The sequence below is a fragment of the Anomaloglossus baeobatrachus genome, chromosome 4 (genome assembly GCF_048569485.1).
Source record: "Anomaloglossus baeobatrachus isolate aAnoBae1 chromosome 4, aAnoBae1.hap1, whole genome shotgun sequence".
Classification (NCBI taxonomy): Eukaryota; Metazoa; Chordata; class Amphibia; order Anura; family Aromobatidae; genus Anomaloglossus; species Anomaloglossus baeobatrachus.
The window spans coordinates 702,535,123-702,607,211 of record NC_134356.1 but is presented as its reverse complement, the minus strand read 5'-3'; the positions used below and the strand labels follow the sequence as shown (position 1 = coordinate 702,607,211).

The following is a 72,089-nucleotide window of genomic DNA, read 5'->3' as shown; positions in this document are numbered from 1 at the left end:
TGAGCATTATAGGTGTGGAATGAACATGAAATATCTGTAGATAGGAGAATGAACACATATGCCATATAACCAGGTGTATATTACGTTACCTGAGCATTTTAGGTGTGGAATGATCAGGAAATATATGTAGATTACAGGAAAATGAACACATATGCCATATAACCAGGTATATATTACGTTACCTGAGCATTATAGGTGTGGAATGAACATGAAATATCTGTAGATAATAGGAAAATGAACACATATCCCATATAACCAGGTGTATATTACATTACCTGAGCATTATAGGTGTGGAATGAACATGAAATATATGTAGATAATAGGAAAATGAACACATATCCCATATAACCAGGTGTATATTACGTTACCTGAGCATTATAGGTGTGGAATGAACATGAAATATATGTAGATAATAGGAGAATGAATGCATATCCCATATAACCAGGTGTATATTATGTTACCTGAGCATTATAGGTGTGGAATAATCAGGAAATATATGTAGATAATAGGAAAATGAACGCATATGCCATATAACCAGGTGTATATTATGTTAACTGAGCATTATAGGTGTGGAATGATCAGGAAATATCTGTAAATAATAGGAAAATGAACGCATATCCCATATAACCAGGTGTATTTTATGCTACCTGAGCATTATAGGTGTGGAATGAACATGAAATATATGTAGATAATAGGAAAATGAACACATATCCCATATAACCAGGTGTATATTATGTTACCTGAGCATTATAGGTGTGGAATAATCAGGAAATATATGTAGATTACAGGAAAATGAACACATATGCCATATAACCAGGTGTATATTATGTTACCTGAACATTATAGGTGTGGAATGATCATGAAATATCTATAGATAATAGGAGAATGAATGCATATGGCATATAACCAGGTGTATATTATGTTACCTGAGCATTATAGGTGTGGAATGATCATGAAATATCTGTAGATAATAGGAGAATGAACGCATATGATGCCATATAACCAGGTGTATATTATGTTACCTGAGCATTATAGGTGTGGAATGATCAGGAAATGTCTGTAAATAATAGGAAAATGAACACATATCCCATATAACCAGGTGTATATTAAGTTACCTGAGCATTATAGGTGTGGAATGATCATGAAGAAGAGAATTTTGTTACTTACCGTAAATTCCTTTTCTTCTAGCTCCTATTGGGAGACCCAGACGATTGGGTGTATAGCACTGCCTCCGGAGGCCACACAAAGCAATTACACTAAAAAGTGTAAGGCCCCTCCCCTTCTGGCTATACACCCCCAGTGGGATCACTGGCTCACCAGTTTTAGTGCAAAAGCAAGAAGGAGGAAAGCCAATAACTGGTTTAAACAAATTCACTCCGAAGTAACGTCGGAGAACTGAAAAACCATTCAACATGAACAACATGTGTACCCGAAAAACCACCAAAAATCCCGAAGGACAACAGGGCGGGTGCTGGGTCTCCCAATAGGAGCTAGAAGAAAAGGAATTTACGGTAAGTAACAAAATTTCCTTCTTCTTCGGCGCTCCATTGGGAGACCCAGACGATTGGGACGTCCAAAAGCTGTCCCTGGGTGGGTAAAGAAATACCTCATGTTAGAGCTGCAAAGACAGCCCTCCCCTACGAGGAGGCAACTGCCGCCTGCAGGACTCTTCTACCTAGGCTGGCGTCCGCCGAAGCATAGGTATGCACCTGATAATGTTTGGTGAAAGTGTGCAGACTCGACCAGGTAGCTGCCTGGCACACCTGTTGAGCCGTAGCCTGGTGTCGTAATGCCCAGGACGCACCCACGGCTCTGGTAGAATGGGCCTTCAGCCCTGATGGAACCGGAAGCCCAGCAGAACGGTAGGCTTCAAGAATTGGTTCTTTGATCCATCGAGCCAGGGTGGCTTTGGAAGCCTGCGACCCCTTGCGCTGGCCAGCGACAAGGACAAAGAGTGCATCAGAGCGGCGCAGGGGCGCCGTGCGGGAAATGTAGATTCTGAGTGCTCTCACCAGATCTAACAAATGTAAATCCTTTTCATACCGGTGAACCGGATGAGGACAAAAAGAAGGTAAGGAGATATCCTGATTAATATGAAACGAGGATACTACCTTAGGGAGAAACTCCTGAATGGGGCGCAGCACTACCTTGTCTTGGTGGACCACCAGGAAGGGAGCCTTGGATGACAGCGCTGCTAGCTCAGACACTCTCCGAAGAGACGTGACCGCTACCAGAAAGGCCACTTTCCGTGATAGTCGAGAGAGTGAAACATCCGTCAGAGACTCGAAAGGCGGCTTCTGGAGAGCAACTAGTACCCTGTTCAGATCCCATGGATCTAACGGCCGCTCGTACGGGGGGACGATATGACCAAACTGTCACAAACCACCGGGGGGGTCACTCAGAAATCCCCCGCGCTGGCTACCAGTACGTCACAATCGGGGGGTAACAAGTGGGGGTCACCCCTCCTTTATACCTCCCGACCGACAGACAGAGCACGTGACGCGCTCTCTAGCGCCCCTCTTATAGTCAGGCCAATTATGGAATTGCCCGACAATAAGCAAGGAGGCCGCTATACTACTTATGCCGATTATTGAAGGGTCCCCGGTGAGAGTAGGGTATATATTCCCCCGACCTCCGCGGGCGGAATATATAAAATCTCCCCGAATCTCACTGGCCTCCCCACAATAATCCTTGGCACAACTCGCTGCCACCAACCGCTTCACGGTAACTATTAGCCGAACACACAGACGTGGGATTCAAGATCGAGATAACAGAACAGCCCAAGATTAATTATATAATTTAATCAGCCTAAAGCACACTAGAAACTACAATATATACAATAGGGAATCTACAGAATATACATATGTCAGAGTACAGTTACAGATAAAGCATGGGTTACAAACAGGCATACACAGTTCCAGCAGTTACCTTGTTGCGTCTGGCCACAGGGGGGCGCTGTACCCAGGTTTCTAGGATCCTTCCCACAGATGTTTCCTACACGTGCCCCCAGCGAAAAGAACACTGGAAAATGGCCGAAGTAGGGTTATCAACCTGGGCAAATCCAGGTCCCCTCCTACCTTAGTGACCTCAGAGGGAGCACTGCTCCACCCCTGGCTTGAGTTATGGACAATCCACAACATGGAATATGGGCCATAACTTTGCCTGGGAGCGTCGTAGGCGGACGCCAATGCTCTCATTGTGACAGTTATGAATTTAGCTACAGAACGAGGGGACTCATGACCTGTCTGCCAGTTCCCCATTGGCTGATATCACGCCTGGGGCATTTCCCAATGTCCTGCTCCCATAAAAAGGGTGTGCCGGCATCGTCCGCATGCGGAGACACCATTTTTATGGTTGCCATATTTATCGGAAATATGGCTTGCGAGATATGAACCATTTTTTACTGGAGTCGTTCTGTCTGGCTATTTCCATAGCCTTGCTAACTAGCTAGCAGCCCCCACTACAGGGTCACGGCAGGGAGTCATCCTGTGTCCATTGTTCCCACACCACCTCATCTCCATATCACAGGAGATGGCCATGGGATTTGTTGCTAAACCAGTTGTGTGAAGGAAAGGGGGGGTGACACCAGGAGAGGGCTTCCTGACATACTTGAATATCATGATTTATCGTCATATCTCCGGATTTACCTCACACCTCCCCCCTTTTGAGGGCGCTAGGGGGCAGCACACTCCGGTGTTCCCCCGTGCGCCCGTCCGCGACCTCTCCTTGTCGGGACAGCCCGTCTGCGTTACCGTGGTCACGGCCCCTTTTGTGGCGAATGGTGAAGTTGTATTGCTGGAGCGCAAGGCTCCATCGCAACAATCGCCCATTCGTCCCAGAGACGGTGTGCAACCAGCTGAGGGGATTGTGGTCCGTCTCCACGATGAAGTGGCGCCCGTATAGATAGGGTTGCAGACGCTGCAGGGCCCACACTATGGCCAGGCACTCCTTCTCCATCGTGGAATAGGCAACTTCCCTTGGTAACAGCTTCCTGCTCAGGTACAAGACTGGGTGCTCTTGGCTCGCAGAGTCCACCTGGCTGAGCACCGCACCGAGGCCGAAGTCACTGGCGTCGGTCTGTACTACAAACGGCCGCGTGAAGTCGGCTGCCTGTAGCACGGGCGGGCTGGACAGGGCGTCCTTTAGGGCCCGGAAGGCTGTCTCGCAGTCCATTGTCCAATCGACTGCAGAGGGCAGCTTCTTCTTGGTGAGGTCCGTCAAGGGCTTTGCCAGGCTACTATAGCATGGAACAAACCTCCTATAGTACCCAGCGGTCCCCAAGAAGGACATCACCTGCTTCTTGGTCCTGGGGGTGGGCCAGGATGCGATGGCTTCCACTTTCTCAGGCTCGGGCTTCAGTGTTCTCCCACCTACCCGGTGACCGAGGTACTGGACCTCGCTCATGGCCAGCTGACACTTTCCCGGCTTGATGGTCAAACCTGCCCGGTGGATCCGCCTGAGCACCTGTGCTAGATGCTCTAGGTGGTCCTCCCAGGTGGGACTGAAGACGGCAATGTCATCCAGGTACGCGGCCGCGTACCCTTCAAGTCCCTTGAGCAGGGTGTTGACCATCCGCTGGAAAGTGGCAGGGGCATTCCTCATCCCGAATGGCATCACCGTGGACTCGTACAGTCCAAATGGGGTAATAAAGGCAGAGCGTTCCCTGGCCTTGCGAGTCAGGGGGATCTGCCAATATCCCCGGCTCAGATCCATGATGGTCAGGTACTGAGCCCCGGCCAACTGATCGAGCAGGTCATCGATGCGTGGCATTGGGTACGCATCGGCGACCGTGACCGCATTGAGCCCCCTGTAGTCCACGCAGAACCGAGTGGTTCGGTCCTTCTTAGGGACGAGGACTACAGGCGAGGCCCAAGCGCTGTTGGATGCCTGGATCACCCCCAGCTTCAGCATCTCGTCAATCTCCTGGCGCATGTGTTGCTGCACCTCCAGGGAGACCCGATATGCTGAACGCCGGATCGGGGGATGATCCCCAGTGTCCACGTGATGGACAGCCAAGTCAGTCCTTCCGGGCTGGTTGGTAAACAACCCCCGGAAGGGGAGGAGGGTGGCCCACAGCTGGGACCGTTGGTCTTCCAAGAGCTGGTGGCCAACCTCCACATCCTCAATGGATCCGCCTCCCCTAACCTGGGCTAGCATATCCAAGAGGGTTTCCGCTTCTCCCTCCTCGGGCAGGTTGCACACGGGGAGCGCACATGCCTCCCGCTCATGATGTGCCTTCATCATGTTCACATGGAAGGGCTTCCGCCTTCCACGGGCAGGGTCCAGGGTGACCAGGTACGTTACAGGGTTGAGCTGCTGGTACACGAGGTATGGGCCTTCCCAGGCTGCCTGAAGCTTGTCCTGTGGTACGGGGACCAGTACCCACACCTTTTGACCCACTTGGTAGGTCCTCTCACAAGCGTTCTGGTCGTACCAACGCTTCTGATCGGCCTGGGCTTGAGCCATATTGTCGTGTACCAGTTGCGTCAAGGCCTGCATTTTGTCCCGGAAGCGCATGACATACTCGATAACCGACACTCCAGGGGTGGCCAAATCCCCTTCCCAAGCCTCTTTCACCAGAGCCAGGGGGCCCCGCACACGTCGCCCGTACAGGAGCTCAAACGGTGAGAATCCTGTTGAGGCCTGTGGAACCTCCCGGTAAGCAAATAACAGGTGTGGGAGATACCGCTCCCAGTCACGCCCATGGGAGTCGACCAACATCTTAAGCATCTGCTTTAAGGTGCCATTGAACCGCTCGCACAGGCCATTAGTCTGTGGATGGTACGGGCTGGCCACCAGATGTCGCACCTGGACTTGCTTACAGAGGGCCTCCATCAGCTGGGACATGAATTGGGTCCCCCGGTCAGTGAGCATTTCCTGGGGAAAACCCACTCGGGAGAAAATCTCCAGCAATGCGGTGGCCACCTTGTCAGCCCGAATGGACGACAAGGCCACTGCTTCTGGGTACCGGGTGGCATAGTCCACTACCGTCAGTATGAAGCGTTTCCCGGAGCTGCTGGGGATGGCCAGCGGGCCGACCAGATCCACAGCCACCCTCCTGAAAGGCTCATCGATGATTGGCAGAGATACCAGTGGGCTTTGGGGCGTGGCCCCGCCTTCCCCACTCTCTGACAGGTTTCACACGAACGGCAGTAGGCAGCCACATCGGCCCCCATTTTTGGCCAGTAGAAATGCTGGTTTAACCTGGCCTTGGTCTTAGCGATCCCTAGGTGTCCGGCCATCGGAATCTCATGTGCGATCCGCAACAACTCCGTCCGGAACGGATAGGGTACCACCAACTGTCGGTCCCTGGGCCACGCCTCCGGTGAACCCTGCTGGACCGTGGCCCGGTACAGCCGTCCTTGGTCCCAGACCACTCGCTCCGGGTCCGAGTCAGAGGGAGGCTGTGCCGCCTGCTCCTTAAGAGCTTTCAGGCTGTCGTCAGCTTCTAACGCTGCCTGAAACCCCTGACTAGATGTGGCCAGAATCGACGAGACTGTCACATCTTCAGTCAGTACCCCGGGACCTGTGTCCTGGCCTCCACCTGACTCGGCTGCCACTTGGTCAGAAGGGGAAGAGCTATCGGACCTCCGGGAGGCCCCTTGGCTTCCAGCACTCCCACTGCGGGTGACAGCGGCCACAGCCGCTGCGACCGTGGGTCGTGCCTGCTCCTCCTCCGTTCCTGACCAAGTCGCCGGTTCAGGCAGACCTACCTGGCTTCCTGACACCCCGGTTGTGGGGGAACCATGCACCGAGATCTTACCTGGGAGCACTTCCGCTCCTGGACCGGCCCCAATCTCACCTGCCTGTTCCCCTCCTGCAGCAACAGAACCCCGCTGTGAAATCTCTGGGGACCCCACATTTGCTGTGGTAGCCCCCACCCCACACACTGGTCCTCCCCCTGCAGCACCCTGCCCTCTGCTTATCCCTGCAGAGGGCAACAGATCCCAGCTCACAGGCTGGTTACTTGTAGAGGCATTGTCACACCTTTCTCTGACCCCCTCCCCTCCTGTCACAGCTGCAGCTGCGTGTGTGTCTATGGTGTCTGTGCAAGCAGAAATATCAGAGTTCACTCCCTCCTCCCTTACATCATTCATAGATAACACATTAACATTGTCAGGAGTCATGTCAGTACTGGCTGAAGGTTCAGCCCTTGGGGGGGGCCCAAACTGGGAGGTTATCTGCCCCAAATCTGTCCCAAGTAGCACGTTTGCAGGGATCCGATCAGTTACCCCCACCTCCCTCACCCCCCGCCCTGCGCCCCAGTCCACATAAATGTCAGCAACAGGCAGCGCCGGGTCAGTGCCTCCAATCCCGGAGACAGCGAGGGTTTTTCCAGGGATCAAGTCTTGGGGGGACACCATCTCAGGCCGCACCAGAGTCACCTCCGAGGCGCTGTCTCGCAGTCCTATGGTCACAGACCGGCCGACGGTGACAGGTTGGAAGCTGTCCAGGGACCTACCACCACCCCCACCCACACAATACACCTTGGGCGGCCCTTGGGACGGGGACGGAGCCGGGGCCTTGGGACGCTGAGGGCACATGGCCTTGAAGTGTCCAGGTAGGTTGCACTGGTGGCACCGTCTTGGTTCCGCCACGGGCCTGGAGAGGGGAGTTGAGGGGGACACCCCCTGCAGTCTAGGGGCAGGTGGGGCAGTCGCAGAATTCATCTTACCCCCTCTCCAGGTGCTGCTGGTGGCCGCTCTCCTGGCCTCAGGGGCCCGGTTGTTGGTGTAGTCATCGGCAAGGGCAGCTGTAGCCGTGGACCCCTTTGGCTTCTGGTCTCGGATGAACTGGCGGAGATCCTCAGGGCAGTTCCACAAGAGTTGCTCCGTGATGAACAAGTCCAGGATCTCCGGTCCGGTGGAAAGCTGCAGGCCTTGGGTCCAGTGGTCGGCAGCTCGGGCAAGTGCCCGCCGGTGGTCAGCCCAGGAGTCCTTTGGTCCCTTCTGTAGGCTCCGGAACTTCTTGCGGTAGGACTCTGGAGTGAGGTTGTACTGTTGGATCAGGGCCCGCTTGATGGTGTCGTAGCCCTGATCTGCCTCAGCAGGCAAGTCCCCAAGGATATCCAGGGCCTTACCCCTTAAACGGGGGGTCAGGTATTTGGCCCACTGGTCCTTGTCCAGATGGTGCTGCAAGCAAGTCCGTTCAAAAGCAGTCAAGAAAGAGTCCAAGTCTCCATCCTTCTCCAGCACTGGGAAGTCCTCAACACGGACCTTTGGAAGTTTGGTGTCTCGAAGGTCACATGTGGCTGATGAGGGCCGGAGCTGAGCTAGCTGCAGCTGGTAGTCACGGTCTGCCTGTCGCTCTCGCTCTTCACGCGCTGCCTGCCGCTCTCGCTCCGCAGCCTCACGCTCTGCGTGCCGCTCCGCAGCCTCAGCGTCACGCGCTGCCTGCCGCTCTGCCCTGCGCTCTGCCAGGAGTTCCTTGTAGCCCTTCTGGTCTCCAGCCTGGAGAAGGGCCATAGCCATTTGAAGAAGGCTATCCGAGCCTCCCAGGCTCGGTGGAATGGCACGTGGTGATCTGCGGCACGCTGCAGAGCTAGGCGATTCACTGTCCCTTTCAGAGCGGAGGGCTGGCATCTGGCTCGTTGAGGAACCTTGGGTGAGCTCCTCCTCATCTTGTCCAGCAGTGCCAGGTTGCGCAATGTCCTCGGCAGAACGGTTTTCTGGCGTCGAGCTCCTGGAGGACTCGTGGGCAACCTCCTCATTGCTGTCCACAGCACCGTCCTCCCTCTCTTCGGCTCCTGCCTTAGCATTGGCCAGTTGCATAGCTCTGCTCCTGGTGCCATCAGCCATTCTTGCAGACTTTTGGTCACTGACACAGAACTGACACCTGATGCCTCCACACACCTTACAGTATCTGCACTCTGACACTCTAGTGTTGAGCTAGTCTGAAGACCCCAGCAGCCACAGCTGCTGCAGGCAGTCTTTAGTGTCTGGGAGTATGGGTCTCACACTCACACACACTATTATCTCGATCCCACCGCTATGCCACCAATATCTCACAAACCACCGGGGGGGTCACTCAGAAATCCCCCGCGCTGGCTACCAGTACGTCACAATCGGGGGGTAACAAGTGGGGGTCACCCCTCCTTTATACCTCCCGACCGACAGACAGAGCACGTGACGCGCTCTCTAGCGCCCCTCTTATAGTCAGGCCAATTATGGAATTGCCCGACAATAAGCAAGGAGGCCGCTATACTACTTATGCCGATTATTGAAGGGTCCCCGGTGAGAGTAGGGTATATATTCCCCCGACCTCCGCGGGCGGAATATATAAAATCTCCCCGAATCTCACTGGCCTCCCCACAATAATCCTTGGCACAACTCGCTGCCACCAACCGCTTCACGGTAACTATTAGCCGAACACACAGACGTGGGATTCAAGATCGAGATAACAGAACAGCCCAAGATTAATTATATAATTTAATCAGCCTAAAGCACACTAGAAACTACAATATATACAATAGGGAATCTACAGAATATACATATGTCAGAGTACAGTTACAGATAAAGCATGGGTTACAAACAGGCATACACAGTTCCAGCAGTTACCTTGTTGCGTCTGGCCACAGGGGGGCGCTGTACCCAGGTTTCTAGGATCCTTCCCACAGATGTTTCCTACACGTGCCCCCAGCGAAAAGAACACTGGAAAATGGCCGAAGTAGGGTTATCAACCTGGGCAAATCCAGGTCCCCTCCTACCTTAGTGACCTCAGAGGGAGCACTGCTCCACCCCTGGCTTGAGTTATGGACAATCCACAACATGGAATATGGGCCATAACTTTGCCTGGGAGCGTCGTAGGCGGACGCCAATGCTCTCATTGTGACAGTTATGAATTTAGCTACAGAACGAGGGGACTCATGACCTGTCTGCCAGTTCCCCATTGGCTGATATCACGCCTGGGGCATTTCCCAATGTCCTGCTCCCCTAAAAAGGGTGTGCCGGCATCGTCCGCATGCGGAGACACCATTTTTATGGTTGCCATATTTATCGGAAATATGGCTTGCGAGATATGAACCATTTTTTACTGGAGTCGTTCTGTCTGGCTATTTCCATAGCCTTGCTAACTAGCTAGCAGCCCCCACTACAGGGTCACGGCAGGGAGTCATCCTGTGTCCATTGTTCCCACACCACCTCATCTCCATATCACAGGAGATGGCCATGGGATTTGTTGCTAAACCAGTTGTGTGAAGGAAAGGGGGGGGTGACACCAGGAGAGGGCTTCCTGACATACTTGAATATCATGATTTATCGTCATATCTCCGGATTTACCTCACACAAACCCCCTGCAGGAACGTGCGTACCTGCGGACGTCGTGCTAGACGCTTCTGAAAAAAACACCAATAGCGCCGAGACTTGCCCTTTAAGGGAGCCGAGCGACAAGCCCTTTTCCAACCCAGATTGCAGGAAGGAAAGAAAAGTAGGCAATGCCAATGGCCAGGGGGACACTCCTTGTACAGAGCACCAGTAAAAGAAAATCTTCCACTTCCGTGGTAGATCTTAGCAGACGTGGGCTTGATAGCCTGTCTCATGGTGGCAACGACCCCGTGGGATAATCCTGAGGACACTAGGATCTAGGACGCAATGGCCACACAGTAGGTTCAGGGCCGTAGAATTCAGATGGAAAAACGGCCCTTGGGACAGTAAGTCTGGCCGGTCTGGTAGTGCCCACGGTTGACCGACCGTGAGATGCCTGTCGCCAGAGCTCTTTGATCGTCATGAAAACCGGGACCTTGCTGTTGTGCCGATTCGTGAAACCCGTCCGGGTGCAGAGACCATTCTCCTGCGTCCACTCCCTGGTGACTGAGGAAGTCTGCTTCCCAGTTTTCTACGCCCGGGATGTGAACTGCGGATATGGTGTATGCTCTGTCTTCCACCCCTAGCAGAATCCGGCGGACTTCCTGGGAGGCTCGCCGACTGCGTAGTCCGCCTTGGTGGTTGATGTATGCCACCGCTGTGGATTGTCCGACTGAATTCGGATCTGTTTGCCTTCCAGCCACTGCAGGAAGTCTTGCAGGGCCATATGCACTGCCCAGAGCTCCAGACAATTGATCTGAAGAGTGGACTCCTCTGAAGAGAGTCCTTGATCGTCTGAGAAAGGGGGACGTTCCTGTGTAGGGACATCGACTTCCCCTCCCATTAGCGAAGAATGTTCTATTGAAGTGGACGCAGATGAAACTGCGTGAAAGGGACTGCCTCTGGATGAGGTGTCTCCTTGAAGGAGAGACTGCACCCCCGTCTGTAGTGACCGCTGTTTGTCCAGTGGAAGCTTCACCATCGCTGAGAGAGTGTGAAACCCCAAGCTAAGATATGCTAGCGATTGGGTTTAACTTTGAAAAGTTGAGGACCCACCCGAAACTCTGGGAAGTCTCCAGCGCCATGTTCAGGCTGTGTTGGCATGCCTCTTAAAAGAGTGCCTTGACAAGTAGATGGTCTAAGTAAGGGATCACAGGGTGACCCTGAGAGTGCGGGAGTGGTCCCACTGCTGCCATGAACTTGGTGAAAACCCGTGGGGCTGTCGCCAGACCGAAGGGTAGGGCTACGAACCGAAGATGCTCGTCTTCAATAACGAATCGTAGCAAACGCCGGTGCTCTGGAGCAATCGGCACGTGGAGATAAGCATCCTGATGTCTATTGATGCTAGGAAATCTCCTTGAGACATTGAGGCAATGACGGAGCGGAGGGATTCCATCCGAAACCGCCTAGTTTTCACGTGCTTGTTGAGCAGTTTAAGGTCCAGAACGGAACGGAAGGAGTCGTCCTATTTTGTCACCCCGACCAGATCGGAGTAAAAAGTGTCTCTTGTTCCTGAGGAGGAACCGGCATTACGACTCCTACTGCCTGCAGCAGAGCCTCGGCTCGGCCGGTGAGGAAGTTTTTGCGACAAACTGTCTCTCACCCACCGGCCATTGACCTGTGGCAGTTAAATGTCGCTAAAGCGGGGGAGTCTGCCACCGACCGCGGACGCGGAGAGAGAGGGCTGAAAGTCATGAGGAAACCGCCTTGGTAGCGGTTCCTCCGGCTGCCTTCTCCGGGCGTGATTGAGCCCGCCAGGAACCTGCGCCCCTCTGAGCCTTTTGAGTCCTGTTGGACGAGGGCAATTGGGACGTGCCCGAGCCTGGGAAGGACCGAAACCTCGACTGTCCCTTCTCCTGATGGGTCTTGTTTGATAGCTGGGGTAAGGAAGAATCCGTACCCTTGGACAGTTGAATGATTTAATCCAACCGCTCACGAAACAGTCTGTCACCAGATAAAGGCAATCTGGTTAAGCACTTTTGTGGAAGCAGCATCTGCTCCAATCCCTTAACACTAGGAGCGTAACAACACGGAGTTGGCGGACGCCACTGACGTACGGCTCGTAGAGTCCAGGACAGCATAAACAGCTTGAGTCGCAATGCCGACATTGCGAGGTGAAGGACGCTACTGCGGCCAAGATGTACATATGACCGCGTCCCTCTGCGCAATACTAGCTGAAATAGCTTGGAGTGCCTCTATGGCTGCGAATGCCGGGGCAACCGACCCGCCGATAGGGCTATCTGTCTGTCAATGGCATCTTTAACTGAAGTCCCATCTTCCACTGCAACTATAGATCTAGCCGCAAGCCTGGAGATTGGGGGATCCACCCTTGGAGCGCTTGAGCACGTCAGGGGGGAAGAGACAACGCGTATCTTCAATACGGTTGGAGAAACGCTTATCGGGATAAGCGTGGTGTTCCTGGACTGCTTCTCTGGAGTCAGAGTGACCAGAAAAGTACTCAATATACGCTTGAGATACCGAAATAGGGATTTCTTCTGCTGTGAAGCTGACCCCTCCACTGGAGGAGTTGAGGGAGAAATACCCAACCTTCCATTGATGGACGCTATAAGATTATTCACTATAGCGTCACCATCCGGTGTATCCGGATTGAGAGCGGTCTCAGGATCAGAGTCCTGAACAGCTACGGCTGCCTCATCATACAGAGAGTACTGTGATGAAGTCGAGGGCCGTTCTTAGGGAGCTCGCTTAGGCCGTCTGGGACTGTCGTCCGTGTCAGAGCCTGCACCCTGGGATGCATGGGACCCTCCTGGAGCCATGATTTGTTTCGAAATCAGGGTGGCCAGGGGCATTGAATCAACATTGCCCAAGGTCTGTCTGGACTGCAAAGTCTGTAAGATGTTAGTCATAGCCACAGACAATATATCAGCGGAAACTGCAACTCCGTCCCTGTCCCTGGACAGGGATCACAGGTGGTTCTTTTGGCCACCTGTAGCAGAGACCCCGTTGAGTAATTGCACACACTGGGGGTCCTGGAACAGTCGCATGCAGTACAAGCAGCATAGAAAGCCTGTGCCTTGGCACCCATGCTTTTTTTTTTTTTTTTTTTTTTTTGCTGTTGCTGTCAAGCCATCTAGGAGCATTAGCCAAGAATAGCGACCGTACAGTGCAATGTATAGCATACAAGCATGAAGTACAATAAACACTTCAGCACATGCAGTGCAAGGAGCATAGAAAGCCTGTGCCTTGGCACCTTTGCTTTTCTGCTGCCGTTGTCTAGTTATTCAGGAGCATTAGCCAGGAAAAGCGACATACAGTGAATGTATAGCATACAAGCATGAAAATAACCACTGCAGCACATGCAATCCAAGCAGCATTGAAAGCTTGTGCCTTAGCACCCTTGCTTTTCTGCTGCTGTTGTCTAGTCATCAAGGAGCATTAGCCAAGAATAGCGACATGCAGTGAATGTACAAGCATGAAAATAAACTCTGCAGTACATGCAATCCAAGCAGCATTGAAAGCTTGTGCCTTAGCACCATTGCTGTTTGCTGCCGCTGTCTAGCCATCTAGGCGGGTAGACAGCCAAGAATAGCCCTTACAGTGCAATGTAAAGCATACAAGCATAAAGGACACATGACACTGCAGCACATGCAAGACAAGCAGCATATAGAGTCTGTGCTTTAGCACCCCTGATCTTTTGCTGCTGTTTCTAGGTCTGCATCCTGAATAGCGACCGTACAAAAGTACAACAGGACACTTCGGCATTAGTGGGTCAGCACTTTAGTTGCCGCTTACCGCCCGCACAAAAGCGGGTGTGTGGCGCCGGAATCCTGTGCTGGTAGCTCAGTGTCTCCGTTTTCCCGCTCTGCGTGCCGGAATGGCTGCCGGCGTCCAGAGGAGAGGGGCGGGCCGAGGGCGTGCCCGAGACAAGAGCGGGAACCCGGCGCCCACTGTGTCTAGTAAAGGGGGCTGGAGAATGCAAATAAGGCTCCAGCCCTCGGCGCTGCTATAGAACAGCGTCTCTCCCTGTCCCTGAGTGACAGGGTGGGGGCGGGAACGAAGCGGCGCTAGGCCGCAAAAGCCGGGGACTAAAGTTAGAAGAGCCGCCGCCGTAAAAGCGCGGTCGGCGCGTCCCCGGCGCACTACAAGTCGCAGCTGCGCCGCCGCTCCAGGGGCGGTCGGCGCGGCGGTCCCCACACGTAAAGTCCCCCAGTAATCTGCAGGGACTATAAGCCCAGCGCACAGCGCTACAGTCCCCGGCGCACTAGCACACCCAGCAAGCCTGGAGTGTGCGTGGCCTGCCATACGGGGACACAGAGTACCTGAAAGTTGCAGGGCCTTGTCCCTGAACGGCACTCCCGCTCCACATCCAGCAGGTTCTATGGGTCTGTGGATGGAGCCCGGCCTCGGGGCTTGGTGGCCGGAAAGATCCCACTTCCTCAGAGCCCCTCAGGGGGATGGGGAAGAAAAACAGCATGTGGGCTCCAGCCTCCGTACCAGCAATAGGTACCTCAACCTTACAAACCACAAGTGGGGTGAGAAGGGAGCATGCTGGGGGCCCTAGTATGGGCCCTCTTTTCTTCCATCCGATATAGTCAGCAGCTACTGCTGACTGAACAGTGGAGCTTATGCATGGATGTCTGACCTCCTTCGCACAAAGTAGAAAACTGGTGGGCCAGTGATCCCACTGGGGATGTATAGCCAGAAGGGGAGGGGCCTTACACTTTTTAGTGTAATTGCTTTGTGTGGCCTCCGGAGGCAGTGCTATACACCCAATCGTCTGGGTCTCCCAATGGAGCGCCGAAGAAATATCTGTAGATAGGAGAATGAACACATATGCCATATAACCAGGTGTATATTACGTTACCTGAGCATTTTAGGTGTGGAATGATCAGGAAATATATGTAGATTACAGGAAAATGAACACATATGCCATATAACCAGGTGTATTTTATGTTACCTGAGCATTATAGGTGTGGAATGAACATGAAATATCTGTAGATAATAGGAAAATGAATGCATATGGCATATAACCAGGTGTATATTACGTTACCTGAGCATTATAGGTGTGGAATGAACATGAAATATATGTAGATAATAGGAGAATGAACACATATCCCATATAACCAGGTGTATAGTACGTTACCTGAGCATTATAGGTGTGGAATGATCATGAAATATCTGTAGATAATAGGAAAATGAACACATATCCCATATAACCAGGTGTATATTACGTTACCTGAGCATTATAGGTGTGGAATGAACATGAAATATCTGTAGATTACAGGAAAATGAACACATATGCCATATAACCAGGTATATTTTATGCTACCTGAGCATTATAGGTGTGGAATGAACATGAAATATATGTAGATAATAGGAAAATGAACACATATCCCATATAACCAGGTGTATATTATGTTACCTGAGCATTATAGGTGTGGAATAATTAGGAAATATATGTAGATTACAGGAAAATGAACACATATGCCATATAACCAGGTGTATATTATGTTACCTGAACATTATAGGTGTGGAATGATCAGGAAATATATGTAGATAAAAGGAAAATGAACGCATATGCCATATAACCAGGTGTATATTATGTTACCTGAGCATTATAGGTGTGGAATGAACATGAAATATCTGTAGATTACAGGAAAATGAACACATATGCCATATAACCAGGTATATTTTATGCTACCTGAGCATTATAGGTGTGGAATGAACATGAAATATATGTAGATAATAGGAAAATGAACACATATCCCATATAACCAGGTGTATATTATGTTACCTGAGCATTATAGGTGTGGAATAATTAGGAAATATATGTAGATTACAGGAAAATGAACACATATGCCATATAACCAGGTGTATATTATGTTACCTGAACATTATAGGTGTGGAATGATCAGGAAATATATGTAGATAAAAGGAAAATGAACACATATGCCATATAACTAGGTGTATAGTACGTTACCTGAGCATTATTGGTGTGGAATGAACATGAAATATATGTAGATAATAGGAAAATGAACACATATGCCATATAACCAGGTGTATATTACGTTACCTGAGCATTATAGGTGTGGAATGAACATGAAATATCTGTAGATAATAGGAGAATGAACACATATCCCATATAACCAGGTGTATATTACGTTAGCTGAGCATTATAGGTGTGGAATGATCAGGAAATATCTGTAGATAATAGGAGAATGAATGCATATCCCATATAACCAGGTGTTCCTATTATTTACAGATATTTCCTGATCATTCCACACCTATAATGCTCAGGTAACATAATATACACCTGGTTATATGGCATATGCGTTCATTTTCCTATTACCTACAGATATTTCATGATCATTCCACACCTATAATGCTCAGGTAACGTAATATACACCTGGCTATATGGCATATGCGTTCATTTTCCTATTATCTACAGATATTTCATGATCATTCCACACCTATAATGCTCAGGTAACATAATATACACCTGGTTATATGCCATATGCGTTTATTTTCCTATTATCTACATATATTTCATGTTCATTCCACACCTATAATGCTCAGGTAACGTAATATACACCTGGTTATATGCCATATGCGTTCATTTTCCTATTATCTACAGATATTTAATGATCATTCCACACCTATAATGCTCAGGTAACATAATATACACCTGGTTATATGCCATATGTGTTCATTTTCCTGTTATCTACATATATTTCATGTTCATTCCACACCTATAATGCTCAGGTAACGTAATATAGACCTGGTTATATAGCATATGCGTTCATTTTCCTATTATCTACAGATATTTCATGATCATTCCACACCTATAATGCTCAGGTAACATAATATACACCTGGTTGGGGCGTGGCCTGGCAATGGAGGAGTGAGGACGCTGACTTCCCTTGCTCTCGTGCTCGGACAGGCCCTGGACCCCGTTTAGGAGACACATACCCGGCTCTACCTCAGCCAATGCCGGCTAAGAGAAGCAGCAATAGCGGCAGGCCCAAAATAGAACATCGGATACCGGCTCCTGCGCGCATAACAAGATATTTAAGGAGCTCCACCGGACCAGGCCGAGTGTCTTCCTCACCTAAAATGGCGGCCGCAGCACTCCGGGAGACATCCGCGCCGCCCGGCAGCATGGAGGAGGGCGGCATTATCACACAGCCTCAGCTGCCCAGGGCCCTTTCGACAGCGGCGGTGGTTGGAAAGCAGAGCAGCGGCGGTAATGGGCCCGAACGCGGCGAGGAGGCGCAGCACAGGGGAATCCCCTCCACTCACATAATGGCGGCAGCTGCAGCGCCGGAGACCCACCGCCCGAGGGACCGGGAGAAAACAGAGCAGCGTACAGAGCGGGACGCCGAAGGCCAGGATGGGGGTAAGGCTCTGGGGAAGCCCCTGATAATGATGCAGCCAGCCCAACAGACTAACAGGGGGAATCAGCAGCAGGACTATAACGACATCCCCCATGGGGTACCCTATGAGCGGGAAACACTAGAGGAATACAGGGAGGCATCGCTCAGTACAGAGCAGTTAAGGCTCAGGAGCCTTGGTGATGAGCCACTTGTTACTGCTGTACACAGTACATTAGAGGCCCCTCTAATCCCTGCTCCCTGTAGTGCCCGGCCTAAACGGATGGAAAGGGGACCTCCGGTAAACGCCCTAGACACGGTGGGGGACTCCTATATAAGTGAAACCTCATCATCCCCTGAAAGAGGACGGATACCAGCTGCCCTCAGGTCTCCTCCACACAGTCCGGAAGATGGAGACATTGGAGAGAGGGGATCAGAGATATGTGTCTGGGATGATCTTAAGGCCCGTATCCGAGCTATCCCAACTAGAGAAGAAATGGAGGATTACATCAGCAGAATGGAGGCTTCATACAAAGCAGAGTCTAAGTCCATGAGAGGAGAAATGCAGCAGTTAAACGTACGCATGACAGCTTCCGAGACGTGCTCAGCCTCTATGTCTGCACAGCTTTCCCAACAGGCACAGACTCTTGCGGCACAAGCTATCCAAATAGAGAACTTGACGAACCTGTTAGACGATTTAGAGAACAGGGGCAGACGTAATAACATCAGGATACGGGGTATCCCCGAGTCCGTAGCCCCCCAGGACTTGGATGCATCATTAGGACGTCTGTTCAACTCCATTTTGGACCTACCAAGGGATTCCCACCTGGAATTGGACAGAGCACATAGATCTCTGGGCCCCAGACCATTGGACAATGCTAATCCTCGGGATGTAATATGTAGAGTCCATAAGTATAAAAAAAAAGAAGAAATCCTGGCCAAAGCTAGGCAAAGGGACTCTGTCTTGTTTAAGAATACACCGATCCAATTACTCCCGGATTTGTCTAGGCACACTCTACAGAAGCGCAGGGCCCTGAGACCTCTATTGGACGTTCTACGACAGAGAAATATTCTGTATTCTTGGGGTTTCCCCTTTAAACTACAGGTTCGACATGCTGGAGGTTCTCATGTGCTCCATTCTCTAATGGATATTCCATCCTTTTGTGCAGCCCTCGGATTACCGGTCGTTCATATCTCAGACAAGGAGTGGCCACGAGTGCACAGCCTCCCTGGAGAGTCAACCACCAACCCTCTACCGCGACGAGAAATTACTCGTAGGAAAAATCGGGGCTCACAGCGAAAGAAAGGGGTGGAAATGACACCAGCTGACTGTGAGGGGGAGTGAGATCATCCCACCCTTTCCAGTCTTGGACATGTTGCTGAATCCAGATCTTGCAGGCCGGTTTAGAGTTGATTCAGAATTTATTTCGGCTAAGTTCTGACCTGAGCCATCAGTCTCAGGAACGTAATAATAGCTAAATATTTTTGATGTCTTACTAGTTAATTACTAACAGTTATTTGAAGTTCAATGATAAGTGGGGTGAAGGTGTGTCGTCCTCAAATATTGTTCTAGTTTAAAATACTTCAGTTTAAGGGGTCTGGGGCCTGTTCGGGGGAGACGGGCCTCTTTTGAAAGACTACTCCCCACCGGGGTTCTACACGCTGCGGGCAGGTGTAGGTTATACTGACCCCAAGACCACGGCCTAATACTATTGTTGAGGGCCTATCTTCTTTTTCTTAGTCTTTTTCTTCCCTTTTCTTCTTATTTCCTCTTTTACATTCTTTTTTTCTTCCTCTTCTCTTTCTCCTTCTTTCCTCTCTTCCTTGCTCCCATCTATAACTAGTCCTATCGCTAACTCTCCTTAGTAGTTGTACTACCTCTTCTCCTCTCTTCCCTTCTGCACATCACCTCCCCCCCCCCCCTTACCCCCCCCCCTCTTCCTCGCCCCTTTCTGACAATAATAATTTCCTGTTCCTTGGGGGACCTATAGACGGGGAGATGGAGGCCCTTAGATTATTGTCACAAACCACCGGGGGGGTCACTCAGAAATCCCCCGCGCTGGCTACCAGTACGTCACAATCGGGGGGTAACAAGCAGGAGTCAACCCTCCTTGATACCTCCCGACCGACAGACAGAGCACGTGACGCGCTCTCTAGCGCCCCTCTTATAGTCAGGCCAATTATGGAATTGCCCGACAATAAGCAAGGAGGCCGCTATACTACTTATGCCGATTATTGAAGGGCCCCCGGCGAGAGAAGGGTATATATTCCCCCGACCTCCGCGGGCGGAATATATAAACTCTCCCCGAATCTCACTGGCCTCCCCACAATAATCCTTGGCACAACTCGCTGCCACCAACCGATTTACGGTAACTATTAGCCGAACACACAGACGTGGGATTCGAGATCGAGATAACAGAACAGCCCAAGATTAATTATATAATTTAATCAGCTTAAAGCACACTAGAACTACGATATATACAATAGGGAATCTACAGAATATACATATGTCAGAGTACAGTTACAGATAAAGCATGGTTTACAACAGGTATGCAATTCAATCAGTTACCTTGTGCGTCTGGCCACAGGGGGGCGCTGTAGACCAGGTTTCCAGGAACTCTCTCACAGGTCTGTCCCAACCAGGCCCCCGAGCAGAAGAACGCTGGAAAATGGCCGAAGTAGGGTTATCAACCTGGGCAGATCCAGGTCCCCTCCTACCTTAGTGACCTCACAGGGAAGCACTGCCACTCCCCCTGCATGGATCAGAATTATCCAGCAAAGGGGATTTTGGCTATAACTTTGCCTGGGAGCGTCGTAGGCAGACGCCAATGCTCTCATTGTGACAGTTATGAATTTAGCTACAGAACGAGGGGACTCATGACCTGTCTGCCAGTTCCCCATTGGCTGATATCACGCCTGGGGCATTTCCCAATGTCCTGTCCCCATAAAAAGGGGGTGCCGGCATCGTCCACATGCGGAGACACCATTTTTATGGTTGCCATATTTATCGGAAATATGGCTTGCGAGATATGAACCATTTTTTACTGGAGTCGTTCTGTCTGGCTATTTCCAGAGCCTTGCTAATTAGATAGCAGCTCCTACTACAGGGTGACGGCAGGGAGCCATCCTGTGTCCATTGTCCCAAAGCCACCTAATTTCCATATCACAGGACATGGCCATGGAGTTTGTTGCTAAACCAGTTGTGTGGGGGAAAGGGGGGTTGACACCAGGAGAGGGCTTCCTGACATACTTGAATGTCATGATTTATCGTCATATCTCCGGATTTACCTCACACCTCCCCCCTTTTGAGGGCGCTAGGGGGCAGCACACTCCGGTGTTCCCCCGTGCGCCCGTCCGCGACCTCTCCTTGTCGGGACAGCCCGTCTGCGTTACCGTGGTCACGGCCCCTTTTGTGGCGAATGGTGAAGTTGTATTGCTGGAGCGCAAGGCTCCATCGCAACAATCGCCCATTCGTCCCAGAGACGGTGTGCAACCAGCTGAGGGGATTGTGGTCCGTCTCCACGATGAAGTGGCGCCCGTATAGATAGGGTTGCAGACGCTGCAGGGCCCACACTATGGCCAGGCACTCCTTCTCCATCGTGGAATAGGCAACTTCCCTTGGTAACAGCTTCCTGCTCAGGTACAAGACCGGGTGCTCTTGGCTCGCAGAGTCCACCTGGCTGAGCACCGCACCGAGGCCGAAGTCACTGGCGTCGGTCTGTACTACAAACGGCCGCGTGAAGTCGGCTGCCTGTAGCACGGGCGGGCTGGACAGGGCGTCCTTTAGGGCCCGGAAGGCTGTCTCGCAGTCCATTGTCCAATCGACTGCAGAGGGCAGCTTCTTCTTGGTGAGGTCCGTCAAGGGCTTTGCCAGGCTACTATAGCATGGAACAAACCTCCTATAGTACCCAGCGGTCCCCAAGAAGGACATCACCTGCTTCTTGGTCCTGGGGGTGGGCCAGGATGCGATGGCTTCCACTTTCTCAGGCTCGGGCTTCAGTGTTCTCCCACCTACCCGGTGACCGAGGTACTGGACCTCGCTCATGGCCAGCTGACACTTTCCCGGCTTGATGGTCAAACCTGCCCGGTGGATCCGCCTGAGCACCTGTGCTAGATGCTCTAGGTGGTCCTCCCAGGTGGGACTGAAGACGGCAACGTCATCTAGGTACGCGGCCGCGTACCCTTCAAGTCCCTTGAGCAGGGTGTTGACCATCCGCTGGAAAGTGGCAGGGGCATTCCTCATCCCGAATGGCATCACCGTGGACTCGTACAGTCCAAATGGGGTAATAAAGGCAGAGCGTTCCCTGGCCTTGCGAGTCAGGGGGATCTGCCAATATCCCCGGCTCAGATCCATGATGGTCAGGTACTGAGCCCCGGCCAACTGATCGAGCAGGTCATCGATGCGTGGCATTGGGTACGCATCGGCGACCGTGACCGCATTGAGCCCCCTGTAGTCCACGCAGAACCGAGTGGTTCGGTCCTTCTTAGGGACGAGGACTACAGGCGAGGCCCAAGCGCTGTTGGATGCCTGGATCACCCCCAGGTTCAGCATCTCGTCAATCTCCTGGCGCATGTGTTGCTGCACCTCCAGGGAGACCCGATATGCTGAACGCCGGATCGGGGGATGATCCCCAGTGTCCACGTGATGGACAGCCAAGTCAGTCCTTCCGGGCTGGTTGGTAAACAACCCCCGGAAGGGGTGTAGGGTGGCCCACAGCTGGGACCGTTGGTCCTCCAAGAGCTGGTGGCCAACCTCCACATCCTCAAGGGATCCGCCTGCCCTAACCTGGGCTAGCATATCCAAGAGGGTTTCCGCTTCTCCCTCCTCGGGCAGGTTGCACACGGGGAGCGCACATGCCTCCCGCTCATGATGTGCCTTCATCATGTTCACATGGAAGGGCTTCCGCCTTCCACGGGCAGGGTCCAGGGTGACCAGGTACGTCACAGGGTTGAGCTGCTGGTACACGAGGTATGGGCCTTCCCAGGCTGCCTGAAGCTTGTCCTGTGGTACGGGGACCAGTACCCACACCTCTTGACCCACTTGGTAGGTCCTCTCCCAAGCGTTCTGGTCGTACCAACGCTTCTGATCGGCCTGGGCTTGAGCCATATTGTCGTGTACCAGTTGCGTCAAGGCCTGCATTTTGTCCCGGAAGCGCATGACATACTCGATAACCGACACTCCAGGGGTGGCCAAATCCCCTTCCCAAGCCTCTTTCACCAGAGCCAGGGGGCCCCGCACACGTCGCCCGTACAGGAGCTCAAACGGTGAGAATCCTGTTGAGGCCTGTGGAACCTCCCGGTAAGCAAATAACAGGTGTGGGAGATACCGCTCCCAGTCACGCCCATGGGAGTCGACCAACATCTTAAGCATCTGCTTTAAGGTGCCATTGAACCGCTCGCACAGGCCATTAGTCTGTGGATGGTACGGGCTGGCCACCAGATATCGCACCTGGACTTGCTTACAGAGGGTCTCCATCAGCTGGGACATGAATTGGGTCCCCCGGTCAGTGAGCATTTCCTGGGGAAAACCCACTCGGGAGAAAATCTCCAGCAATGCGGTGGCCACCTTGTCAGCCCGAATGGACGACAAGGCCACGGCTTCTGGGTACCGGGTGGCATAGTCCACTACCGTCAGTATGAAGCGTTTCCCGGAGCTGCTGGGGATGGCCAGCGGGCCGACCAGATCCACAGCCACCCTCCTGAAAGGCTCATCGATGATTGGCAGAGATACCAGTGGGGCTTTGGGGCGTGGCCCCGCCTTCCCCACTCTCTGACAGGTTTCACACGAACGGCAGTAGGCAGCCACATCGGCCCCCATTTTTGGCCAGTAGAAATGCTGGTTTAACCTGGCCTTGGTCTTAGCGATCCCTAGGTGTCCGGCCATCGGAATCTCATGTGCGATCCGCAACAACTCCGTCCGGAACGGATAGGGTACCACCAACTGTCGGTCCCTGGGCCACGCCTCCGGTGAACCCTGCTGGACCGTGGCCCGGTACAGCCGTCCTTGGTCCCAGACCACTCGCTCCGGGTCCGAGTCCGAGGGAGGCTGTGCCGCCTGCTCCTTAAGAGCTTTCAGGCTGTCGTCAGCTTCTAACGCTGCCTGAAACCCCTGACTAGATGTGGCCAGAATCGACGAGACTGTCACATCTTCAGTCAGTACCCCGGGACCTGTGTCCTGGCCTCCACCTGACTCGGCTGCCACTTGGTCAGAAGGGGAAGAGCTATCGGACCTCCGGGAGGCCCCTTGGCTCCCAGCACTCCCACTGCGGGTGACAGCGGCCACAGCCGCTGCGACCGTGGGTCGTGCCTGCTCCTCCTCCGTTCCTGACCAAGTCGCCGGTTCAGGCAGACCTACCTGGCTTCCTGACACCCCGGTTGTGGGGGAACCATGCACCGAGATCTTACCTGGGAGCACTTCCGCTCCTGGACCGGCCCCAATCTCACCTGCCTGTTCCCCTCCTGCAGCAACAGAACCCCGCTGTGAAATCTCTGGGGACCCCACATTTGCTGTGGTAGCCCCCACCCCACACACTGGTCCTCCCCCTGCAGCACCCTGCTCTCTGCTTATCCCTGCAGAGGGCAACAGATCCCAGCTCACTGGCTGGTTACTTGTAGAGGCATTGTCACACCTTTCTCTGACCCCCTCCCCTGTCACAGCTGCAGCTGCGTGTGTGTCTATGGTGTCTGTGCAAGCAGAAATATCAGAGTTCACTCCCTCCTCCCTTACATCATTCATAGATAACACATTAACATTGTCCGGAGGCACGTCAGCACTGGCTGAAGGTTCAGCCTTTGGGGCGGGGCCAAACTGGGAGGTTATTTGCCCCAAATCTGTCCCAAGTAGCACGTTTGCAGGGATCCGATCAGTTACCCCCACCTCCCTCACCCCTCGCCCTGCGCCCCAGTCCACATAAATGTTAGCAACAGGCAGCGCCGGGTCAATGCCTCCAATCCCGGAGACAGCGAGGGTTTTTCCAGGGATCAAGTCTTGGGGGGACACCATCTCAGGCCGCACCAGAGTCACCTCCGAGGCGCTGTCTCGCAGTCCTATGGTCACAGACTGGCCGACGGTGACAGGTTGGAAGCTGTCCAGGGACCTACCACCACCCCCACCCACACAATACACCTTGGGCGGCCCTTGGGACGGGGACGGAGCCGGGGCCTTGGGACGCTGAGGGCACATGGCCTTGAAGTGTCCAGGTAGGTTGCACTGGTGGCACCGTCTTGGCTCTGCCACGGGCCTGGAGAGGGGAGTTGAGGGGGACACCCCCTGCAGTCTAGGGGCAGGTGGGGCAGTCGCAGAGTTCATCTTACCCCCTCTCCAGGTGCTGCTGGTGGCCGCTCTCCTGGCCTCAGGGGCCCGGTTGTTGGTGTAGTCATCGGCAAGGGCAGCTGTAGCCGTGGATCCCTTTGGCTTCTGGTCTCGGAGGAACTGGCGGAGATCCTCAGGGCAGTTCCACAAGAGTTGCTCCGTGATGAACAAGTCCAGGATCTCCGGTCCGGTGGAAAGCTGCAGGCCTTGGGTCCAGTGGTCGGCAGCTCGGGCAAGTGCCCGCCGGTGGTCAGCCCAGGAGTCCTTTGGTCCCTTCTGTAGGCTCCGGAACTTCTTGCGGTAGGACTCTGGAGTGAGGTTGTACTGTTGGATCAGGGCCCGCTTGATGGTGTCGTAGCCCTGATCTGCCTCAGCAGGCAAGTCCCCAAGGACATCCAGGGCCTTACCCCTTAAACGGGGGGTCAGGTATTTGGCCCACTGGTCCTTGTTCAGATGGTGCTGCAAGCAAGTCCGCTCAAAAGCAGTCAAGAAAGAGTCCAAGTCTCCATCCTTCTCCAGCACTGGGAAGTCCTCAACACGGACCTTTGGAAGTTTGGTGTCTTGAAGGTCACGTGTGGCTGATGAGGGCCGGAGCTGAGCTAGCTGCAGCTGGTAGTCACGCTCTGCCTGGCGCTCTTCACGCGCTGCCTGCCGCTCTGCCCTGCGCTCTGCCATGAGTATCTCGTAGGTATCCCGGTCTCCAGCCTGGAGAAGGGCCATAGCCATTTGAAGAAGGCTATCCGAGCCTCCCAGGCTCGGTGGAATGGCACGTGGTGATCTGCGGCCCGCTGCGGAGCCTGGTGATTCACTGTCCATTGCAGAGCGGAGGGCTGGCATCTGGCTCGTTGAGGACCCTTGGGCGAGCTGCTCCTCATCTTGTCCAGCAGTGCCCGGTTGTGCAATGTCCTCTGCAGAGCTGTTTTCTGGCGTCGAGCTCCTGGAGGACTCGTGGGCAACCTCCTCATTGCTGTCCACAGCACCGTCCTCCCTCTCTTCGGCTCCTGCTTTAGCATTGGCCAGTTGCATAGCTCTGCTCCTGGTGCCATCAGCCATTCTTGCAGACTTTTGGTCACTGACACAGAACTGACACCTGATGCCTCCACACACCTTACAGTATCTGCACTCTGACACTCTAGTGTTGAGCTAGTCTGAAGACCCCAGCAGCCACAGCTGCTGCAGGCAGTCTTTAGTGTCTGGGAGTATGGGTCTCACACTCACACACACTATTATCTCGATCCCACCGCTATGCCACCAATATGTCACAAACCACCGGGGGGGTCACTCAGAAATCCCCCGCGCTGGCTACCAGTACGTCACAATCGGGGGGTAACAAGCAGGAGTCAACCCTCCTTGATACCTCCCGACCGACAGACAGAGCACGTGACGCGCTCTCTAGCGCCCCTCTTATAGTCAGGCCAATTATGGAATTGCCCGACAATAAGCAAGGAGGCCGCTATACTACTTATGCCGATTATTGAAGGGCCCCCGGCGAGAGAAGGGTATATATTCCCCCGACCTCCGCGGGCGGAATATATAAACTCTCCCCGAATCTCACTGGCCTCCCCACAATAATCCTTGGCACAACTCGCTGCCACCAACCGATTTACGGTAACTATTAGCCGAACACACAGACGTGGGATTCGAGATCGAGATAACAGAACAGCCCAAGATTAATTATATAATTTAATCAGCTTAAAGCACACTAGAACTACGATATATACAATAGGGAATCTACAGAATATACATATGTCAGAGTACAGTTACAGATAAAGCATGGTTTACAACAGGTATGCAATTCAATCAGTTACCTTGTGCGTCTGGCCACAGGGGGGCGCTGTAGACCAGGTTTCCAGGAACTCTCTCACAGGTCTGTCCCAACCAGGCCCCCGAGCAGAAGAACGCTGGAAAATGGCCGAAGTAGGGTTATCAACCTGGGCAGATCCAGGTCCCCTCCTACCTTAGTGACCTCACAGGGAAGCACTGCCACTCCCCCTGCATGGATCAGAATTATCCAGCAAAGGGGATTTTGGCTATAACTTTGCCTGGGAGCGTCGTAGGCAGACGCCAATGCTCTCATTGTGACAGTTATGAATTTAGCTACAGAACGAGGGGACTCATGACCTGTCTGCCAGTTCCCCATTGGCTGATATCACGCCTGGGGCATTTCCCAATGTCCTGTCCCCATAAAAAGGGGGTGCCGGCATCGTCCACATGCGGAGACACCATTTTTATGGTTGCCATATTTATCGGAAATATGGCTTGCGAGATATGAACCATTTTTTACTGGAGTCGTTCTGTCTGGCTATTTCCAGAGCCTTGCTAATTAGATAGCAGCTCCTACTACAGGGTGACGGCAGGGAGCCATCCTGTGTCCATTGTCCCAAAGCCACCTAATTTCCATATCACAGGACATGGCCATGGAGTTTGTTGCTAAACCAGTTGTGTGGGGGAAAGGGGGGTTGACACCAGGAGAGGGCTTCCTGACATACTTGAATGTCATGATTTATCGTCATATCTCCGGATTTACCTCACAATTATGTTCACTCAATGTAAGGGGATTCAATATCCCACAGAAGCGCTCGCAGGTCCTTTACTCCATGCACAAACAGAGGACACAAATTCTCCTGTTGCAGGAGACGCATTTCAAAACCGGCAATATACCAGCATTTAAAGATAGATTCTACCCCGTATGGTACCACAGCACTAACCCGGAGGCTAAGTCTAAGGGAGTCTCTATAGCAATACATAAACAGCTTGCGCATACGATCATTGATACATGCATAGATAGCCAAGGTAGATACGTGTTCCTCAAATTGAGGGTATTCAATATGGTGTTTAGCATTGCTAATTGGTATCTTCCAAACAATAACCAGGTCTCTATGTGCAGATCTCTCCTGAAGACACTGGCGGACTTCGCAGAGGGGACGCTGCTTATCGGCGGGGACTTTAATTTTACCCTAAATCCAGCAGTAGACTCCTCCTCTGGAAGAGGCCCAGGTCGGCGTCGCGAGATGGGTTCTTTGAGGCGGGACCTCCATGCCCTCCAGCTGATAGACATTTGGCGCATTCTGAATCCACAGGGTAAGGACTATACTTTCTTCTCCCCCCCACATAATACATACTCTAGAATTGACTTCTTTTTGGTGGGACAGCGAGCCCTTTCTTGGCAACCGATAGCTAAAATTGGAGATATATTCTGGTCAGACCATGCCCCAATTTACTTGTCCCTACAGATCCCCCCTGTCACTCAGCGCCCATGGACATGGAGGCTAAATAGCAATCTTCTCAAAGATAGCATATGCCAGAAAGAGTTGCAGGACACAATAGAGTCCTTCGTCCAGGTACATAAAGGAGATCCAACATCACCTCCGGTCCAGTGGGAAACATTGAAATGCGTCCTGAGGGGAGTGCTGATTAAGCACGGCTCCAGACTTAAAAAAGAAAGGACAGAGGAGGTGAACGGTTTATTGCAGCAGATTCACCGATTGGAGCTTCGGCATAAGCAGACGCTCGCCCCAACGGATATGGCTGACCTTATTCAAAAGCGAGCTGCGCTTAAGGACCTTCTGGACCGGAGGTATTTGTATCAGAAAGAACGTATGAAGCGATTCTTTTATGAGGCGGCAGATAAATGCGGACGTCCTCTGGCACGCATGCTACATCCCAGGGCTGCCATTTCATACATCCCATTTATCAAGACACAGAGAGATGGGAACACACACGATCCAGGGGAGATCCTTGAAGTCTTCAAATCATACTATGACAAGTTATATAACATTAAGGGTCAGTTTGCGGACCTCGCCCCAACGGAATTAGGGGAAAAAATAAGAAAATATGTAGGAGATACTGCCCTCCCCCCTCTGGATGTCTTGCTTTCTGGGGCTTTGGAGGAGGACATTTCAGAAATAGAGATAGGTGCCGCTATTCGACACACTCCCTCTGGTAAATGCCCGGGACCGGATGGATTCACACCGGCTTTTTATAAACTGTTCGGAGCACAGTTGGCCCCAATTATGGCCAGAACGTTTAACTCCTTGGATGGAGAGGTTGGATTCGTCCCTCAGTCCCTAGAGGCACACATTAGTGTAATCCCCAAGCCCGGGAAGGACCTAGCACATGCTGCAAATTATCGACCCATATCTTTGTTGAACATTGACATTAAACTTTTCTCTAAGATACTGGCGGACAGATTGGCGCCCTTGCTGCCCCCGAGTATACATACAGACCAGGTGGGCTTTGTCAAAGGCCGTGAAGCCAGGGATAATACCATCAAGACTGGACTTCTGGTAGCGAAGGCCAAGCTTGAATCAATCCCCATGGGCTTATTGTCCATCGATGCAGAAAAGGCCTTTGACCGGGTCCACTGGGGATTCATGAGAGCAGCCCTAGATCAACTGGGATTGGGTCCCAAGTTCCTACAAAAAATCTTTGCGCTATACTCTGGTCCGACTGCCCGGGTCCGGATCAATGGTATGTTGTCCTCCTCTTTTGCCATACAGAACGGGACCAGACAGGGGTGCCCTTTGTCCCCTCTGTTATATGTAATTGTTATGGAACATTTGGCGAATGCCATTAGGAAAAATGAGGATATCCAGGGGATTAGATGTGGTTCAGTCCATCATAAAGCGGCATTGTACGCAGACGATTTATTATTATATGTCAGTCAACCCCACACCTCCCTACCATCATTGATGAAGGAACTTGAACGATTTGGCCACTTAAGTAATTTTAGGGTCAATTTTTCTAAATCGGAGGCCTTGAATATCTCGTTACCCCAATCAGAGGTTAGTCGGATCGCCTCCAATTTCCCGTTCAAGTGGAAACCTGAGGCAGTGAAGTATTTGGGGGTGTACATTCCGGCAGATTTATCTAAATTATACACGCTTAATTACCTAACCCTGCTAAACCGAACAATTAAAAATCTAACATCCTACAATGGATTGAGACTATCGTGGTTTGGTAGGATGAACGTGATTAAGATGGACATTTTACCCCGTTTTTTATACATTTACCAAACTGTCCCTATAATACCCCCAAGTGGGTTTTTTCAGAGCCTACGTTCAGCTTTGGTGCGCTTTGTGTGGGGGGGGAGGAGGCCTCGGATTGGGTTGCGCTCCTTGACTCGCCTAAAGGAAAAGGGGGGAGCTGGACTCCCTGACTTTAAAACATACTTCCAGGCCTCAGCTCTGGTCCGTGTGCTGGATTGGACTTTCCAAAACAAACATAAACAATGGGTACAGATAGAACAGACAGATATTCCAGTCCCTCTGGGCCATCTCCCCTGGATACCACTACCAGACAATTCCATGATGGGTTCGGCACCGAAATACACAAGGGACACCCTCAAAGTTTGGCACACAGTATCAGGCAAATTTGCTCCATCAAACACTCTAGGCCCCCTGTCTCCTCTCTTTTCTTGCCCTTCTTTCTGTCCTGGTTATCGGAAGAGCGCTTTTCTCGGATGGAGGGCAGTGGAGGACACCCGCGTTGGAGACATTCTCGTGGATGGTAAGCTGCCTGACTTTCAGGATGTCAGATTGCGGCCCATGGGGAGAGGAGTGCAGTGGTTTGAATACGTACAGCTGCGGTCGTTTCTCGCTGCACGGGAGGCAGAGGGCCTGATCCGCAGAACTCTTACTCCACTGGAGGAACTGTTCAAAAGGGGGGACTCCCCGGATCATGCAATCTCCCTCATATATAAGGTCCTCATCGGACATGGGGGAGCTGATAAGACAAACTACCAGCTGGCTTGGGAACGGGATCTGGGGGAGACCATCTCACAGGAGGAGTGGGCGAAAAGTTTTTTATTCAGCCACAAGATGTCAATTGCATGCTCTGCCCAGGAGAAAAATTATAAAATATTAACACGATGGTATCAATATCCGTCAAAGCTTCACGCGATCTTCCCACAGGTCTCCCAAGTGTGTTGGAGGTGTAACAAGGAGAAGGGCACCATGATTCATATCTGGTGGGAGTGCCAGCTGATAAAACCCTTTTGGACTAAGGTATTTGACAACTACCGACTCATAACTGGGAGACAGGTGGTGAGTTCTCCTAAAATTGCCCTACTTTCCATTTTGCCACAGTCAATCTCTTACCACAAGAAAGACATCCTGAGATTCTGCATAACAGCCGCCCACTCGGTAATTCCAAGACATTGGAAAACGACCACAATTCCTCCAATCACAGAATGGTATTCGGAAATGACCGATATCTACAGAATGGAGGAAATGTCGGCTGACCTCTCTGGATATGGAGCTAAGTTTTATACAACCTGGAGTGAGTTGATGAGTTTCCATGACTCCACGGATTTCCATAAGCTTTTTTGAGAAACCTGAAATGGGTGGACAGGGACACCTGCTTGCGCGGAGAGATATGGAAGGAGGAACAGGGGCTTCGGCTTGACCCTTGGTCACGGGTCCCCCAGGTGACCTCTTTCCCTTCCCCTCCCCCCCTCCCGCCCCCTCTTCGCCCCCTCCCTGCTTTCTCTTTTCTCTTATATGTATCTTTTATAATGCTCTTTACTCATTCATATCCATAATCTTGTTGGAGTCTTTAATCTCTCTGGAAGTGACGAACAATATAATATTTCTTAAGATATACTGTCCTAGTGACCCAGGAAGTCCAAATGTAGTCGTTTGTGGCTACATTCCTTGTATTGCATGAACTCAGCTACAGAAGGTCATGGGGATACGGGGGCACTGTTTGGAATGGACAGAGGGAGTTGTGTCTTAGGACACATAAGGACATAACTAAACAGTTCAGTACATTTTTGTGTTGGAAATTTGTAAATGTTTTCAATATATGCTCATGATGTTTATTGTAATTATGAAAAAATACTTAATAAAAAAGATTGAACATAATATACACCTGGTTATATGCCGTATGCGTTCGTTTTCCTATTATCTACAGATATTTCATGATCATTCCACACCTATAATGCTCAGGTGACGTAATATAGACCTGGTTATATGCCATATGCATTCATTTTCCTATTATCTACAGATATTTCATGATCATTCCACACCTATAATGCTCAGGTAACGTAATATACACCTGGTTATATGGCATATGCGTTCATTTTCCTATTATCTACAGATATTTCATGATCATTCCACACCTATAATGCTCAGGTAACATAATATACACCTGGTTATATGGCATATGCGTTCATTTTCCTATTATCTACAGATATTTCATGATCATTCCACACCTATAATGCTCAGGTAACGTAATATACACCTGGTTATATGGCATATGCGTTCATTTTCCTATTATCTACAGATATTTCATGTTCATTCTACACCTATAATGCTCAGGTAACGTAATATACACCTGGTTATATGGCATATGCGTTCATTTTCCTATTATCTACAGATATTTCATGTTCATTCTACACCTATAATGCTCAGGTAACGTAATATACACCTGGTTATATGCCATATGCGTTCATTTTCCTATTATCTACAGATATTTCATGTTCATTCCACACCTATAATGCTCAGGTAACATAATATACACCTGGTTATATGCCATATGTGTTTATTTTCCTATTATCTACATATATTTCATGATCATTCCACACCTATAATGCTCAGGTAACGTAATATACACCTGGTTATATGGCATATGCGTTCATTTTCCTATTATCTACAGATATTTAATGATCATTCCACACCTATAATGCTCAGGTAACGTAACATACACCTGGTTATATGGCATATGCGTTCATTTTCCTATTATCTACAGATATTTCATGTTCATTCTACAGCTATAATGCTCAGGTAACGTAATATACACCTGGTTATATGGCATATGCGTTCATTTTCCTATTATCTACAGATATTTCATGTTCATTCCACACCTATAATGCTCAGGTAACATAATATACACCTGGTTATATGCCATATGTGTTTATTTTCCTGTTATCTACAGATATTTCATGTTCATTCCACACCTATAATGCTCAGGTAACGTAATATACACCTGGTTATATGGGATATGCGTTCATTTTCCTATTATCTACATATATTTCATGATCATTCCACACCTATAATGCTCAGGTAACATAATATACACCTGGTTATATGGGATATGTGTTCATTTTCCTATTATCTACAGATATTTCATGTTCATTCCACACCTATAATGCTCAGGTAACATAATATACACCTGGTTATATGGCATATGCGTTCATTTTCCTATTATCTACAGATATTTCATGATCATTCCACACCTATAATGCTCAGGTAACATAATATACACCTGGTTATATGCCATATGTGTTTATTTTCCTGTTATCTACAGATATTTCATGATCATTCCACACCTATAATGCTCAGGTAACATAATATACACCTGGTTATATGGGATATGCGTTCATTTTCCTATTATCTACAGATATTTCATGATCATTCCACACCTATAATGCTCAGGTAACATAATATACACCTGGTTATATGCCATATGTGTTTATTTTCCTGTTATCTACAGATATTTCATGATCATTCCACACCTATAATGCTCAGGTAACATAATATACACCTGGTTATATGGGATATGCGTTCATTTTCCTATTATCTACAGATATTTCATGATCATTCCACACCTATAATGCTCAGGTAACATAATATACACCTGGTTATATGGGATATGCGTTCATTTTCCTATTATCTACAGATATTTCATGATCATTCCACACCTATAATGCTCAGGTAACATAATATACACCTGGTTATATGCCATATGTGTTTATTTTCCTGTTATCTACAGATATTTCATGATCATTCCACACCTATAATGCTCAGGCAGGGCTGTGGAGTCGGAGTCGGAGTCGTGGAGTCGGAGTCGGAGTCGGAGCTCATTTTGGTGGAGTCGGAGTCGGAGTCGGAGTCGGTATAAAATGCACCGACTCCGACTCCTAAAATATATAATAAATTGGGGACAGGAGTGCAATGCAGAATGTGCTGAATATTTTACTAAATAACAACATTTAGTATAATGCTTATATTTAAGTGAAAAATTTATTGTAGTACAATGTGAACATCAGACATTTAATTGTTTTTATGATACAATAATCAAGATATTTGGATAGAACATAAAATATTTATTGGAATACAACTTTAGAACACAAAAAAACTAATAAATTGTAAATATGTAATATATATAATATATATATATATACAGTGTATATACACACACACAAGATATATATGTAATCTACTGTATATTACATAGTGTATTACATATTTACAATTTATTACAGTTTTTTGTGTTCTAAAGTTGTATTCCAATAAATATATTTTATGTTCTATCCAAATATCTTGATTATTGTATCATAAAAATTATTAAATGTCTGATGTTCACATACACATATTCATGTACTACAATAAATTTTTCACCTAACTATAAGCAATATATGTCGGAGTCGGAGCCGGAGTCGGAGCCGGAGTCGGAGTCGGTGCAAGAGAATTTGAGGAGTCGGAGTCGGAGTCGAAGGTTTGGCTTACCGACTCCACAGCCCTGTGCTCAGGTAACATAATATACACCTGGTTATATGGCATATGCGTTCATTTTCCTATTATCTACAGATATTTCATGATCATTCCACACCTATAATGCTCAGGTAACATAATATACACCTGGTTATATGGCATATGCATTCATTCTCCTATTATCTACAGATATTTCATGTTCATTCCACACCTATAATGCTCAGGTAACATAATATACACCTGGTTATATGCCATAAGCGTTCATTTTCCTATTATCTACATATATTTCCTGATCATTCCACACCTATAATGCTCAGGTAACATAATATACACCTGGTTATATGGGATATGTGTTCATTCTCCTATTATCTACAGATATTTCATGATCATTCCACACCTATAATACTCAGGTAACATAATATACACCTGGTTATATGCCATAAGCGTTCATTTTCCTATTATCTACATATATTTCCTGATCATTCCACACCTATAATGCTCAGGTAACATAATATACACCTGGTTATATGCCATATGTGTTTATTTTCCTGTTATCTACAGATATTTCATGTTCATTCCACACCTATAATGCTCAGGTAACATAATATACACCTGGTTATATGGGAAATGTGTTCATTTTCCTATTATCTACAGATATTTCATGATAATTCCACACCTATAATGCTCATATATAATGTTCATTCCATGTGTAACTTGCCCAAGAAACCTTTTATACATCTACATAATATACACCGAAGTTATTATCTTCATTCTTTTTATTTATTCCTTTTCATCATTCTTTTTAGTATGTCCCGTTTAAAAGTGGAACATAAACTTTTTACATTATTTTTTCATATTTTTCTCCATTAAAAACAAATAATATTTAAACAAGACATTAAAACATTAACACTTTATATTTTTTCCAGTCTTCCAAAGACAATACTAAGGACCAGGGGGCACTCACTGCAGAGGGAAGAAAAGCAATTCCAGCAGCTAAATAGGAAAGGGTTCTTTACAGTTAGAGCAGTCAGACTGTGGAATGCCGACCACAAGAGGTAGTAAACACAACATTATGGGTTATAAATGACAGTGACCAAATGTAGAACTGGTGGAAGGTTGAACTAGATGGACCTAGGTCTTTTTTTCAACCTAAGTAACTATGTAACTATATAATTAAAAAATGTTTATGGCACCTTCCCTTTAAAAAGCTTAACATGGCATATTGGCCTCTGCCATTAGAGGTCATCTGTCACGACGGCATGGACGGTCTGCATAAGATGGTCTAGATCAGCTTTTTAGATTGTCCAATATCTCTAGCATGCGGCAAGCTTTAGCCATAAAGAGATGTATAGTACCGCGACTCACCAATACCTAACACGGCACAAATATGAGGTGTGTACAAATAACCTTGCTTTTTGTACGGCTGTGCAGGCTTTGTGGTCTGTTCAGCTGGATTACGGTTGCTATATTTATGGCAATCTTAGTGAACTGATAATTGCTGACCTGTGACATTTGGCACTAACCTATTTTTGGTGTTGGGTGTTCCTCTGGCAACTGGCGGGTTGCAGGGAGAGAATAGGGCGAGACGAGGAGTGGGGGGTACCCGAAACTTTAGGCTGGGGCCACACGGGGACTACTGCGATCCACTTGCATGACACTCGGCTCGTGCTGGCAGTACAGCAGAGCCGAGTGTCATGCGTGTGTCCTTGCAACTGAGGTCCGTTCGTGCGAGCAGACCTCAGCTGCGGGGGGCGGGCCGGCACTCAGGAGGGGAGGGAAGGATTTCTCTCCCCCTCTACTGCGTAGCCGGCTATTGCCATTCTCGCTCTGCACTGGCAGTACACCGGTGTACCGCAAGTGCAGTGCGATTTTTCTCTCGCCCCATTTACTTGAATGGGTGCGAGAGAAAGAGTCTCAGCTTACAATCGCAGCATGCTGCGATTGTTTTCTCGGTCCGATTAGGGCTGAGAAAATAATCGTTCATGTGCGCTGACACAGGCTAGAATTGGTCCGAGGGGAATGCGATGTTTTATCGCACTCCACTCGCACTGTTTTTCTCGCCGTGTGGCTTAGGCCTTATGGTGCACCTCCGCTGGTAAGTAGGCGATGGGGGGGGTGTTATTATCCCTCCCGATAATAAGTAGTGCGTCTACCCTAACACAACTATTACAGTTGATTTATTTCTTCTAAATCATCACTCATGCCACTGATCGTTTCTACATCTTCTGCACTCACCTCACATGGTCTGTACTGCGTGGACATTGAGAAGCAATATAGCTTTTTATAATTACGATTTTAAAATTGAATATTAATAAAATCTCTTTTAGGAGTTTTTTTTCTTTGTTTTTTTGCTTTATTACTCCTGTTTTTCATTAATTTTGGTTTATAACAAATATAAGGCCTGAAGATGATACTACTGTAGGGATATTCATGGCATGAACATACGGCTCCGATGTGCTTTCTACTGTAGGGATATTCATGGCATGAACATACGGCTCCGATGTGCTTTCTACTGTAGGGATATTCATGGCATGAACATACGGCTCCGATGTGCTTTCTACTGTAGGGATATTCATGGCATGAACATACGGCTCCGATGTGCTTTCTACTGTAGGGATATTCATGGCATGAACATACGGCTCCGATGTGCTTTCTACTGTAGGGATATTCATGGCATGAACATACGGCTCCGATGTGCTTTCTACTGTAGGGATATTCATGGCATGAACATACGGCTCCGATGTGGTTTTCGGAGGTGTTCTGAGCCTTCTTTACAATGCACCATGTTGTGCCCATACACTATTGGCCAGGGCATTGCGTATCTTCTCCGACATCCGATCAGGGTCGAACTCTTCCTCCTCGCACTCGCTGGGTTGTTCTAGCTCTTCCTCGGCGGCTTTTTCTAACCATTGCTCTTGGAACGGATCCCCACGAGACTCACAAATATTATGGAGGGTGCAGCAGGCGGCAATCAAAGTGGGTAGGAATGAAAGATCAGTGTCACTGCGTTTTAAAAGACAACACCAACGACCACTGAGGCGTCCGAAAGCCACTTGTGCCACATGCAGGGCAGATGAAAACTGCCTGTTCAGCTCTGAACGCTCTGGCCGCGTCTCTGCGGAGAAAGGCGTCATCAGCCAGGACAGAAGCGGATAAGATCGCGATCCTAACAAGTGGATGGGTACCGCCAACCCATCCACAGAGTATGGTGTGCGCGGGAACAGAGTTCCTTCTGATCCCCACTCATAAAGCTCCGAATTCAATAAAACCTGGGAGTCCGATGAATTTCCGGGACTACCAATATTCAGGTCCCAGAAGCAGAGGGCCGAGTCTATGACGGCCTGCAGAACCACAGAATGCCAGCCTTTGCTATTAAAATACTGCCCAGCACCTTCATTAGGGGGACATATGGCGACATGGAACGTGCCAATAACGCCGGCCAGCTGGGAAATACCGTAACGTTGCTCAAAACCCTTCATTGTGTCCCGAAGAACATCTCCTACGGGAACGGAAATGAACTTGGGGGTGAGGATGGAGACCACCGCCTCACAGACGCCCTGGACGATCTTACGTACAGTGGAACGTGACACGCCAAATATCTTCTCAGTGGCTCGGTATTCACACGTAGAGCCCAGGCGCCATAGGGTGATGGCCACCTGCACCTCTGGCGGGATGGCGTGACCCATGTTGGCGTCCATTTCCTGGATGACTGGTCGTAGCTGGCGGCACAGATAATTAAAGGTTGCCTTTGACATGCGAAAGCTTTCCATCCAGTCAGCGTTAGTCAAGGCTTTCTCCATCACCGTGCTCCAGAGCACCGAGGAGCCGACGTTGCTCCACATGCGCCTCCCCGGCCGTTCAGTGACTGGTGCTGAGGGTCCAACAAAGCCGTCCCTGCCGCTCAGCAGCCGCGATGTCCAGAGGACGGCGAAACGCAGGCGCTCCCGCGCCCTGGAACGCTGGAAGCGTAAAATCCTTCTCCGCCGCTCGGATTCTCGACGCCTTCTCTCCTTCATCAGACGGACGTAATACAAAGTGCAGATGGCGACTGTCCCGGCACACAGCTGCCGAACATCCTGCTCTATGGGCGGCGGCTCCTCCTCAGGTAACACACCGCCATCTTCATAACTCTGAAACTCCATGCTGGCGGCTGTACATCACTTAGCAGGGCGGTGTACGCTCCATATGAACCGCCTGTATCGGTGGTCCGGCCAGCCCCTGCCAAGAGTCCACCAGGAGCCCGCCTGTCTGACTGGACTCCCGCCTGTCTGACTGGACTCTGCCTCTTGCTCCAGTCACAGCTCTGACTCCTTCACTTTCCTGTCACACTTTTCCCGCCCAAGGTTAGTGGGCGGGGCCAGGGCTCTGCGTCCTTTTCACAGCGTCGTCGTGTGTTTTCCTCACCGTCACGCAGCCGCCATTATTCCGCAGTTTCCACCCCGCTCATCACGATGTCTCCGCTTATTTCTTAACCGTCCATACGAGAGGGCAAGTGTGCTCTGGAGAGTGGAGAGCTTATAGGAGGGACTTCCGCTGCCTCACCTAAGATGGCGGACTGGGGCTGACGGATGTGACGTCAGATGTGCAGCGGCAGGAATCAGGAAATGAATAGATGACCGGCTGTGAACGGTGACCGAGGCACAATGGAGACGCTGCGGAGCCTGCTGGTGCCGGGGATCCTCCCGGAGCGCTGCTATGACGAGTTCTTCCTCCAGTATAACCTGCTGCACGGTGTGGACCGAACCTGTGGCCCCCAATATGGACGGAGGCCCCTGACATTAGAGCACTGAGCCCCCAATATGGAGAAAGCCCCCTGACTGAGGGCACTGAGCCCCCCAATATGGATGGTGACCCCTGACAGAGCACTGAGCCCCCAAAATGGAGGAAGCCCCCAATATGGAGGAAGCCCCCTGACTGAGGGTGGTGAGCCCCCCAATATGGACGGAGACCGCTGACAGAGCACTGAGCCCCCAATATGGAGGAAGCCCCCTGACTGAGGCCCCTGACATTAGAGCACCGAGCCCCCAATATGGAGGAAGCCCCCTGACTGAGGGCACTGAGCCCCCCAATATGGACGGGGACCCCTGACAGAGCACTGAGCCCCCAAAATGGAGGAAGCCCCCAATATGGAGGAAGCCCCCTGACTGAGGGCACTGAGCCCCCCAATATGGATGGAGGCCCCTGACATTAGAGCACCGAGCCCCCAATATGGAGGAAGCCCCCTGACTGAGGCCCCTGACATTAGAGCACCGAGCCCCCAATATGGAGGAAGCCCCCTGACTGAGGGCACTGAGCCCCCCAATATGGACGAAGACCGCTGACATTAGCGCACTGAGCCCCCCAATATGGAGGAAGCCCCCCTGACTGAGGGCACTGAGCCCCACAATATGGATGGTGACCCCTGACAGAGCACTGAGCTCCCAATATGGAAGAAGCCCCCAATATGGAGGAAGCCCCCTGACTGAGGGTGCTGAGCCCCCAATATGGACCTACAACAACATTCTGCCAAAGGCAACGAAACCCCTAAACTAAAGACTCGTATAAAATGTAACTTTTCATATTAATAAATAACATCTAGAGAATGAAGTAATCCCTCAGTGACCAGAGCGTGAAAACGTGACACAAGCCGCGAGGGCGAAGCACGGGACCTGACCCTACAGATCACTGAGCCCCCCCGTATGGACTCAGCCCCCCGACTGACTGGCACTGAGCCCCCAGTATGGACCCAGCCCCCCGACTGACTGGCACTGAGCCCCCAGTATGGACCCAGCCCCCCCGACTGACGGGCACTGAGCCCCCAGTATGGACCCAGCCCCCCGACTGAATGGCACTGAGCCCCCAGTATGGACCCAGCCCCCCGAGTGACGGGCACTGAGCCCCCAGTATGGACCCAGCCCCCCGACTGACTGGCACTGAGCCCCCAGTATGGACCCAGCCCCCCGACTGACTGGCACTGAGCCCCCAGTATGGACCCAGCCCCCCGACTGACTGGCACTGAGCCCCCAGTATGGATCCAGCCCCCCGACTGAATGGCACTGAGCCCCCAGTATGGACCCAGCCCCCCGACTGACTGGCACTGAGCCCCCAGTATGGACCCAGCCCCCCGACTGACTGGCACTGAGCCCCCAGTATGGACCCAGCCCCCCGACTGACTGGCACTGAGCCCCCAGTATGGACCCAGCCCCCCGACTGACTGGCACTGAGCCCCCAGTATGGATCCAGCCCCCCGACTGAATGGCACTGAGCCCCCAGTATGGACCCAGCCCCCCGACTGACTGGCACTGAGCCCCCAGTATGGACCCAGCCCCCCGACTGACTGGCACTGAGCCCCCAGTATGGACCCAGCCCCCCGACTGACTGGCACTGAGCCCCCAGTATGGACCCAGCCCCCCGACTTACTGGCACTGAGCCCCCAGTATGGATCCAGCCCCCCGACTGACTGGCACTGAGCCCCCCAGTATGGACCCAGCCCCCCGACTGAATGGCACTGAGCCCCCAGTATGGATCCAGCCCCCACATTAGGGCCACATACCCCCCTGGTATGGACTGAACCCTAAGACTGAGGGTAACACCTCTTATGTTTGGTGTTTACCTGCCCCCCAGTCTGTGAGACCTGTTCCCTGTGTATAACCCCCGACTCCGGGCAGTTCTTCTCTCTGGAGGGGAGCGCTGCACCCCGTACCCCTCTCCGTGATGGGGGCCACATTGGAGATGATGTTTTGTTTCTTCTTGCAGTTGATTGTGTGAAGATTTTTATCAGTAAGATCTTGGGGATCGGGATCATCATTGGCTCAATACTGGGTGAGTGTTCTACAGTATGGGGGCGCCCTGCACAGAAGGGGGTCCGCCCCGCACAGAGGGGAGGGGGGGTCCGCCCCATTGCCTGTTATCTCCAGCTGCCTCAGTCCTGAGCTCCTGTGCTGTAGTCATTACTGCAGCCCATTCTCTCTGTGACATCACCAGGGTGGTGGTGTCCTCATTGTCAGGGGGTGGTATCATCGGCGGGCGGCCCATCGTTCCCGGGGTGCTAGTTGTGACGGGGTGTATAGCAGAGCAAGGAGAGACAACAGGCCGAGGATGATCCAACAGGTTTACTAACAGGAATACAGGAACAGCACACAACAAGTCCAAATAAAACCGATTCGGGGGCACCTCCCGATAATCCAAAGTGCCAGATCACGACGTAATAGTCCTTTTCAGAGTCCCAGAAATCCCACACAATCCACTGGACGGCGAGATCTATCCGCAGAATCAGATCTCTCTCCCTTCCTCTTCAAAACTCCGCTCCCAACTGCACTTAGAAACAGGAGTGTATTGTCTGAGCTCGTGGGCCCGCCCCTCAAGGGTAGGGGTCTATGCAATGGTTGGGCCCACTAGAAGATTCTAGAAGGTTGGCTTCGAGATGTCTACAGGTTTGTGTAGTTGGCGTTATCCACTGCTTACGAAACAATGGGAAGTTCCCCTGGCTGTGTGGACAAGAGATAATTGCATTATGGGCCCAGAGACACAGGAGATGGGGGGAAGGTATGGTCACTTACATCCCAAGACATTTCAAAGTGTTCAGTAAGTACAACCAAAGGAAAGTGACATCACATCCTGACATAGTATTACAGCAAATACAGTGAGAAGGTAAAATACATCACATGGCATCTTATACAAAAAATATGGGATGGAGAAAAGCACATACATCATGACAATCCCTTCCCTCCCAACTTGTGTACGTACTAGGGACCTCTACAGGTCGCTGGTTAAGTACACGCAGGCATGGCTGACAGGACTCAAGGCTCCTCTTGCCTGGACAGTCCATCTGCATTTTGGTGTTGGCTGCCTCTTCTATATTGTATGGTAAAGTTATAGGGTTGAAGAGCCAGGCTCCATCGTAGTAAGCGTCCATTGTCCCCAGAGACTCTGTTCAGCCAGGTGAGGGGATTGTGATCAGTAACCACAGTGAATTCTCGTCCATACAGATACGGCCGTAGTTTCTTAAGGGCCCACACTACAGCCAGACATTCCTTCCCAACAGTTGCATAGGCCACTTCTCGGTCCAGCAGTTTCCTGCTGAGGTAGGCGATGGGGTGCTCCTCCCCGGCTGCATTCACCTGGCAGAGGACAGCTCCCAGTCCATAAGCAGAGGCGTCCGTTTGCACAATAAATCTCCGCTTGTAGTCTGGAGCAGCCAGGACAGGATCGCAGACCAGATCGTCTTTCAGCCGGTTAAAAGCCTCATCACAGGCTGGAGTCCAGATCACCAGCCGGGGCATTGTTTTCTTGGTCAGGTCGGTAAGAGGCTTTACCACAGTGCTGAAATGTGCAACAAATTTTAAGCCATAACTTGTTTCTTAGTTTGGGGTATAGGCCAGTCTCTAATAGCCTGGATTTTGGCAGGCTCAGGACGGAGCTTCCCTCCTCCCACTCTATGTCCTAGGTACTGGACTTCCCCCATCCCCAATTGGCATTTATCGGGTCGAATGGTTAGGCCGGCTGCAAGAATCAGGTCCAGAATAACGGCTACTTGATTCAGATGTTCCTCCCATGTGTGGCTGAAGACGGCGATATCATCCAAGTAGGCACAAGCAAAGTCACCACATCCCCGGAGGATCTGGTCCACCATTCTCTGGAAGGTGGCCGGGGCATTTTTCATTCCAAAAGGCATGCTTAGAAATTCATACAGACCAAAGGGGGTTATAAAAGCGGACTGTTCTCTCCCTTCCTCCGTTAGAAGGATCTGCCAGTATCCCTTACTGAGATCCAAGGTAGTGACATATCGGGAACCAGCCAGTCGGTCTAGAAGTTCGTCAATACGAGGCATTGGGTAAGGATCGCTGACGGTATGGTCGTTTAGTCACCGATAGTCCACACAAAATCGAGTACTCCCATCCTTCTTGGGTACTAACACCACAGGGGAGGCCCAAGGGCTATGGGAGGTCTGGATTACCCCAAGCTGTAACATCTCCTCCAGTTCGTGCTGCATGGTGTTTCGAACTGATTCAGGGACCCGGTAAGGAGCCTGTTGTATGGGACGGATGCCCTGAGTGTCCACATGATGTTGGGTGACGGTGGTTCGACCTGGTTGGGATGAGAAAGCAGCCCGTCTCTGTTGAAGCACTTCCAGCATCTGGATTTTCTGTAAGTAATCCAGGTGATCTCCCAGGGGAACCTGTTCCACAGTGGATGGGGCTCTCGCTGCTTCCACGAGATCAGGTAGAGTGTCCTCATCCTCTTGACCATCTTCTGAAGCCAACCGACAGCTTGCTATCATTGGAATGTTTCGGTCATGGTACTCCTTAATCATATTCACATGCACAGTCTTTTTCCTTAGCCCCTGATCATCTAAAGCAAGAAGGTAATTGGTATCATTCAGTTTTCTGAGAACCCGGAAGGGACCCTCCCTTGTGGTCTGCAGTTTATTCTGCCGATGGGGAACAATCATTAAGACTTGTTGTCCTTCTACAAACTCCCGATAGCATGCTTTACGGTCATACCATGTCTTCTGTCTGGTTTGATCCATACGCAAATTACTCTGGGCAAAACTAGCAAGTTGGGCCAGGGTTTCTCGCAGCTTTAGGACATAAGGGACAACAGGGGCTCCTGTATCTTCAACTTGCCCCTCCCAGTATTCCTTGCGCAGGGTTAAGGGTCCTCGGACCTTTCTTCCATAGAGTAGTTCAAAGGGGGAGAACCCAGTGGACTCCTGGGGAACTTCCCGATAGGCAAACAAGAGATGGGGTAGGTACTTCTCCCAGTCTGAATCTCGGTCCGTGAAGGCCCTCAGCATATTCTTCAGAGTGCCATTGAATCGTTCACAAAGTCCATTTGTTTGGGGATGATACGGGGTCGTTCGAATCGCTCGTACTCCACAGGTGCGCCACAGACACTGGACCAACTCTGACATGAACTGGGAACCTTGGTCCGACAAGATCTCAATTGGGAATCCTACTCTGGTAAAAATAATAACCAAGGCCTCTGCCACCTTGGCTGCGGGAATACTTGACAAGGCCACGGCTTCTGGATATCGGGTGGCATAGTCCACAACAGTGAGAATGTACTGCTTTCCAGATTTACTTGGTTTAGCCAGAGGTCCAATGATATCAACAGCTACTCTTTTGAAAGGGTTCTTCTATTATAGGGAGCGGTTGCAGGGGTGCCTTTGGGTGATCTCCGGGTCGCCCTCTACGCTGACATATGTCACAAGTTCGGCAGAAATGCGCCCCCTGCTTGGGAAATCCCCGAAAATAAAAAGTTTGAGTCAATCATCTCTCGGTGCGGGTTTTGACTTGATGGCCGGCAGTAGGAATGTCATGAGCCAGGTGTAATAGGGGAATTCTGTACTTCTGAGGAACAATTAGCTGTTTGCTCTAAGTCCAGGGCTTATCTAGGGAGTCGGCATTGGCAACCCGATACAGAAGTCCATTTTCTCTGATAATTCTTTCTCCGTTCTCCCCTAGCTGCCCTATTTCAGCTCGAGCTCTAAAACTAGCAAGGGTGGGGTCAGTCTCTACTTCTTGTCTGAACTGAACTTTATCCCAAGTAACATTCATATTCTCCCCACAAGAAGAATCACTCACCGGCTTTAATGGCAGTTCTGGTGGCCTCATTTCCATGGATGGGTTGTACATTAATTGACACTGATGCTCAAAGTCCTGGAAGAAGCCCTCAATGTCACCAGCAGCCTCATTAAACTGCTTGAAGTCTTTGCGGGACACTCTGGGAAGTTCCCTCATGGTGGGTGCTGGGGTTACAGTCTGTCTGGAACCTCTAGCGGCTTCCACAGCGAGCTGCTTATCCAGCAATGCCATCTCCTCCATCCTGCGCTCCTTCTCTTTAGCTCCACGCATGACCTCCATCTTATATTCTATGGTGGTCTCCTCTCCCAGCAAGGCCATCTCCTCCTCTTACCACACAACCCACTGACGTTTTTGGGTATTTACCTCCGGCTGCCATCTTTCTTCCGTTTGCTGGGAGGATCCTTCCTCAGCGTCATTTTGCGAGCAAACTCCTTCCAACGCCTCAATCAGCTGCTCCTTGGAGAGTCCCTTGTAGCTGACTCCCAGCTCACGGGCCTTTGTTTGTAGGTTCACCGCAGTCCAGTTCTTGTACTCTGAGGTTCTGGTTCCAGCTGTTGATGGGCCGTTGTCCTCCATTCCTTTTGCTCTGATCCCACCGCTGCCAACCAGTTTGTGACGGGGTGTACAGCAGAGCAAGGAGAGACAACAGGCCGAGGATGATCCAACAGGTTTACTAACAGGAATACAGGAACAGCACACGACAAGTCTAAATAAAACCGATTCGGGGGCACCTCCCGATAATCCAAAGTGCCAGATCACGACGTAATAGTCCTTTTCAGAGTCCCAGAAATCCCACACAATCCACTGGATGGCGAGTTCTGTCCGCAGAATCAGATCTCGCTCCCTTCCTCTTCAAAACTCCGCTCCCAACTGCACTTAGAAACAGGCGTGTATTGTCTGAGCTCGTGGGCCCGCCCCTCAAGGGTAGGGGTCTATGCAATGGTTGGGCCCACTAGAAGATTCTAGAAGGTTGGCTCCGAGATGTCTACAGGTTTGTGTAGTTGGCGTTATCCACTGCTTACGAAACAATGGGAAGTTCCCCTGGCTGTGTGGACAAGAGATAATTGCATTATGGGCCCAGAGACACAGGAGATGGGGGAAGGTATGGTTACTTACATCCCAAGACATATCAAAGTGTTCAGTAAGTAAAACCAAAGGAAAGTGACATCACATCCTGACATAGTCTTACAGCAAATACAGTGAGAAGGTAAAATACATCACATGGCATCTTATACAACAAATATGGGATGGAGAAAAGCACATACATCATGACACTAGTGTTTGTCATTGTCAGGGTGGTGTCATCAGCAGGCGGCCCATCATTCCTGGGGTGCTAGTGTCGTCATTGTCGGGGTGTCGTCATTGTCGGGGTGGTGTCATCAGCCTGCGGCCCATGGTTCCGGGTTTGCTGGTGTCGGCAGGCGGCCCATGGTTCCGGGTTTGCTGGTGTCGGCAGGCGGCCCATCATTCCTGGAGTGCTGGTGTCGTCATTGTTGGGGTGGTGGCGGGTGGCTCATCATTCTTGGGGTGCTGGTGTCGTCATTGTCGGGGTGGTGTCGGCAGGCGGCTCATCATTCCTGGGGTGCTGGTGTCGTCATTGTTGGGGTGGTGGCGAGCGGCTCATCATTCTCGGGGTGCTGGTGTCGTCATTATTGGGGTGGTGGCGAGCGGCTCATCATTCTCGGGGCGCTGGTGTCGTCATTATTGGGGTGGTGGCGGGCAGCTCGTCATTCTTAGGGTGCTGGTGTCTTCATTGTCAGGGTGGTGTCGGCGGGTGGCTCATCATTCCTGGGGTGTTTGTGTTGTCATTGTCGGGGTGGTGTCGGCGGGCGGCTCATCATTCCTGGGGTGCTGGTGTCGTCATTGTCGGGGTGGTATCGGCGGGTGGCTCATCATTCTTGGGGTGTTGGTGTCGTCATTGTCGGGGTGGTGTTGGCGGGTGGCTCATCATTCTCGGGGTACTGGTATCGTCATTGTCGGGGTGGTGGTGTCGGCGGGTGGCTCATCATTCTTGGGGTGCTAGTGTCGTCATTATCGGGGTGGTGGTGTCGGCGGGTGGCTCATCATTCTTGGGGTGCTGGTGTAGTCATTGTCGGGGTGGTGTCGGCGGGCGGCTCATCATTTCTGGGGTGCTGGTGTCGTCATTGTCGGGGTGGTGTTGGCGGGTGTCTCATTCTCGGGGTGCTGGTGTCGTCATTGTCGGGGTGGTGTCGGCGGGTGGCTCATCATTCTTGGGGTGCTGGTGTCGTCATTGTCGGAGTGGTGTCGGTGGGTGGCTCATCATTCTCGGGGTGTTGGTGTCGTCATTGTTGGGGTGGTGGCGGGCGGCTCGTCATTCTTAGGGTGCTGGTGTCGTCATTGTCGGAGTGGTGTTGGTGGGTGGCTCATCATTCTCGGGGTGCTAGTGTCGTCATTGTCGGGGTGGTGTCGGTGGGTGGCTCATCATTCTCGTGGTGCTGGTGTCGTCATTGTTGGGGTGGTGGCGGGCGGCTCGTCATTCTTAGGATGCTGGTGTCGTCATTGTCGGAGTGGTGTCGGTGGGTGGCTCATCATTCTCGGGGTGTTGGTGTCGTCATTGTTGGGGTGGTGGCGGGCGGCTCATCATTCTTAGGGTGCTGGTGTCGTCATTGTCGGAGTGGTGTCGGTGGGTGGCTCATCATTCTCTGGGTGCTAGTGTCGTCATTGTCGGGGTGGTGTCGGTGGGTGGCTCATCATTCTCGTGGTGCTGGTGTCGTGGGTGGTATAACCTTGTTGGATCCCCTTGTATTCACAGTGAAGGTGCCGCAGATAGTGAAGATCGTGCGCTCTGGGACGGCGGAGGGGCTCAGCTTCCAGTCTGTCCTCCTGGAGTTACTGGCGCTATCGGGCACCATGGTGTACAGCATCACCCGCGAGTTCCCCTTCAGGTGAGCCAATCACTATGATCCCTGTAGGTGCAGGATGTGACCACCGCAGCAAAGGAAACAAGTGATAGGTGGTGCTGGAGTGTGGGGGGTGAGTGAGCGGTGGTTTTGGAGTGTGGGGGGGTGAGTGAGCGGTGGTTTTGGAGTGTGGGGGGGTGAGTGAGCGGTGGTGCCGGGGTGTGGGGGGTGAGTGAGCGGTGGTGCCGGGGTGTGGGGGGTGAGTGAGCGGTGGTGCCGGGGTATGGGGGGTGAGTGAGCGGTGGTGCCGGGGTATGGGGGGTGAGTGAGCGGTGGTGCCGGGGTGTGGGGGGTGAGTGAGCGGTGGTGCCGGGGTGTGGGGGGTGAGTTGAGCGGTGGTGCCGGGGTGTGGGGGGTGAGTGAGCGGTGGTGCCGGGGTGTGGGGGGTGAGTGAGCGGTGGTGCCGGGGTGTGGGGGGTGAGTGAGCGGTGGTGTTGGGGTGTGGGGAGTGAGCGGTGGTGCCGGAGTGTGGGGGGGTGAGTGAGCCCCCAGTTTGTGAGTTTATTGCTCCCCTCTATTGGTGCCGTGTTGAGGACGGTCTTTGTGTCTTGCAGCTCTTGGGGTGAGGTTCTGTTCCTGATGATACAGACGCTGATCATTGGATTCCTGATCCAGCACCTGGGGGGCCGGACGGCGCTGGGTATGAGGCTTCCTCCGTGTTATCGGGGTGCTCGCCCATGTTATCGGGGTGCTCGCCCGTGTCGCCCTCTTTCCTGCCTCTCACCAGTCTCCTGTGCTTCCAGGTGTGCTGTTCCTCGGTGTGTACTTTGCTCTCGTGGCCGTCCTTCTGTCTCCGCTGGTACCTATGGCCGTCATCACCGTGCTGCAGGCAACCAACATGCCCGCTGTGATCATCAGCAGGGTGAGTGCATGCAACTGATATGTCACCCTGCTGGGGATGGAGCCAGCTCATAGCTCCCTAATATCACCCTGCAGGGGGCAGGGCCAGCTCACAGCTCCCTAATATTACCCTGCAGGGGGCGGAGCCAGCTCACACCTCCCTAATATTACCATGCATGGGGCCGGCTCACAGCTCCCTGATGTCACCCTGCAGAGGGCGGGGCCAGCTCCCTAATACCACCCTGCAGGGGGCGGGGCCAGCTCCCTAATACCACCCTGCGGGGGGGGGGGCAGCGCTCAGCTCCCTAATATCACCCTGCAGGGGGCGGAGCCAGCTCCCTAATACCACCCTGTAGGGGCAGGATATCCTCGGTGTAGATGGCTGTGGTCTGTCATTGATGTTTCCCTCCCGCAGCTCATACAAGCAGTAACGAACTATAGGAACGGTCACACCGGGCAGCTGTCGGCAGTGACGGTCGCACTGCTATTCCTGGGCTCTCTGGCTCGGATATTCACTTCAGTGCAGGTATGTTATACAGTGTGTGTATATAGTGATCATATATAGTGTATATATACTGTGATATTATGATGATATCCTCGTGTGTTGTGAGCGGACGCCGTGCTCTGACCTTCTTGCACCCTCCTTCCCCGGCAGGAGACTGGAGACCCCCTGATGTCTCTCACGTACGTGGTGTCTTCTTCTTGTAATGGACTGATATTCGCTCAGCTTCTTTACTACTGGAATGTCAGCTCTGCGGCCGACAAGAAGAAAAAGAAGAAGAAGAGAAACTGAAGCCTCTGATGTGACATTCCCGTCCCGGCCGCCCCGTGTCCCCAGGACTCAGCGGCTGCTACACAATCTCCATAATTCCAATGAAATCTTTTTATTTTTACTTCTGCTTCTGATTTTTTGGTGTCTCGGTATGCCAGGACCTTATTTCTGCATTTCTACTGAGCGTTGTATTCTCCAGTCACAGCTGTATTCATAGTTCAGCTGCTTTTCTGTACAAAGTATCATTCCCTGCTGGGCTGCATCATGCTACACGTGCACAGTGGTGACAACACATAACTACATAGTGTAAGTATAAGACCTGATGGAAAAGCAGCGTTGTGGCTGGCGCCGTGGAGGATAAGGGCAAGCGCGGCTGGCGCTGTGGAGGATAAGGGCGAACGCTGCTGGCGCCGTGGAGGATAGGGGCGAACGCTGCTGGCGCCGTGGAGGATAGGGGCGAGCGCGGCTGGCGCCGTGGAGGATAGGGGCGAGCGCGGCTGGCGCCGTGGAGGATAGGGGCGAGCGCGGCTGGCGCCGTGGAGGGTGAGGGAGAGCGTTTTACAGCCCGCATATATGTCATCGTCATTTCCTGCAGAACGTTGCGTCCCGTGTCCTATCTTTGACCTGGAGGATGATCTGTCCAGTCCTTTCCGGGAGCGGATCTGCCATGACCGCACCATAGATGGGACCTCATCCACGGGAGCATTGGGGCTGCTGCGGTCCGAGGGGAGATGGTTGTAATTCCTGTAAATATAGGAATGGAAGCGAGGTCTCTTCTTAGGGCGCGGGGTCCGTCTCCAGCCGGTCATTGACGCCTGCATCTACCTGCAGTGTATTCTGTGGAACGCCCCTCTAAGGACCAGTTGACACATTGCATTGGATTTTATACACTGATTACTAAACTGAAAGGGTTTCTACATTTCCACCCGGACGCAGCGTCTGTCCTCTCACGAGATGTTATGCCCGCGGCTGAACCTGCAGATTTAGGGTCCATATATTAATGGGTGGAATCAGAACTGAGTACTGCAACCACATAAACAAACCATTGCACCCCCCCACCCATCTGTAGAGCTTCATTCCATGTGATACAAGGTGTCTGCACAGTGATGAGAGTACCCACATTGATAAGAAGTGCCTGTTTTATTAGCAGCTCTAAGTGGAGCCCCCTGCCGTGGGGGTCCGTTATCAGGTACACCAAGAGGGGAGACATTTTATTACAGAGCAAAGATTTCTCCTCGGTCCCTATAAAGTCCATCCTAGACTTCATGCTAAGGAGTCATCAGTTCTTCGCCTGCTACACCAAGCAAGCACAGCTCACAGGAGGTGGCACAGGGCCGGCGAAACGCGTTCACAGCAAATTCAGAGATCACTTCTCTCCTTCTGGGTGGAAGTCGTCGGGGGCAGGTTGAGGTTTCGTTCCGTTGCAGTTACATTCTCAGTTGTAGAGACTGCGGTCAGGGGAGGGGGAGAAGATCATCATCCCAAACTGGGACTCGTCACTGCTCGACACCTAGAGGAACCAAGAAAAGAAGTGTTTACTCTGAAACTGGCTGCTGTGGGAAATGTGAAGCACTGGTTTGTGGAAACGGGATAGGGTACGTGAACAGCAAGCTGGTGTAACCTGATGTCTAGCAAGTAAGAAGCAGGCTGGTGTAACCTGATGTCTAGCAAGTAAGAAGCAGGCTGGTGTAACCTGATGTATAGCAAGTAAGAAGCAGGCTGGTGTAACCTGATGTATAGCAAGTAAGAAGCAGGCTGGTGTAACCTGATGTATAGCACGTAAGAAGCAGGCTAGTGTAACCTAATGTATAGCAAGTAAGAAGCAGGCTGGTGTAACCTGGTGTATAGCACGTAAGAAGCAGGCTAGTGTAACCTGATGTAAAGCAAGTAAGAAGCAGGCTGGTGTAACCTGATGTATAGCAAGTAAGAAGCAGGCTGGTGTAACCTGATGTATAGCACGTAAGAAGCAGGCTAGTGTAACCTGATGTATAGCAAGTAAGAAGCAGGCTGGTGTAACCTGATGTATAGCAAGTAAGAAACAGGCTGGTGTAACCTGATGTATAGCATGTAAGAAGCAGGCTGGTGTAACCTGATGTATAGCAGGTAAGAAGCAGGCTGGTGTAACCTGATGACCTGATGTATAGCAAGTAAGAAGCAGGCTGGTGTAACCTGATGTATAGCAAGTAAGAAGCAGGCTGGTGTAACCTGATGTATAGCAAGTAAGAAGCAGGCTGGTGTAACCTGATGTATAGCAAGTAAGAAGCAGGCTAGGGTACGTGAACAGCAACCTGGTGTAACCTGATGTATAGCAAGTAAGAAGCAGGCTAGTGTAACCTAATGTATAGCAAGTAAGAAGCAGGCTGGTGTAACCTGGTGTATAGCACGTAAGAAGCAGGCTAGTGTAACCTGATGTAAAGCAAGTAAGAAGCAGGCTGGTGTAACCTGATGTATAGCAAGTAAGAAGCAGGCTGGTGTAACCTGATGTATAGCACGTAAGAAGCAGGCTAGTGTAACCTGATGTATAGCAAGTAAGAAGCAGGCTGGTGTAACCTGATGTATAGCAAGTAAGAAACAGGCTGGTGTAACCTGATGTATAGCATGTAAGAAGCAGGCTGGTGTAACCTGATGTATAGCAGGTAAGAAGCAGGCTGGTGTAACCTGATGTATAGCAGGTAAGAAGCAGGCTGGTGTAACCTGATGTATAGCAGGTAAGAAGCAGGCTGTGTAACCTGATGTATAGCAACTAAGAAGCAGGCTCGTGTAACCTGATGTATAGCAAGTAAGAAGCAGGCTAGTGTAACCTGATGTATAGCAAGTAAGAAGCAGGCTGGTGTAACCTGATGTAGAGCAAGTAAGAAGCAGGCTGGTGTAACCTGATGTAGAGCAAGTAAGAAGCAGGCTGGTGTAACCTGATGTAGAGCAAGTAAGAAGCAGGCTGGTGTAACCTGATGTAGAGCAAGTAAGAAGCAGGCTGGTGTAACCTGATTTATAGCAAGTAAGAAACAGGCTGGTGTAACATGATATATGGAGCATGAAGAGCAGGCTGGTGTAACCTGATGTATAGAAAGTAAGAAGCAGGCTGGTGTAACCTGATGTATAGAAAGTAAGAAGCAGGCTGGTGTAACCTGGTATATGGAACATGAAGAGCAGGCTGGTGTAACCTGATGTATAGCAAGTAAGAAACAGGCTGGTGTAACATGATATATTGAGCATGAAGAGCAGGCTGGTATAACCCTATGTAAGGACTGTGAAGCATATGCTTCTTTAACCGGAGGGAAATGGGGAAAAACAGGCTCATGTAAACATTACATAGGGATTGTACAGAGCAGGCTGGTGTAACCTGATATATGGAAAATGAGGCGCAGGCTGATGTTACCTGGAGCATGGAACGTGAAGCGTGTGGAGGCTGAAGTAACCCAGAACATGAAGCATGTGGAGGCTGATGTAACCCGGAGCATGGAACACGTGTGGAGGCTGATGTATCCCGGAGTACGGAACATGAAGCGTGTGGAGGCTGATGTAAACCGGAACACAGAACGTGAAGCGTGTGGAGGCTGATGTAACCCGGAGCACAGAACGTGAAGCATGTGGAGCCTGATGTAACCCGGAGCACAGAACGTCAAGCGTGTGGAGGCTGATGTAACCCGGAGCACAGAACGTGAAGCATGTGGAGGCTGATGAAACCCAGAGCACAGAACGTGATGCGTGTGGAGGCTGATGTAACCCGGAGCACAGAACGTGAAGCATGTGGAGGCTGATGAAACCCGGAGCACAGAACGTGATGCGTGTGGAGGCTGATGTATCCCGGAGCACGGAACGTGAAGTGTGTGGAAGCTGATGTAACCCGGAGAACGGAACATGAAACGTGGAGGCTGATGTAAGCCGGAGAACGGAACGTGAAGCATGTTGTACGTGAGAAGGATGGTGTAATTCAGAGTACGGAACTTGAGTATGAAGGCTAGTGTAACCCGGAGTGCTGAACGTGAGGCTCATGGAGGCTGGTGTAACCAGGAATGCGAGGAGCCTGGTGTACCATGAAATGTGAGGAGTATGGAGGCTGGCTTAACCTGGAGCATGGAGGCTAGTGTAACACAGAGCGCAGAATTATAGAAGCATGGAGGCTGGTGTAACCAGAAGCGCGGAACGTGAGGAGCATGGAAGCTGGTGTAACCAGGAGCGCTGAACGTGAGGAGCATGGAGGCTGGTGTAACCAGGAGCGCTGAATGTGAGGAGCATGGAGGCTGATGGATTGTGAGGAGCATGGAGGCTGATGGATTGTGAGGAGCATGGAGGCTGGTGTAACCAGGAGCACTGAATGTGAGGAGCATGGCGGCTGGTGTAACCAGGAGCGCTGAACGTGAGGAGCATGGAGGCTGGTGTAACCAGGAGCGCTGAATGTGAGGAGCATGGAGGCTGATGGATTGTGAGTAGCATGGAGGCAGATGGAATGTGAGAGCATGGAGGCTGGTGTAACCAGGAGTATGTAACGTGAGGAGCATGGAGGCTAGTGTAACCAGGAGTGCTGAACGTGAGGAGCATGGCGGCTGGTGTAACCAGGAGCGCTGAACGTGAGGAGCATGGAGACTGGTGTAACCAGGAGTGTGTAACGTGAGGAGCATGGAGGCTGGTGTAACCAGGAGCACTGAACGTGAGGAGCATGGAGGCTAGTTAGTGTAACCAGGAGCGCTGAACGTGAGGAGCATGGAGGCTGATGGATTGTGAGGAGCATGGAGGCTGGTGTAACCAGGAGTGTGTAACGTGAGGAGCATGGAGACTGGTGTAACCAGGAGTGTGTAACGTGAGGAGCATGGAGGCTAGTGTAACCAGGAGTGTGTAACGTGAGGAGCATGGAGACTGGTGTAACCAGGAGTGTGTAACGTGAGGAGCATGGAGGCTAGTGTAACCAGGAGTGTGTAACGTGAGGAGCATGGAGGCTGGTGTAACCAGGAGCACTGAATGTGAGGAGCATGGAGGCTAGTTAGTGTAACCAGGAGCGTTGAACGTGAGGAGTATGGAGGCTGATGGATTGTGAGGAGCATTGAGGCTAGTGTAACCAGGAGTGTGTAACGTGAGGAGCATTGAGGCTAGTGTAACCAGGAGTGTGTAACGTGAGGAGCATGGAGGCTGGTGTAACCAGGAGCACTGAATGTGAGGAGCATGGAGGCTAGTTAGTGTAACCAGGAGCGTTGAACGTGAGGAGTATGGAGGCTGATGGATTGTGAGGAGCATTGAGGCTAGTGTAACCAGGAGTGTGTAACGTGAGGAGCATTGAGGCTAGTGTAACCAGGAGTGTGTAATGTGAGGAGCATGGAGGCTGGTGTAACCAGGAGCACTGAACGTGAGGAGCATGGAGGCTAGTTAGTGTAACCAGGAGCGCTGAACGTGAGGAGCATGGAGGCTGATGGATTGTGAGGAGCATGGAGGCTGATGGAATGTGAGAGCATGGAGACTGGTGTAACCAGGAGTGTGTAACGTGAGGAGCATGGAGACTGGTGTAACCAGGAGTGTGTAACATGAGGAGCATGGAGACTGGTGTAACCAGGAGTGTGTAACGTGAGGAGCATGGAGGCTGGTGTAACCAGGAGCGCTGAATGTGAGGAGCATGGAGGCTGATGGATTGTGAGGAGCATGGAGGCTGATGGATTGTGAGGAGCATGGAGGCTGGTGTAACCAGGAGCACTGAATGTGAGGAGCATGGCGGCTGGTGTAACCAGGAGCGCTGAACGTGAGGAGCATGGAGGCAGGTGTAACCAGGAGCGCTGAATGTGAGGAGCATGGAGGCTGATGGATTGTGAGTAGCATGGAGGCAGATGGAATGTGAGAGCATGGAGGCTGGTGTAACCAGGAGTATGTAACGTGAGGAGCATGGAGGCTAGTGTAACCAGGAGCGCTGAACGTGAGGAGCATGGCGGCTGGTGTAACCAGGAGCGCTGAACGTGAGGAGCATGGAGACTGGTGTAACCAGGAGTGTGTAACGTGAGGAGCATGGAGGCTGGTGTAACCAGGAGCACTGAACGTGAGGAGCATGGAGGCTAGTTAGTGTAACCAGGAGCGCTGAACGTGAGGAGCATGGAGGCTGATGGATTGTGAGGAGCATGGAGGCTGGTGTAACCAGGAGTGTGTAACGTGAGGAGCATGGAGACTGGTGTAACCAGGAGTGTGTAACGTGAGGAGCATGGAGGCTAGTGTAACCAGGAGTGTGTAACGTGAGGAGCATGGAGACTGGTGTAACCAGGAGTGTGTAACGTGAGGAGCATGGAGGCTAGTGTAACCAGGAGTGTGTAACGTGAGGAGCATGGAGACTGGTGTAACCAGGAGTGTGTAACGTGAGGAGCATGGAGGCTGGTGTAACCAGGAGCACTGAATGTGAGGAGCATGGAGGCTAGTTAGTGTAACCAGGAGCGTTGAACGTGAGGAGTATGGAGGCTGATGGATTGTGAGGAGCATTGAGGCTAGTGTAACCAGGAGTGTGTAACGTGAGGAGCATTGAGGCTAGTGTAACCAGGAGTGTGTAATGTGAGGAGCATGGAGGCTGGTGTAACCAGGAGCACTGAACGTGAGGAGCATGGAGGCTAGTTAGTGTAACCAGGAGCGCTGAACGTGAGGAGCATGGAGGCTGATGGATTGTGAGGAGCATGGAGGCTGATGGAATGTGAGAGCATGGAGACTGGTGTAACCAGGAGTGTGTAACGTGAGGAGCATGGAGACTGGTGTAACCAGGAGTGTGTAACATGAGGAGCATGGAGACTGGTGTAACCAGGAGTGTGTAACGTGAGGAGCATGGAGGCTGGTGTAACCAGGAGCACTGAATGTGAGGAGCATGGAGACTGGTGTAACCAGGAGCACTGAACGTGAGGAGCATGGAGGCTAGTTACTGTAACAAGGAGCGCTGAATGTGAGGAGTATGGAGGCTGATGGAATGTGAGGCGTATGGAGGCTGATGGATTGTGAGGAGCATGGAGGCTGGTGTAACCAGGAGCGCTGAATGTGAGGAGCATGGCGGCTGGTGTGACCAGGAGCGTGAGACATGTAACATGGTGTATGGAACGTGTTACCTCCAGTACAGTACAGGGGTGCAGAAATCATGAAGTGTATGCTCGGATAAACCAGAAGCAATGTGAGAGTCCCAGTATTGAGGCGAAGGGCGCTTGTTGTTGATCCCTCCTCTAGATACCAGCTGTGCGTGTTATCTGCTCCCCCCATCAGAAAACATGGATGCTCGGTGTTGGCTCCTCCCACAGGACACCCAACAGCAGGTGTCATTACAGGCCAGTACGGTGGCGTCGCTCACCTGGTGTCAGCATCCTAAACCGCTCATGCTTCCTATCCGTTCCAGCTTCATCCCAAAACATCCGCGGCTGGTGCCAGATTTCTTTGTGCGACCTCTAAACTTCTTCTGATTGTTCATGAAGTCGCTGAAGAGCCGAAGCCAAGCGCGATTGGGGGGCATCTGTGCCGAATCTGGGGAAAGCAGGGCATCCCGAGGACGAGGCCCAGAAGGAGGAACGCCCAATTCTTCCATAGTGTCTAAGAGCACCTGCTCCTCCGAGGATGAGAGGTCTTGTGATAGAAGCTCGATAAGAGACTGCGGAGGGACAAAAAGAGACAAAAGGCGAGAGGATGAGACTGGAGACGACAGAAAGAGACGAGAGAAAGAGGCGGGAGGCGAGAGGTTGAGACGGGAGGCGAGAGGATGAGATGGGAGGGTGAGACGGGAGGCGAGAGGTTGAGACGGGAGGCGAGAGGAGGAGACGGGAGGCGAGAGGAGGAGACGGGAGGCGAAAGGAGGAGACGGGAGGCGAGAGGAGGAGACGGGAGGCGAGAGGAGGAGACGGGAGGCGAGAGGAGGAGACGGGAGGAGGAGACTGGAGGCGAAAGGGTGAGACGGGAGGAGGAGACGGGAGGTGAGACGGAAGGCGAGAGGAGGAGACGGAAGGCGAGAGGAGGAGACGGAAGGCGAGAGGAGGAGGGGGGAGACGGGAGGCGAAAGGATGAGACGGGAGGCGAAAGGAGGAGACGGGAGGCGAGAGGAGGAGACGGGAGGCGAGAGGAGGAGACGGGAGGCGAGAGGATGAGACGGGAGGCGAGAGGATGAGACGGGAGGCGAGAGGATGAGACGGGAGGCGAGAGGAGGAGACGGATGAGACGGGAGACGAGAGAATGAGACGGGAGACGAGAGGGTGAGATGAGAGGATGAGGCGAGAGGATGCGACAAGAGATGAGAGGATGATACGAGAGGATGAGACGGGAGGCGAGGGAAAAAGACGGGAGGTGAGCGGATGAGACGAGAGGATGAGAGAGGAGATGAGAGAAAATGAGACAGGAGGCGAGAAAAAGACGGGAGGTGAGAGGATGAGACGGGAGGCGAGGGACAGAGACGGGAGGCGAGAGGATGAGATGAGACGGGAGGTGAGAGGGTAATACGGGAGGCGAGAAGAGGAGACAGGAGTCGAGAGGAGGAGGAGACGGGGAAGCGAGAGGAGGAGACGGGGGCGAGAGGAGGAGACGGGGGGCGAGAGGAGGAGACGGGAGGCGAGAGGAGGAGGCGGAAGGCAAGAGGAGGAGGCGGAAGGCAAGAGAAGGAGGCGGCAGGCGAGAGGAGGAGGAGGAGGTGGGAGTCGAGAGAGGACGAGACGGGAGTCGAGAGAGGATGAGAGGGTCGGCCTCAGCGCAGACACGTGCGATATATATATTGTATATACTATATTGTGTCTCCTCCCCATATACATCCTGTATATACCGGACACCTTTCCTTCCCATGTACATCTCGTATGTACCGGACACGTCCCCTCCCCATATACATCCGGTATAAACTGGAAATGTCCCCTCCCCGTATACATCCCGTATATACCGGACACGTGCCCTCCCCGTATACATCCCGTATATACTGGACACGTCCCCTCCCCATATACATCCGGTATAAACTGGAAATGTCCCCTCTCCGTATACATCCCGTATATACCTGACACGTCCCCTCCCCGTATACATCTCGTATATACCAGACACGTCCCCTCCCCATATACATCCTGTATATACCGGACACGTGCCCTCCCCGTATACATCCCGTATATACTGGACACGTCCTCTCCCCGTATACATCCCGTATATACCGGACACGTACCTCCCCGTATACATCCCGTATATACTGGACACGTCCCCTCCCCGTATACATCCCGTATATACCGGACACGTCCCCTCCCCGTATACATCCCGTATATACCGGACACGTCCCCTCCCCGTATACATCCTCTATATACCTGACACGTCCCCTCCCCGTATACATCCCGTATATACCGGACACGTGCCCTCCCCGTATACATCCCGTATATACCGGACACGTCCCCTCCCCGTATACATCCCGTATATACCGGACACGTCCCCTCCCCGTATACATCCCGTATATACCAGACACGTCCCCTCCCCGTATACATCCCGTATATACCTGACACGTCCCCTCCCCGTATACATCTCGTATATACCAGACACGTCCCCTCCCCGTATACATCCTGTATATACCGGACACGTGCCCTCCCCGTATACATCCCGTATATACTGGACACATGCCCTCCCCGTATACATCCCGTATATACCTGACATGTCCCCTCCCCGTATACATCCCGTATATACCTGACACGTCCCCTCCCCGTATACATCCCGTATATACCGGACACGTCCCCTCCCTGTATACATCGCGTATATACCGGACACGTCCCCTCCCCGTATACATCCCGCATATACCTGACACGTCCCCTCCCCGTATACATCCCGTTTATACCAGACACGTCCCCTCCCCGTATACATCCCGTATATACCTGACACGTCCCCTCCCCGTATACATCCCGTATATACCTGACACGTTCCCTCCCCGTATACATCCCGTATATATCAGACACGTCCCCTCCCCGTATACATCCCGTATATACCGGACACGTTCCCTCTCCGTATACATCCCGTATATACCGGACACGTCCCCTCCCGTATACATCCCGTATATACCGGACACGTCCCCTCCCCGTATACATCCCGTATATACCTGACATGTCCCCTCCCCGTATACATCCCGTATATACCGGACACGTTCCCTCCCCGTATACATCCCGTATATACCTGACACGTTCCCTCCCCGTATACATCCCGTATATATCAGACACGTCCCCTCCCCGTATACATCCCGTATATACCTGACACGTCCCCTCCCCGTATACATCCCGTATATACCGGACACGTCCCCTCCCCGTATACATCCCGTATATACCGGACACGTCCCCTCCCCGTATACATCCCGTATATACCTGACATGTCCCCTCCCCGTATACATCCCGTATATACCGGACACGTTCCCTCCCCGTATACATCCCGTATATACCTGACATGTCCCCTCCCCGTATACATCCCGTATATACCAGACATGTCTCCCCGTATACATCCCGTATATACCGGACACGTCCCCTCCACGTATACATCCCGTATATACCTGACACGTCCCCTCCCCGTATACATCCCGTATATACCGGACACGTCCCCTCCCCGTATACATCCTGTATATACCTGACACGTTCCCTCCCCGTATACATCCCGTATATACCGGACACGTTCCCTCCCCGTATAGATCCCGTATATACCAGACACGTCCTCTCCCCGTATACATCCTGTATATACCTGACACGTTCCCTCCCCGTATACATCCTGTATATACCTGACACGTTCCCTCCCCGTATACATCCCGTATATACCGGACACGTTCCCTCCCCGTATAGATCCCGTATATACCAGACACGTCCTCTCCCCGTATACATCCTGTATATACCTGACACGTTCCCTCCCCGTATATATCCCGTATATACCAGACACGTCCTCTCCCCGTATACATCCCGTATATACCGGACACGTTCCCTCCCCGTATACATCCCGTATATATACCTGACACGTTCCCTCCCCGTATACATCCCGTATATACCGGACACGTCCCCTCCCCGTATACATCCCGTATATACCAGACACGTCCCCTCCCCGTATACATCCCGTATATACCGGACACGTCTCCTCCCCGTATACATCCCGTATATACTGGACACGTTCCCTCCCCGTATACATCCCGTATATATACCTGACACGTTCCCTCCCCGTATACATCCCGTATATACCGGACACGTCCCCTCCCCGTATACATCCCGTATATACCAGACACGTCCCCTCCCCGTATACATCCCGTATATACCGGACACGTCTCCTCCCCGTATACATCCCGTATATACTGGACACGTTCCCTCCCCGTATACATCCCGTATATATACCGGACACGTCTCCTCCCCGTATACATCCCGTATATACCGGACACGTTCCCTCCCCGTATACATCCCGTATATATACCGGACACGTCTCCTCCCCGTATACATCCCGTATATACCGGACACGTTCCCTCCCCGTATACATCCCGTATATACCTGACACGTCCCCTCCCCGTATACATCCCGTATATACCGGACACGTCCCTCCCCCCGTATATATTATGCACCTGACTTCATATTCCGTCCCCCCACATTGGACCCTATACGCCCTAGTCACTATATACAGTATATATATACACGCGGCTGCCCGTACCTTCAGCTGCTTGAGTTGGGGGGCCGGTCTGCTGGAGACCCCCACGATGATTAGGGTCATCACGGTGAGTGCGGAGAGCCTCTTCATCCTCAGCGGTCTGTGCCGGGGTGCTGTCAGGTGACGGGCGCTGCTGGGGTCCGGTACTCGGGGTTGGGGTCCGGTACTCAGGGTGGGGGTCCGGTACTCGGGGTGGGGGTCTGTCCTGCTGGATCAGGACTGGTCAAATCTGAGGACGAGCACTGGGAGCCGACATATATAGAGGGGAAGACGGGGGGAGCGTCACCTAGGGAGACCCTCGCAGCCAGTACAGGGGGCTCAGGAATGTCCCCCCTCCATCCATCACCCCACACAATCCCCCCTTAGCAACTAGCTGAGGAATCGACGTAATCTGCGGAGGCAACGATGAATGAACAGCAGCTGAATGCAGGACGTGTCAGTAACAAGTCACCTGTGCTCAGGACGTGTCAGTAACAAGTCACCTGTGCTCAGGACGTGTCAGTAACAAGTCACCTGTGCTCAGGACGTGTCAGTAACAAGTCACCTGTGCTCAGGACGTGTCAGTAAGAGGTCACCTGTGCACAGGACGTGTCAGTAACAAGTCACCTGTGCTCAGGACATGTCAGTAACAAGTCACCTGTGCTCAGGACGTGTCAGTAAGAGGTCACCTGTGCTCAGGACGTGTCAGTAACAAGTCACCTGTGCTCAGGACGTGTCAGTAACAAGTCACCTGTGCTCATGACGTGTCAGTAACAAGTCACCTGTGCACAGGACGTGTCAGTACCAAGTCACCTGTGCTCAGCACGTGTCAGTAACAAGTCACCTGTGCACAGGACGTGTCAGTAACAAGTCACCTGTGCTCAGGACGTGTCAGTAACAAGTCACCTGTGCTCAGGACGTGTCAGTAACAAGTCACCAGTGCACAGGACGTGTCAGTAAGAGGTCACCTGTGCACAGGACGTGTCAGTAACAAGTCACCTGTGCTCAGGACGTGTCAGTAACAAGTCACCTGTGCTCAGGACATGTCAGTAACAAGTCACCTGTGCTCAGGACGTGTCAGTAACAAGTCACCTGTGCTCAGGACATGTCAGTAACAAGTCACCTGTGCTCAGGACGTGTCAGTAACAAGTCACCTGTGCTCAGGACATGTCAGTAACAAGTCACCTGTGCTCAGGACGTGTCAGTAAGAGGTCACCTGTGCTCAGGACGTGTCAGTAAGAGGTCAGCTGTGCACAGGACGTGTCAGTAACAAGTCACCTGTGCTCAGGACGTGTCAGTAACAAGTCACCTGTGCTCATGACGTGTCAGTAACAAGTCACCTGTGCACAGGACGTGTCAGTAACAAGTCACCTGTGCTCAGGACGTGTCAGTAACAAGTCACCTGTGCACAGGACGTGTCAGTAACAAGTCACCTGTGCACAGGACGTGTCAGTAACAAGTCACCTGTGCTCAGGACGTGTCAGTAACAAGTCACCTGTGCTCAGGACGTGTCAGTAACAAGTCACCAGTGCACAGGACGTGTCAGTAAGAGGTCACCTGTGCACAGGACGTGTCAGTAACAAGTCACCTGTGCTCAGGACGTGTCAGTAAGAGGTCACCTGTGCTCAGGACGTGTCAGTAACAAGTCACCTGTGCTCAGGACGTGTCAGTAACAAGTCACCTGTGCTCAGGACGTGTCAGTAACAAGTCACCTGTGCTCAGGACATGTCAGTAACAAGTCACCTGTGCTCAGGACGTGTCAGTAACAAGTCACCTGTGCTCAGGACGTGTCAGTAACAAGTCACCTGTGCTTAGGACGTGTCAGTAAGAGGTCACCTGTGGTCAGGACGTGTCAGTAACAAGTTACCTGTGCTCAGGACGTGTCAGTAACAAGTCACCTGTGCTCAGGACGTGTCAGTAACAAGTCACCTGTGCTCATGACGTGTCAGTGACAAGTCACCTGTGCACAGGACGTGTCAGTAACAAGTCACCTGTGCTCAGGACGTGTCAGTAACAAGTCACCAGTGCACAGGACGTGTCAGTAACAAGTCACCTGTGCTCAGGACGTGTCAGTAACAAGTCACGTGTGCTCAGGACGTGTCAGTAACAAGTCACCTGTGCTCAGGACGTGTCAGTAACAAGTCACCTGTGCACAGGACGTGTCAGTAAGAGGTCACCTGTGCTCAGGACGTGTCAGTAACAAGTCACCTGTGCTCAGGACATGTCAGTAACAAGTCACCTGTGCTTAGGACGTGTCAGTAAGAGGTCACCTGTGCTCAGGACGTGTCAGTAACAAGTCACCTGTACACAGGACGTGTCAGTAACAAGTCACCTGTGCACAGGACGTGTCAGTAACAAGTCACCTGTGCTCAGGACGTGTCAGTAAGAGGTCACCTGTGCTCAAGACGTGTCAATAACAAGTCACCTGTGCACAGGACGTGTCAGTAACAAGTCACCTGTGCTCAGGATGTGTCAGTAAGAGGTCACCTGTGCTCAGGACGTGTCAGTAACAAGTCACCTGTGCACAGGACGTGTCAGTAACAAGTCACCTGTGCTCAAGACGTGTCACTAACAAGTCACCTGTGCTCAGGACGTGTCAGTAAGAGATCACCTGTGCTCAGGACGTGTCAGTAAGAGGTCACCTGTGCACAGGACTTGTCAGTAACAAGTCACCTGTGCACAGGTCGTGTCAGTAAGAGGTCACCTGTGCTCATGACGTGTCAGTAACAAGTCACCTGTGCACACGACGTGTCAGTAACAAGTCACCTGTGCTTAGCACGTGTCAGTAAGAGATCACCTGTGCTCAGGACGTGTCAGTAACAAGTCACCTGTACACAGGACGTGTCAGTAACAAGTCACCTGTGCTCAGGACGTGTCAGTAACAAGTCACCTGTGCACAGGACATGTCAGTAAGAGGTCACCTGTGCTCAGGACGTGTCAGTAACAAGTCACCTGTGCACTGAACGTGTCAGTAACAAGTCACCTGTGCTCAGGACGTGTCAGTAACAAGTCACCTGTGCTCAGGACGTGTCAGTAACAAGTCACCTGTGCACAGGACGTGTCAGTAAGAGGTCACCTGTGGTCAGGACGTGTCAGTAACAAGTCACCTGTGCTCAGGACGTGTCAGTAAGAGGTCACCTGTGCTCAGGACGTGTCAGTAAGAGGTCACCTGTGCTCAGAACGTGTCAGTAACAAGTCACCTGTGCTCAGGACGTGTCAGTAACAAGTCACCTGTGCTCAGGACGTGTCAGTAACAAGTCACCTGTGCACAGGACGTGTCAGTAAGAGGTCACCTGTGGTCAGGACGTGTCAGTAACAAGTTACCTGTGCTCAGGACGTGTCAGTAACAAGTCACCTGTGCTCAGGACGTGTCAGTAACAAGTCACCTGTGCTCATGACGTGTCAGTGACAAGTCACCTGTGCACAGGACGTGTCAGTAACAAGTCACCTGTGCACAGGACGTGCCAGTAAGAGGTCACCTGTGCTCAGGACGTGTCAGTAACAAGTCACCAGTGCACAGGACGTGTCAGTAACAAGTCACCTGTGCTCAGGACATGTCAGTAACAAGTCACGTGTGCTCAGGACGTGTCAGTAACAAGTCACCTGTGCTCAGGACGTGTCAGTAACAAGTCACCTGTGCACAGGACGTGTCAGTAAGAGGTCACCTGTGCTCAGGACGTGTCAGTAACAAGTCACCTGTGCTCAGGACATGTCAGTAACAAGTCACCTGTGCTTAGGACGTGTCAGTAAGAGGTCACCTGTGCTCAGGACGTGTCAGTAACAAGTCACCTGTACACAGGACGTGTCAGTAACAAGTCACCTGTACACAGGACGTGTCAGTAACAAGTCACCTGTACACAGGACGTGTCAGTAACAAGTCACCTGTGCACAGGACGTGTCAGTAACAAGTCACCTGTGCTCAGGACGTGTCAGTAACAACTCACCTGTGCACAGGACATGTCAGTAACAAGTCACCTGTGCTCAGGACATGTCAGTAACAAGTCACCTGTGCACAGGACGTGTCAGTAACAAGTCACCTGTGCACAGGACGTGTCAGTAACAAGTCACCTGTGCACAGGACGTGTCAGTAACAAGTCACCTGTGCACAGGATGTGTCAGTAACAAGTCACCTGTGCTCAGGACGTGTCAGTAAGAGGTCACCTGTGCTCATGACGTGTCAGTAAGAGGTCACCTGTGCACAGGACTTGTCAGTAACAAGTCACCTGTGCACATGTCGTGTCAGTAACAAGTCACCTGTGCACAGGACGTGTCAGTAAGAAGTCACCTGTGCTCATGACGTGTCAGTAACAAGTCACCTGTGCACAGGTCGTGTCAGTAACAAGTCACCTGTGCACAGGACGTGTCAGTAAGAGGTCACCTGTGCTCAGGACGTGTCAGTAACAAGTCACCTGTGCTCAGGACGTGTCAGTAAGAGGTCACCTGTGCTTAGCACGTGTCAGTAAGAGGTCACCTCTGCTCAGGACGTATCAGTAACAAGTCACCTGTGCACAGGACGTGTCAGTAAGAGGTCACCTGTGCTCAGGACGTGTCAGTAACAAGTCACCTGTGCTCAGGACATGTCAGTAACAAGTCACCTGTGCTTAGGACGTGTCAGTAAGAGGTCACCTGTGCTCAGGACGTGTCAGTAACAAGTCACCTGTACACAGGACGTGTCAGTAACAAGTCACCTGTACACAGGACGTGTCAGTAACAAGTCACCTGTACACAGGACGTGTCAGTAACAAGTCACCTGTGCACAGGACGTGTCAGTAACAAGTCACCTGTGCTCAGGACGTGTCAGTAACAACTCACCTGTGCACAGGACATGTCAGTAACAAGTCACCTGTGCTCAGGACATGTCAGTAACAAGTCACCTGTGCACAGGGCGTGTCAGTAACAAGTCACCTGTGCACAGGACGTGTCAGTAACAAGTCACCTGTGCACAGGACGTGTCAGTAACAAGTCACCTGTGCACAGGATGTGTCAGTAACAAGTCACCTGTGCTCAGGACGTGTCAGTAACAGGTCACCTGTGCTCAGGACGTGTCAGTAAGAGGTCACCTGTGCACAGGACTTGTCAGTAACAAGTCACCTGTGCACATGTCGTGTCAGTAACAAGTCACCTGTGCACAGGACGTGTCAGTAAGAAGTCACCTGTGCTCATGACGTGTCAGTAACAAGTCACCTGTGCACAGGTCGTGTCAGTAACAAGTCACCTGTGCACAGGACGTGTCAGTAAGAGGTCACCTGTGCTCAGGACGTGTCAGTAACAAGTCACCTGTGCTCAGGACGTGTCAGTAAGAGGTCACCTGTGCTTAGCACGTGTCAGTAAGAGGTCACCTGTGCTCAGGACGTATCAGTAACAAGTCACCTGTGCACAGGACGTGTCAGTAAGAGGTCACCTGTGCTCAGGACGTGTCAGTAACAAGTCACCTGTGCTCAGGACATGTCAGTAACAAGTCACCTGTGCTTAGGACGTGTCAGTAAGAGGTCACCTGTGCTCAGGACGTGTCAGTAACAAGTCACCTGTACACAGGACGTGTCAGTAACAAGTCACCTGTACACAGGACGTGTCAGTAACAAGTCACCTGTACACAGGACGTGTCAGTAACAAGTCACCTGTGCACAGGACGTGTCAGTAACAAGTCACCTGTGCTCAGGACGTGTCAGTAACAACTCACCTGTGCACAGGACATGTCAGTAACAAGTCACCTGTGCTCAGGACATGTCAGTAACAAGTCACCTGTGCACAGGGCGTGTCAGTAACAAGTCACCTGTGCACAGGACGTGTCAGTAACAAGTCACCTGTGCACAGGACGTGTCAGTAACAAGTCACCTGTGCACAGGATGTGTCAGTAACAAGTCACCTGTGCTCAGGACGTGTCAGTAAGAGGTCACCTGTGCTCAGGACGTGTCAGTAAGAGGTCACCTGTGCACAGGACTTGTCAGTAACAAGTCACCTGTGCACATGTCGTGTCAGTAACAAGTCACCTGTGCACAGGACGTGTCAGTAAGAAGTCACCTGTGCTCATGACGTGTCAGTAACAAGTCACCTGTGCTCAGGACGTGTCAGTAACAAGTCACCTGTGCTCAGGACGTGTCAGTAAGATGTCACCTGTGCACAGGACGAGCAGAGTGAAGGCAGATAGCCGTAACGTACATGACTGAGGCAGTGATAGATCCAGGAAAGGGTTAAGGAGTAAGGGATGGGGTTTTTACCTAAGGAATGTGGTGGGGGGTCAGCGAGCAGGAGGAGAGATGGGGGGCAGGGGCCATATAAGAAATAGGTCCCATGTTAAGGTGTCATTCCTTTGTCCTGGACTCAAAGACTGAACCAGCAGTATGGATGCCTTGCTGAAGACTGTTCAGGCTGCGGCTTTGACGTGTAGGCCCGAATGGATTCAGGCCCAGCTAGACGAATTGCTGAAGAGTGCCCGGGATACAGCATCTGTCCCTTCTGAACTTTCTGAACATCAAACTCTAAGAAGATCAAGACCTCCTGAGAGACTAACTTCTGAAATGGCCAATAGGACTCACAATAGGATCACAAGTCCTTCTGTTACTTCTAGGAAAAGAGCAAAGCGCAGCACGGCCTCTGATCCTTCTTACAAACCAGGAAGGAAACTACAGTACAAGAATAACAAGGTACAGAGAAAAGAGCCAGATCATCTAACCAGAGAGACACCAAGAAGTGCAAGGAGAAAGTCCAGCTCTACTGAGGTGCCAGCCAGAGAAGCAGCCACACAAGCTACAACTGACGTGACGACAGCCCACCATGAATCCTTAGAACTTCCTCAACAATTTTTGCATCATTCTAGAGGACATCATACGGCCTCACCCCAGGAACTGAACCAACACGGGGGGATGGGCTTAGGACACACAACATTTCCGGATCCGGGTTCTCATTACACGAGGAGTGGTAGGAATCCAAAAAGACAACTGCGCAAAAGTACTTTAACCAGACAAAGACTTCATCGGCGGCTCAGGATGTGAGTCAGGCAATAAATCTACAGCTACAAGACTCAGAAGAGATTCCAGACAATGACTATGACACAGATAACGACTCCCCACTAGAGGGCAGCAGCACGCAGCACTTCAATAATGAAGGGGCTGTAGAGACTATAACTAATACGTCACGGACGGCTGGTCAACCTAGGACGCAGCCAGGTATTGGTGAGAACACTTTTTCTTGTCCTATATCTAGTGTAACAACACCTGTAATGAGTCCAGTGGGCGCAGTTGGGGGTACAGTTCCCGGCAATGTAGGATGGGATCTTAATTCAGTAGTACAGCAATTAGTGTCAGGGGTTAAGGAGGCTTTGAGTCAGTCTAGCTTACCCATAACTTCTTCTCCTATTGCTGCATGGTGTGGAAATGGTCGCCGGACATCGGAGGTGGTAAGTCAGTCGTGTGCTGATCCAGAGACACAGGAGGACGCAGTAATTTCACAAGGGGTTACATTATCTGATGCAGCAAAAGGAGAATTATATGTATGTTTTGAGGGTCCTCTAGGAATTCATTTGAAACAGGAGGTTAGGAAGAAGATTTGGGCCGACGAATATGTGGAAATATTTTCATTATTGCCCTTAGAAAAATATAACTTGGATAGAGTAAGGTTTGATGAGCGGAAAAGAGAGGAACAAGAAAGACGGTATCGTCTCATCCCCCAAACATTTGCCAATTGGTTCCAGGCTTTTGCCATATTAGCAAGTGTAATAGGCCAAAAAACTCCTGAACATTGCTCTGCCTTATTTTGTTACATGAATTCTATCGGGGAGGCGCACCGTGTGTATGGAGGTTTAGCATGGCTGCGCTATGATGAGCAGTTTCGCCAACGAAAGGCTAGTCGCTAAGGGATTCGTTGGGATCACAAAGATACTGGTTTATGGATGCGTCTCATGACAGCGCCACGTGGGGTTAATCAGCCCTTTCAGGGCTATGTCGGCAGATCATCAGCAATCGGATTGTCGGCAGCAAACAGAAAAGGTTGCTGCTGGCAGTTCAATGATAGCCAGTGCAGATTCGGAAACACATGCAGGTACAGACATGAATGCAGCTTCTGTAGTGGAAACCATAGCCTATCCAAATGCTTTACACAAAATAAAACCCCAACAGCAGAGATTAACCAAAAAGGGGGAAACCCCAATTAGACTCGGGGAGATGGTGGGCTATCTAAGCAGGTACCCAGATAGAAAAGCAGCACAATTGCTGGGGGAGGGTTTCTCAGAAGGTTTTAAGATCCCATCTACTTCAGGCCCATTAACCTGTTCTCGTAACCTTGCTTCAGCTTATACATATTCTCACATTGTCTCCACAAAACTAAACAAAGAAATTGACCTGGGCCGCATGGCAGGCCCATTCCCCAAAATGCCAATAGAAAACTTAAGAGTCTCTCCATTGGGGGTGGTCCCAAAGAAGGAACCCAATAAGTTTAGGCTGATCCATCATCTGTCCTTCCCTCATGGAAGCTCAGTTAATGATGGAATCGATCAGGAACTTTGCACAGTCTCGTATACTTCATTTGATACAGCGATTGCATGGGTTCAGAAGTACGGCAGAGGAGCTTTAATGGCAAAAACAGACATTGAAGCTGCCTTTAGACTCTTACCAGTCCATCCAGAAAGCTTCCATCTCTTGGGTTGTCAGTGGCAGGTTTTATGTAGACTTGTGTTTCCCCATGGGCTGCTCCATCTCTTGGGTTGTCAGTGGCAGGTTTTATGTAGACTTGTGTTTCCCCATGGGCTGCTCCATCTCTTGGGTTGTCAGTGGCAGGGAAGGTTTTATGTAGACTCGTGTTTCCCCATGGGCTGCTCCATCTCATGCTCCTTGTTTGAATCATTTAGCACATTTTTGGAGTGGGTAGTAAAGAAGGAAGCCGGCGTGCGTTCTGTCCTGCATTATCTAGATGATTTCCTATGTATTGGTCCACCAAAGTCATTTGTTTGTGCTTCATTATTGTCAGCGATTCAGTCGGTTTTTAAGCGTTTCGGAGTACCGTTAGCATCAGATAAAACAGAAGGCCCATCTACACTTATCAAATTTTTAGGAATTTTGATTGACAGTGAAGCAATGGAGTGCAGATTACCGGATGACAAGGTCAGTGATCTGCTGGAGGCAGTCAGAGAAGCTAGATCCCACCGTAAGATCAGATTAAAGGATCTACAATCGCTGTTAGGAAAAATGAACTTTGCGTGTCGCATTATTCCAATGGGTAGAGTTTTTTGTAGGCGCCTAGCTGCAGCTACCTCAGGCATAACCTTTCCACATCACTTTGTGCGGCTGGCTAGAACATTAAAGGACGATCTGGCGGTATGGGAACAGTTCTTAATGGAGTTTAATGGAAGGTCATTGTGGATCAGACCACCGGTTTCAAATTTTGATCTAGACATCCACACTGATGCAGCGGGGTCAACTGGTTTTGGTGCATATTGTTCTGGACAGTGGTGTGCAGATAGGTGGCCAGAGAGTTGGAGAAACAATGGGTTAACACGAAACTTAGTACTCCTTGAATTGTTCCCCATAGTGGTTGCTTGTGAAATTTGGTGCAATATTTTCCAAAACCGAAAAGTGAGATTTCATTGTGATAATTTGGGAGTTGTAGAAGTCATCAACAAACAATCAGCTTCTTCCCTGCCTGTTGTTACGTTGCTGCGTCATCTAGTGCTGCGCTGTTTAAAGTCACATTGTCAGATTACAGCTGTGCATGTCCCCGGTGTTTGCAATTCTGTGGCTGATGCTCTGTCTCGTTTTCAGTGGGACAGATTCCGTTCGTTAGCCCCGATGGCAGAGGTACAAGGCAAGAAGTGTCCGGATTTTCTGTGGTCACTGCCAGTGACACCGCATACGCTCTGATAGAACGGTCTGTGGGTGTAAGCACATGGCAGAGGTACCAGTCAGCATGGAGGGAATGGGAAGACTTGTGTGCTCTAGTGGCACATGATGCCAGGTTACATGACAATGTTTCCTTGTTGTTATTTTACATTAGCAGGGCCTTTGTGGACGGTACTTCATTGTCCAGTATTGATAGTAAAATGTCTGGATTAGCTTTTTGGTTTAAGTTGCACGACTTCACTGATTACACAAAGCATTTTTTAGTTAAGCAGGCCCTAAAGGGTTACAGGAAAAGTTGTAAGAAGACCAGAGATAAACGGCGTCCGATTTCTTTCCAGTTATTGCAGCAGATACTGAGTGTACTAGGCCGAGTCTGTAGCAGTCCGTTTGAAGTGTTACTCTTTAGTTGTGCATTCACACTGGCCTTCTTTGGAGCTTTTAGAATCAGCGAGTTAGTGTCGAGTAGCTCCACCAGAAGTGGGGGTCTACAAGCCGAGGACATGCATCAGTACACAGACAGAGGGGGTCTACAAGCTGAGGACATGCATCAGTACACAGACAGACGGGGTCTACAAGCTGAGGACATGCATCAGTACACAGACAGAGGGGGTCTACAAGCTGAGGACATGCATCAGTACACAGACAGACGGGGTCTACAAGCCGAGGACGTGCATCAGTACACAGACAGAGGGGGTCTACAAGCTGAGGACATGCATCAGTACACAGACAGACGGGGTCTACAAGCTGAGGACATGCATCAGTACACAGACAGACGGGGTCTACAAGCCGAGGACGTGCATCAGTACACAGACAGAGGGGGTCTACAAGCTGAGGACATGCATCAGTACACAGACAGAGGGGGTCTACAAGCCGAGGACATGCATCAGTACACAGACAGACGGGGTCTACAAGCTGAGGACGTGCATCAGTACACAGACAGAGGGGGTCTACAAGCTGAGGACATGCATCAGTACACAGACAGACGGGGTCTACAAGCTGAGGACATGCATCAGTACACAGACAGACGGGGTCTACAAGCCGAGGACGTGCATCAGTACACAGACAGAGGGGGTCTACAAGCCGAGGACGTGCATCAGTACACAGACAGACGGGGTCTACAAGCTGAGGACATGCATCAGTACACAG

General features: G+C 51.2%; 2 protein-coding genes across 2 annotated transcripts; one reads left to right on the top strand and one right to left on the bottom strand.

Moving 5' to 3' along the window:
• Positions 1-38,892: 38,892 nt before the first annotated feature.
• On the top strand, positions 38,893-49,657 carry MPDU1 (mannose-P-dolichol utilization defect 1). The gene is made up of 7 exons (XM_075346758.1): positions 38,893-39,169; positions 41,174-41,239; positions 47,777-47,909; positions 48,479-48,564; positions 48,668-48,786; positions 49,180-49,290; positions 49,420-49,657. The coding sequence occupies exons 1-7, from the start codon at positions 39,082-39,084 to the stop codon at positions 49,555-49,557; spliced, it is 741 nt and encodes a 246-aa protein (XP_075202873.1). The 5' UTR covers positions 38,893-39,081; the 3' UTR covers positions 49,558-49,657.
• A 1,020-nt stretch (positions 49,658-50,677) lies between these two features.
• Positions 50,678-61,348, bottom strand: LOC142304422 (C-type natriuretic peptide 3-like). The gene is made up of 3 exons (XM_075346759.1): positions 61,138-61,348; positions 56,828-57,121; positions 50,678-51,046 (listed from the first exon to the last, which is right to left on the bottom strand). Exons 1-2 carry the CDS (start codon positions 61,222-61,224, stop codon positions 56,834-56,836), a joined length of 375 nt encoding a protein of 124 aa, XP_075202874.1. The 5' UTR covers positions 61,225-61,348; the 3' UTR covers positions 50,678-51,046; positions 56,828-56,833.
• Positions 61,349-72,089: the final 10,741 nt, after the last annotated feature.

Coding starts and splice junctions, on each gene's coding strand:
- LOC142304422 (XM_075346759.1), bottom strand. CDS start 61,224: ATGAAGAGGCTCTCCGCACTCACCGTGATGACCCTAATCATCGTGGGG. Junction 57,122..61,137: donor CCCAACTCAAGCAGCTGAAG/GTACGGGCAGCC, acceptor GTCCCTCCGCAG/TCTCTTATCGAGCTTCTATC.
- MPDU1 (XM_075346758.1), top strand. CDS start 39,082: ATGGAGACGCTGCGGAGCCTGCTGGTGCCGGGGATCCTCCCGGAGCGC. Junction 39,170..41,173: donor CCAGTATAACCTGCTGCACG/GTGTGGACCGAA, acceptor TTCTTCTTGCAG/TTGATTGTGTGAAGATTTTT. Junction 48,787..49,179: donor CCGCTGTGATCATCAGCAGG/GTGAGTGCATGC, acceptor TCCCTCCCGCAG/CTCATACAAGCAGTAACGAA.